The sequence below is a fragment of the Garra rufa genome, chromosome 9 (genome assembly GCF_049309525.1).
Source record: "Garra rufa chromosome 9, GarRuf1.0, whole genome shotgun sequence".
In the NCBI taxonomy this organism is placed as follows: domain Eukaryota; kingdom Metazoa; phylum Chordata; class Actinopteri; order Cypriniformes; family Cyprinidae; genus Garra; species Garra rufa.
The window spans coordinates 48,030,712-48,102,800 of record NC_133369.1 but is presented as its reverse complement, the minus strand read 5'-3'; the positions used below and the strand labels follow the sequence as shown (position 1 = coordinate 48,102,800).

The 72,089-nt window shown below is 43.4% G+C and overlaps 1 long non-coding RNA gene across 1 annotated transcript; it reads right to left on the bottom strand.

The window, feature by feature from the left end:
* Nucleotides 1-51,445: 51,445 nt before the first annotated feature.
* On the bottom strand, nt 51,446-59,477 carry LOC141342219 (uncharacterized). The gene is made up of 3 exons (XR_012356679.1): nt 59,305-59,477; nt 51,638-51,896; nt 51,446-51,520 (listed from the first exon to the last, which is right to left on the bottom strand). It is a non-coding gene; the product is annotated as an uncharacterized lncRNA (long non-coding RNA).
* Between the last annotated feature and the right edge of the window lie 12,612 nt (nt 59,478-72,089).

Sequence of the window (72,089 nt, the reverse complement as noted above, 5' to 3'; positions counted from 1 at the left end):
TACCTTTGAACTTGTTGGACTTGCCATCGTTGTGACACTTGGATGTTGGTGTGTGCGACTGACCGGAGACAGGCTGCAGTTATCCCTACTCAACTGACCGTGCGCTTGTGTGTGAACACCCGCACTACTCTGCCTCTGATTGGCAAACAATGGAAATTTACTCAATCTAAGCCAATCATCGCGTTCTCAGTTAAACCACGTTTACAGACACACCAATCATCATCGCTGGTTATGTGTCCCGCCCCGGCCCTGGCCCCGAACACACACACACACCCCAGAGAAAGAGAGGTCCTGTGGCTGAGAGAGACGCTGCTCGCATGAAAACCGCTTCAGTGTTCTCAGTTATAGTAACGCACATTTTATTGTCAGTAACGGTAACGGCGTTGTAACGGGGAAACAGTAATTCGTTTGATTACTCGTTACTGAAAAAAGTATCGCCGTTAGTAACGGCGTTTATTTATAGCGCCGTTATTCCCATCACTGCTGACAAATAATAATACATCTAAAATGTAAAACCACAATGTACTACACTTTCCTGCAGCGTTTCAGTTTAAAATGTATGTTATTTTCATTCAGCTATGTGGTCATGCTGACTTATTGATCTGCTGTTGGTCACACGTTGTCACATGATGCAGATTCGCAGGTCAGATTCTCCTGCCCAGGATACTTTTTTTTTTTTAATTACCGAAATTTTAGATTCTGACTAATAAAAAAAATAAAGCTTACATAAGCTTGATTTTCATTACCTGATGATCAACAACTTTTTTTTATTTTATTATTTGTTTTTATGATAAGTCTCATGTTTGTTCTATGCAGTCCTATTCTGCCCTCTGTTTTGAAGACAATCATTATATGTTGTCTTGAGCATCAGTAATTTTTTGCAGTTTCTTATCGTCCAGGTTACAATACACACTATTAAGAATCAGTTTTAAAAATCAAGCATGTAATCTGATTAATCTTTTTTTTTTTTTTTTTTTGGAAAATTTGTTTTTTTTTTTGGAAATTCAGTTATTATTTAGTCTTGCGGTCTGTATGTTAACATCCATGAAATAATTTACTTTAAAATAGCTTTTACTGCTAAATTACCTTTGGTCCAAAAAACAATACCGATTAGTTTTCTTGCAAAACACATTAGAGAAAGCATTAAAATATTCTTTAAAAGTAATGTAATACTAATGAATTAATACAATTGAAGTGAATCATTATGAATTTGCCAAAACTTGATTTTGAATTAGGCCAAACACCTATAATTTATAAAGTGAAGTAAAAACTAACCAAACCTTGTAAAATAATGCTGCCCCACCAAGTTTTCGAAATGCCCTCCCAGTCATACAATTCTAGATCCGGGCCATTGGTCTGGCATACTGGCAATTGGTCACCTTCTATTGGTGACTTGTAAAAACTACTAAATCCTAATGGAATATGTCCTAATACACAATACAGGAAACCTTTGGAAATCAAATCGTTTTAATGGTTAAATGTTGATGGTTTGTATTGTTTGTAATGATATTTGTAGTGAAGACCATTAGTATTTCTATAATGGTTTCTATTGTTTTTGTTTTGTTTTGTTTTGTTTTGTTTTGTTTTGTTTTGTTTTGTTTTGTTTTGTTTTGTTTTGTTTTGTTTTGTTTTGAGCAGGCCGTAACTAGTGACTTGGAGGCACTCCCTTCTTTAAGGTAAATTCTTGACTCTATTTAATCATTACTTTTCTTATATTTATGTTATGCTTTAGTACCTAATGAAACTTTTTTCGCTGGTGCCACTTTAGGACATTTTTTTTTCTCATCCAAAGAATCAGCCTTATCATTTTGAAATGCCATTTGTTTTCAGTCTCAGTTACAGTTTGAGCTTGTGATCTTTTTTCTATACTGAACCTTATGATCCATCATCTTTCTGTCCAGAGTTATTAAATATTAGGATGACATAACTGTTAGCAATTACTTTTTAAGTAACGTGCCAGAGTCCATAAAAAAACTCATTGATTCAGTTGAAAAGCAGAAGTTACATGACATCATTAAGTGAATGGGACATTCAAGGTGATGCTAGCAGTTTCTGTGCCTCTTATAGCAGCACTTACTGCCCAAACGACTCTAATCTGTTTCAGATTTTGATATGTGAATCCACAGAATGTATGGAATAAAGACAAATTATTTATAGATTCATCTTTCATCACAGTGCTCTAAAGAGAGACTGTTTATTTGCTAAGGAGATGTGTACGCACTCTCTGATAAAGCTAACATTCATTTTTACTGACCCTAGTTAATATCGCAAGAGTGCAGTGGTTTGGAAAAAGAGGCAGAGCTGTGTTAGATTACTCTATAGTGCAGCAAAACACCGCATTAAAGCCAGTATTTATCTTAACATCCCTGATGAGGCAGTTATTCACTGTGATATGCTTTATACATGCTCATGCATTTAACACAGCAGGAAGCAGATGTGGTATGTGTCACAGGTGTGACTAATTGGCTTAAATACTGATTGCTTGTTTTCGCATAATTGATTAAAAATTGCAGATGGATCCCAATTGGCTGGTTAAGTCAGTTTAAAACAATACTTGTAAGTGCCAAGAGAGAATAAAGAAAAGATGAAGTGAGGTAGAGAGCATAAGCATTAGGTTGTTTGTACTCCAGAAGGCTTACAAGTATGCATGTCAATTTGCATATTATCCATCCTGAATACCGTATGAAATTACAATTAGTGCATCACACTAATTGTGTGCAGATGAAATACATGGAGCAAATCACATCCTGTATTAATTCAATAAGGGATGAAGCATTTCAAATTTCAATATGGGATGATCCTGTATTATGCAGGATGATTGTCAACCCTGTTCTCACAGTTTGTGATTGTAGAAGCATTGATTTGTGTAGTTTATCTCAATATACAAACAAATTATCAGTCTGCTGTCTGTTACAATAAATTTGGTTTAGGAGGCTGGAGATGAACATTTGCACAAAGGAAACTAAATAAAATTATTTTAAGCAAATTTGAGTCTTAACTCTAAACTTTAACCTACAATCCCACTGATAAATAAGAATAGTCTTCCTGGACCAACAAGAATGTTTATTTTGTAATTACAGTCACCATTAAACAGGCAAAACCGTCTGTGTTTCAATTAATTGGCAGTTCAAAATCTATTTACTGTTTGTTTATTTATTATTATTATTATTTTTTTATTATTATTATTTATTTTATTTTTTTTAGTGACTTTTTTTTAACAACTTATTGATGGATCATATATTCATTATATTATAGCAAGGGTTTCACAAGTTTTTAAAAAAAGCAAAGCTGAGACAATGGAAAAACTCAAAACGCAATTTGTCGGAAAGATGGTTTTCAGTACCAGTTCTTTCCTTTCTGGGAGAGGGGAACAATGTACAATGCTCTAGAAGACTTGAAAACTAATAAAATAAACACAAATACACAACCTCTGATTATGGAACATCTGTACAATATAGTTTGTCTACTAGGTCCAATAGATGTAAATAACTCTCTAATGTACATTCTTCACATGACTGGCTACACTTTAACACTTTAAAGTTTGACATATCGTCACCTTAGAATTATAAGGTTCTATCTACATTCTGAGCACTTTCGAGATATTGAGCTTCAAAGTTTTTGCGTTCCATAGACTTTTGTAGATAGAACCATTTTTGTTTTCTAAAAAAAGGTCCAAAATGTACACAGCTTACAAAAGAAACATCAAATAATGTAAATAAGTTGTCACACAATAAGAATATGTGAACTAGATAAAAAAGTTCGTTGAGACAAACTTTAAGTTGGCTTGAGAAAGCTTTGCCTTAAAGTTTAAAGAAGTTTTGAAAGCTTTAAAAAGTAGTAAAAGTTTAAAAAGTTTTAAGTTTAATGGTTTTCAGTCTGAAATAGTTTAAAGTTTTTAGCAGTTTTAAAGATTGAAGATAGATAGATAGATAGATAGATAGATAGATAGATAGATAGATAGATAGATAGATAGATAGATAGATAGATAGATAGATATGGTGTCTGGGGTGGTTGCTAGGGTGTTGCTATTCGGTTGCTAAGGTACCCGGGGTGGTTGCTAAGGTGTTGCTATGCGGTTGCTAAGGTACACGGGGTGGTTGCTAAGGTGTTGCTATGCGGTTGCTAAGGTGTTGCTATGTGGTTGCTAAGGTACCCAGGGTGGTTGCTAAGGTGTTGCTATGCGGTTGCTAAGGTACCCATGGTGGTTGCTAAGGTGTTACTATGTGGTTGCTAAGGTACCTGAGGTGGTTGCTAAGGTGTTGCTATGTGGTTACTAGGTTACCCAGGGTGGTTACTAGCATGTTGCTGGCATGATTAGCTAGTTGCTAGCATGATTTTAGCATGACTAGCAAGTCGCTAGCATGATTTTAACATGATTAGCAAGTCGCTAGCATGATTTTAGCATGACTAGCAAGTCGCTAGCATGATTTTAGCCTGACTAGCAAAGTCGCTAGCATGATTTTAGCATTACTAGCAAGTCACTAGCATGATTTTAGCATTACTAGCAAGTCGCTAACATGATTTTAGCAAGACTAGCAAGTCGCTAGCATGATTTTAACATGATTAGCAAGTCGCTAGCATGATTTTAGCATGACTAGCAAGTCGCTTGCATTATTTTAGCATGACTAGCAAAGTCGCTAGCATGATTTTAGCATGACTAGCAAGTCGCTAGCATGATTTTAGCATGACTAGCAAGTAGCTAGCATGATTTTAGCATTACTAGCAAGTCGCTAGCATGATTTTAGCATTACTAGCAAGTCGCAAGTAGAAAGAGATTAATAGATAGACAGATTAATAGATAGATTTATAGATAGATAGATTTATAGATAGATTAATAGATAGATAGATTTATAGAAAGACAGATTAATAGATAGATAGATTTATAGATAGATAGATTTATAGATAAATTAATAGATAGATAGATTTATAGAAAGACAGATTAATAGATAGATAGATTTATAGATAGATAGATTAATAGATAGATAGATTTATAGATAGACAGATTAATAGATAGTAGATTTATAGAAAAACAGATTAATAGATAGATTTATAGAAAGACAGATTAATAGATAGATAGATTAATAGATAGATAGATTTATAGATAAACAGATTTATAGATAGACAGATTTATAGATAGATAGATTAATAGATAGATAGATTAATAGATGGATAGATTTATAGATAGACAGATTGATAGATAGATTTATAGATAGACAGATTTATAGATAGATAGATTAATAGATAGACAGATTTATAGATAGATAGATAGACAGATTTATAGATAGATAGATAGATAGATAGATAGATAGATAGATAGATAGATAGATAGATAGATAGATAGATAGATAGATAGATAGATAGATAGATAGATAGATAGATGAGTTTAAATGAGTTTGATCGGATTAGAAATAGTAGATAGAAGGGAAGCCTGATTGAGCCTCAAAGGATTCTGGCAGTTTAAATTTGAATTTTGACAGTTGGAGTTTGAACATTCCGTCAATGTAAATCAATGAGATTTTATTCCCAGTTTTAATCGGGATTTTTAGGAAAACCGTAAGTCCGATTAGTTAGAAAAGATATAGCAACTCGAGTTAGACCAGTATGAAGATCTGGGCTGAGTTTGGAGTTTGTAGAGTTAAAGCTCTAGGAGGAGTAGCAGTCAGAAAATTTTTGTCTCAGAAGAAGAATAATAATAATAACTAGAAGCTAAAGTTCGATGACAAACTTTAAATGTTGGCTTGGAGAAGCAAACCGGGCAGGCTTCGGGCAAAAGGGCCAGCCCAGAACACCATATTGGATTAATATGTGTATTTTAGGTTAAAACGGCTTGCCATACTGGAATAAGTGATGCCTGCTTCAAAGCCGCGTTGCGTTGCCGTGCGGTTGAGCCGAAAAGCAGAAATAAGCAAGCATTTAAACTTTTTATTATATGACTGAACTATTATTGTGTTGAATCGCCGGAGTGTTTGTATTAAAATACCTTTAAAAGACGTGCAAATGATGTCTTTGTTAACAGACACATAAATGCAGCCGTGCATCTCATGTTAGTTAAGCCTATGAAAAACGTCATTTGCACCCAATGCAGGTCTTTAAAATATTCTTCTATATTTATTGTGTTGAATCGCTGGAGTGTTTTTATTTAAATGCCTTTAAAAGACGTACAGTCATGTATAATTCTCAGTCGGACATCTCGGAGCTCATGTCTAACACACGGCTGAATGCAGCGCTTTCTGTATGAAAAAAAAAATAGTCACAAACAACTGCATTTAGCTGTTGATATTTTCTAATGGGTGGACTGAATTAAATCGCTGCAATATTGTAATTTTAAAGGCGCTCAAATTTGTGCAAATTTTGTCGTTCGTATCCATGTAAACTCGTTGAAAGCAATCTGTACGCGGTGAAGGAAATGCTTAGGGGTTTCAATAAATTCGCTCAAACAGCTGAATTCAGGTCTTGATGTGTTTCTAATGGGTATTTACTATTAAATGGCTGGAATATTGTAATTTTAAAGGCGTTATTTATATGCATTTTCCACCGAAATCAAAGTGAAAGTAAGTCTCAGCTCGGTAACATCTAGTGAAACCTATTGAACAGCTCATTTGCAGCTAATGTAGTTCTTTAAAATATTCTTGTATATTTATTGTGTTGGATCGCTGGAGTGTTTTTATTTAAATGCTTTTAAAAGACGTGCAGTCATGTATAATTCTCAGTCAGGTTAGCTCGTCTGTATAACACATTTGCTGAAGACAGTGCTTTAACTTTGAAATAAAACAGATCTCAAAAGGCATGATTTGTTGATGTGTTCTAATGGGTATTTACAAACAAATCGCTGAAATATATTTACTTTAAAGGCGTTGTAATTCGTGCAATTTATGTTGTTTGTGAGCACATGTCGAGAGAGAGAAGCCTAGTGCTGACGGCTTGTATAAGCGCTGAAGGGTGCGAGCTTTTCTCTTACAAAAACTACTCACAAACCACTGAATTTAGCTGTTGATATGTTCTAATGGGTATTTAGAGTTAAATCGCTTTAATATTTGAATTTTTAAGGCGGTATTTATTTGTATTTCCACCGATTTCAGAGTGACTGTAAGTAAGAGGTTTGAATCCCGCCTCTTCAGTGGAGAGGTATTGCGCCTTTAGATGGCGCATTTTTTCTCAGCCCATTGAAATCCCATAGAAATTTTTCATGTAAAAAAATTAATATTAAATCAACTGTAAGTCTGATCATTCCAAAAAGATATAGCAACACTTTGGTGACCAGGGCCCAGGGCTCCGCCGAGTTTGGGGCTTGTAGCCTTAAAGCTCTAGGAGGAGTAGCGTATAGAATTTTAGTCTCAGAAGAATTTTAATAATAATAATAATAACTAGAAGCTAAAGTTCGATGACAAACTTTAAATGTTGGCTTGGAGAAGCAAACCGGGCAGCCTTCGGGCAAAAGGTCCAGCCCAGAACACTTAGAGCTCTCTGATTGAATTGTTGCTAGTAAAAATGCTATTACGATAAGTAATGCTTAGTATATTTTAGGTTAAAACAGCTTGCCATAGTGGATTTATGTGTATTTTAGGTTAAAACGGCTTGCCATACTAGAATATGTGATGAGCGCCTGCTTCAAAGCCGCGTCGCGTTGCTGTGCGGTTGAGCCGAAAAGCAGAAATAAGCAAGCATTTAACCTTTGTAATATATTACTATACTATTATTGTGTTAAATCGCTGCAGTTTTTGTATTTAAATACCTTTAAAAGACGTGCAAATGATGTCTTTGATGATGCAGACGAAGAACTGAGCAGTGCAAACAGCTCATTTGCACTCAATGCAGCTCTTTAAAATATTCTTCTATATTTATTGTGTGCAATCGCTGGAATGTTTTTATTTGATTACCTTTAAAAGACGTGCAAATGAATTCTTTGTTGACAGACTGATAATGCAGCCTTACATCTCATGTTCGTTAAAAACCTTTGAAACAGGTCATTTGCATTCAATGCGGCTCTTTAAAATATTCTTCTATATTTATTGTGTGCAATCGCTGGAGTGTTTTTATTTAAATGCCTTTAAAAGACGTGCAAATGATGTATTTGTTGACAGACTGATAATGCAGCCATACATCTCATGTTCGTTAGTAAAACGTTTGAAATAGCTCATTTACACCCAATGTAGCTCTTTAAAATATTCTTCTATATTTATAGTGTACAATCGCTGGAGTGTTTTTATTTAAATGCTTTTAAAAGACGTTCAGTCATGTATAATTCTCAGTCGGGTAAGTTAGCTCCAAGCCGTGAAGCTCGTCTGTGTAACACATTTGCTGAAGACAGTACTTCAACTTTGAAATAAAACAGATCACAAACTGATTTAGCTGTTGATGTGTTGTAATGGGTATTTAGAGTTAAATCGCTGTAATATTTTAATTTTAAAGGCGTTCTAATTCGTGCAAATTAGGTCGTTTGTGAGCAGATATACAGAGAGAGTACGTGCTGAAGCTGTACACGGTGAAGGAATGCTTAGAGTTTTGAATAAATTAGCTCAAATAGCTGAATTCAGGTCTTGATGTGTTCTAATGGGTATTTACAATTAAATCGCTGGAATATTTTAATTTTAAAGGCGTTATTTATTTGCATTTTCCATCGAAGTCAAAGTGGAAGTTGGTCAGAGCTCAGCGATCTCCTGTTGAGTAGAGAGGAATTACTCCTTTAGAGGGCGCTTTTTTTCTCAGCCCATTCAAATCTATGGGACATATTTCCATTCAGTGGAGAGTTCCATTCAGTGGAGAGGTATTGCTCCATTAGAGGGCGAAATTTTAGGAATTTTTAATGTAAAAAAATTAATAATAAATCAACTGTAAATCTGATCAGTCCAAATAGATATAGCAACACTTTCGGGACAAGGGCCCAGGTCTCTGCCAAGTTTGGGGCTTGTAGCCTTAAAGCTCTAGGAGGAGTAGCGTATAGAATTTTAGTCTCAGAAGAATTTTAATAATAATAATAATAATAATAAGTTTAAATAGCATAACAATATGTTGGCTTCTCCAAGCCAACATAATAACTAGAAGCTAAAGTTCGATGACAAACTTTAAATGTTGGCTTGGAGAAGCAAACCGGGCAGCCTTCGGGCAAAAGGGCCAGCCCAGAACACCATAGTGGATTAATGTGTATTTTAGGTTAAAACGGCTTGCCATACTGGAATAAGTGATGAGCGCCTGCTTCAAAGCCGCGTTGCGTTGCCGTGCGGTTGAGCCGAAAAGCAGAAATAAGCAAGCATTTAAACTTTTTATTATATGACTGAACTATTATTGTGTTGAATCGCCGGAGTGTTTGTATTAAAATACCTTTTAAAGACGTGCAAATGATGTCTTTGTTAACAGACACATAAATGCAGCCGTGCATCTCATGATAGTTAAGCCTATGAAAAACGTCATTTGCACCCAATGCAGGTCTTTAAAATATTCTTCTATATTTATTGTGTTGAATCGCTGGAGTGTTTTTATTTAAATGCCTTTAAAAGACGTGCAGTCATGTATAATTCTCAGTCGGACATCTCGGAGCTCATGTCTAACACACTGCTGAATGCAGCGCTTTCTGTATGAAAAAAAAAAAAATAGTCACAAACAACTGCATTTAGCTGTTGATATTTTCTAATGGGTGGACTGAATTAAATCGCCGCAATATTGTAATTTTAAAGGCGGTCAAATTTGTGCAAATTATGTCGTTCGTATCCATGTAAACTCGTTGAAAGCAATCTGTACGCGGTGAAGGAAATGCTTAGGGGTTTCAATAAATTCGCTCAAACAGCTGAATTCAGGTCTTGATGTGTTTCTAATGGGTATTTACAATTAAATGGCTGGAATATTGTATTTTTAAAGGCGTTATTTATATGCATTTTCCACCGAAATCAAAGTGAAAGTAAGTCTCATCTCGGTAACATGTTCGTTAGTGAAACCTATTGAACAGCTCATTTGCAACTAATATAGTTCTTTAAAATATTCTTGTATATTTATTGTGTTGGATCGCTGGAGTGTTTTTATTTAAATGCTTTTAAAAGACGTGCAGTCATGTATAATGCCAGTCAGGTTAGCTCCGATCCGTGAAAGCTCGTCTGTGTAACACATTTGCTGAAGACAGTGCTTTAACTTTGAAATAAAACAGATCACAAAAGGCTGATTTGTTGATGTGTTCTAATGGGTATTTACAAACAAATCGCTGAAATATATTTATTTTAAAGGCGTTCTAATTCGTGCAATTTATGTTGTTTGTGAGCACATACAGAGAGAGTTCGTGCTGACGGCTTGTATACTCGCTGAAGGGTGCAAGCTTTCCTTTTACAAGAACTGCTCTCAAACCACTGAATTTAGCTGTTGATGTGTTCTAATGGGTATTTAGAGTTAAATCGCTGTAATATTTAAATTTTAAAAAGCGGTATTTATTTGTATTTCCACCGATTTCAGAGTGACTGTAAGCAAGAGGTTTGAGTCCCGCCTCTTCAGTGGAGAGGTATTGCGCCTTTAGATGGCGCATTTTTTCTCAGCCCATTGAAATCCCATAGAAATTTTCCATGTAAAAAAATTAATATTAAATCAACTGTAAGTCTGATCATTCCAAAAAGATATAGCAACACTTTCGTGACCAGGGCCCAGGGCTCCGCCGAGTTTGGGGCTTGTAGCCTTAAAGCTCTAGGAGGAGTAGCGTATAGAATTTTAGTCTCAGAAGAAGTTTAATAATAATAATAAGTTTAAATAGCATAACAATATGTTGGCTTCTCCAAGCCAACATAATAAGTTTAAATAGCATAACAATATGTTGGCTTCTCCAAGCCAACATAACTAGATATGTACATTTCCTGAAGAAAATGTGAGTGGTGCTTGCTTTGGCAAAACTCGGCCCTCGGTTGCTAGGGTGTTGATACGCAGTTGCTATGGCACTCAGGATGGTTGCTGGGCCGTTGCTAGGGTACCCGGGTGGTTACTAGGGTGTCACTATGCGGTTGCTAAGGTACCCAGGGTGGTTGCTAGGGTGTTGCTATGTGGTTGCTAGGGTACCGTGGGTGGTTGCTAGGGCCGTTGCTAGGGTACCGTGGGTGGTTGCTAGGGTGTTGCTATGCGGTTGCTAGGGTACCCAGGGTGGTTGCTAGGGTGGCGCTATGCGGTTGCTATGGTACCTGGGGTGGTTGCTAGGGCCGTTGCTAGGGTACCCGGGGTGGTTGCTAGGGCCGTTGCTAGGGTACCCAGGGTGGTTGCTAAGGTGTTGCTATGTGGTTGCTAGGGTATCTGGGGTGGTTGCTAGGGTGTTGCTATGTGGTTGCTAGGGTACCCAGGGTGGTTGCTAGGGTGTTGCTATGCGGTTGCTAGGATACCCGGGGTGGTTGCTAGGGCCGTTGCTAGGGTACCCAGGGTGGTTGCTAAGGTGTTGCTATGTGGTTGCTAGGGTATCTTGGGTGGTTGCTAGGGTTTTGCTATGTGGTTGCTAGGGTACCCAGGGTGGTTGCTAGGGTGTTGCTATGCGGTTGCTAGGGTACCCAGGGTGGTTGCTAGGGTGTTGCTATGCGGTTGCTATGGTGCTCGGGTGGTTACTAGGGCAGTTGCTATGCGGTTGCTAGGGTACTTGGGTGGTTGCTAGGGCCGTTGCTAAGGTAACCGGGCTAGTTGCTATGGCATTGGTATGCAGTTGCTACTTGTCAAATATCATTACTATGGAGTGTTATACAGGTCTTTGCCTGATTAGCCCTTAGCTAATTGCTATTAACATGAAGCTATTGAGTGCTAGTATATGTAGCATGTTGAGAGTTTGCTAGCATGAGTCAAAAGTAGCAACTCCCATGTCTATGCGACATTCTGATACAAAGATATAGGTCTTGCTAATTGGTTGCTAGGGTACTCTGTTTGGTTGCTAGGGAGTGGCCAATGACGACACTGTAAAGTGTAGTTGCCAGTATGAGTGATTTAAACCAACGCCCATGTCTCTGTGACATTCAGGTCCGAAGATATGCCTGTGTGGCTTCGGGTTGCTAGGGTACTCTGTTTGGTTGCTAGGGAGTGGCCAATGACGACACTGTAAATTGTAGTTGCCAGTATGAGTGATATAAACCAACCCCCATGTCTCTGTGACATTCAGGTCTGAAGATATGCCTGTGTGGCTTTGGGTTGCTAGGGTACTCTGTTTGGTTGCTAGGGAGTGGCCAATGACGACACTGTAAAGTGTAGTTGCCAGTATGAGTGATATAAACCAACCCCCATGTCTCTGTGACATTCAGGTGTGAAGATATGCCTGTGTGGCTTTGGGTTGCTAGGGTACTCTGTTTGGTTGCTAGGGAGTGTCAATGTTGATTGGTGATTGGGCGTTTGCTGCCCCGACTCAAAGGAGTCCGCCCCCATGTCTCTATGACACTCTGATCCAGAGATATGCATCTGGGCCCTTATAATGGAAGTCTATGGGATCAGTTGCTAGGGTGCCCTAAATGGTTGCTAGGGCGTGGCTTGACACCTTCATGATGATCCGGAGAGCCTGATTGGCCATCTGAGTAAAATGAGCCCGCCTCCATGTCTCTAGGCCAATGTGATTCTGAGTTATACCCAATACAAAATCCCTATGTAAATTACCATGGGTTTTCATGGGACGTCCCTTACCATAGAAAGTCAATGGGGCAAATTTGGAGAGCTCTTGCACCCCAGGGGTACAACTTTTACCCCATTGCGAGAAGTCTTCTCGCACAGCTTGATAGCCTCTCCAGATGTGGCGAATCACGTGTTTCTACGAAATTCTTGCTTGGCGCCACGTCCCGTCAAAATTCGTCCCAATGCGTTGTCTATGGGATTTTGGGGCCGAATAAAAATTGGCTGTGACATCATCGTACCCCTGATCGCTTATATAAGTCGGGGATCTACATTCCCGTATTGGCCGCACAATTTGACGCCCATTTCGAGGGTCTACGTCAAAAATTGTGGGACGAGGGGCGCGGCAAAATTTGAAAAAAAGAGGGGCATTTGCGCCCCAGGGGTACAACTTACACCCCATTGCGAGATGTGTTCTCGCACAGCTTGACAGCCTCTCCAGTTGTGGTGAATCACGTGTTTCTACGAAATTCTGGGTCTGCGCTACGTCCCGTTAAAGTTGGCCGTAATGCATTGTTGTTGTAAATTTAGGGCCGCTTTTGCCCCCCGTGTGATGTCATCGTACCCCCGATCGCTTATAAAAGTCATAGCACACCGAATCTATATAGGACGCACGATTTGACGCCCGTTTCGAGGGTCTATGACAAAAACTGCGGGACTAGTTACGCGCCGAAAAACGTACGGAAGAAGTAAGAATAATAATAATAATAATAATAACTAGATATGTACATTTCCTGAAGAAAATGTGAGTGGTGCTTGCTGTGGCAAAACTCGGCCCTCGGTTGCTAGGGTGTTGTTATGCGGTTGCTAGGATACCCGGGGTGGTTGCTAGGGCCGTTGCTTGGATACCCAGGTAGGTTGCTAGGCAATTGCTAGGGTACCCAGGGTGGTTGCTAAGGTGTTGCTATGCGGTTGCTAGGGTACCCAGGGTGGTTGCTATGCAGTTGCTAGGGTACCCAGGGTGGTTGCTATGCAGTTGCTAGGGTACCCGGGGTGGTTGCTAGGGCGTTGCTATGCGGTTGCTAGGGTATCCGGGGTGGTTGCTAGGGCCGTTGCTAGGGTACCCGGTGTGGTTGCTAGGGTGTTGCTATGCAGTTGCTAGGGTAACCAGGGTGGTTGCTAGGGTGTTGCTATGTGGTTGCTAGGGTACCCAGGGTGGTTGCTAGGGTGTTGCTATGCGGTTGCTAGGGTATCCGGGGTGGTTGCTAGGGTGTTGCTAGGGTATCCGGGGTGGTTGCTAGGGTGTTGCTATGCGGTTGCTAGGGTACCCGGGGTGGTTGCTAGGGCCGTTGCTAGGGTACCCAGGGTGGTTGCTAGGGTGTTGCTATGTGGTTGCTAGGGTATCCAGGGTGGTTGCTAGGGTGTTGCTATGCGGTTGCTAGGGTACCCAGGGTGGTTGCTAAGGTGTTGCTATGCGGTTGCTATGGTACTCGGGTGGTTGCTAGGGCAGTTGCTATGCGGTTGCTAGGGTACTTGGGTGGTTGCTAGGGCCGTTGCTAAGGTAACCGGGCTAGTTGCTATGGCATTGGTATGCAGTTGCTACTTGTCAAAGATCATTACTATGGAGTGTTATAGAGGTCTTTGCCTGATTAGCCCTTAGCTAATTGCTATTAGCATGAAGCTATTGAGTGCTAGCATGTGTAGCATGTTGAGAGTTTGCTAGCATGAGTCAAAAGTAGCAACTCCCATGTCTATGCGACATTCTGATACAAAAATATAGGTCTTGCTAATTGGTTGCTAGGGTACTCTGTTTGGTTGCTAGGGAGTGGCCAGTGACGACACTGTAAAGTGTAGTTGCCAGTATGAGTGATATAAACCAACCCCCATGTCTCTGTGACATTCAGGTCTGAAGATATGCCTGTGTGGCTTTGGGTTGCTAGGGTACTCTGTTTGGTTGCTAGGGAGTGGCCAATGACGACACTGTAAAGTGTAGTTGCCAGTATGAGTGATATAAACCAACCCCCATGTCTCTGTGACATTCAGGTCTGAAGATATGCCTGTGTGGCTTTGGGTTGCTAGGGTACCCTGTTTGGTTGCTAGGGAGTGTCAATGTTGATTGGTGATTGGGCGTTTGCTGCCCCGACTCAAAGGAGTCCGCCCCCATGTCTCTATGACACTCTGATCCAGAGATATGCATCTGGGCCCTTATAATGGAAGTCTATGGGATCAGTTGCTAGGGTGCCCTAAATGGTTGCTAGGGCGTGGCTTGACACCTTCATGATGATCCGGAGAGTCTGATTGGCCATCTGAGTAAAATGAGCCCGCCTCCATGTCTCTAGGCCAATGTGACGCTGAGTTATGCCCAATGCAAAATCCCTATGTAAATTACCATGGGCTTTCATGGGACGTCCCTTCACCATAGAAAGTCAATGGGGCAAATTTGGAGAGCTCTTGCACCCCAGGGGTACAACTTTTACCCCATTGCGAGGAGTCTTCTCGCACAGCTTGATAGCCTCTCCAGATGTGGCGAATCACGTGTTTCTACGAAATTCTTGCTTGGCGCTACGTCCCGTCAAAATTCGTCCCAATGCGATGTCTATGGGATTTTGGGGCCGAATAAAAATTGGCTGTGACATCATCGTACCCCTGATCGCTTATAAAAGTCGGGGATCTACATTCCCGTATTGGCCGCACAATTTGACGCCCATTTCGAGGGTCTACGTCAAAAATTGCGGGACGAGGGGCGCGCCAAAATTTGAACGAAAGAGGGGCATTTGCGCCCCAGGGGTACAACTAACACCCCATTGCGAGATGTGTTCTCGCACAGCTTGACAGCCTCTCCAGTTGTGGTGAATCACGTGTTTCTACGAAATTCTGGGTCTGCGCTACGTCCCGTTAAAGTTGGCCGTAATGCATTGTCGTTGTAAATTTTGGGGTGGTTTTTTGCCCCGTGTGACATCATCGTACCCCCGATCCCTTATAAAAGTCATAGCACACCGAGTCTATATAGGACACACGATTTGACTTCGTTTCGAGGGTCTACGACAAAAACTGCGGGACTAGTTACGCGCCGAAAAACGTACGGAAGAAGTAAGAAGAAGAAGAAGAAGAAGAAGAAGAATAAGTATGTGAGATAGTAATAGTGATGCTTTGCCTATGGCAAGCACCACTAATAAGTATGTCGAATAGTAATAGTGATGCTTTGCCTATGGCAAGCACCACTAATAATAAGTATGTCGAATAGTAATAGTGATGCTTTGCCTATGGCAAGCACCACTAACTAGATATGTACATTTCCTGAAGAAAATGTGTGTGGTGCTTGCAGTGGCAAAACTCGGCCCTCGGTTGCTAGGGTGTTGATATGCAGTTGCTATGGCACCCATGATGGTTGCTAGGGCCGTTGCTATGGTACCCGGGGTGGTTGCTAGGGTGTTGCTATGCAGTTGCTAGGGTACACGGGGTGGTTGCTAGGGTGCTGCTATGCGGTTGCTAGGGTACCCTGGGTGGTTGCTAAGGTGTTGCTATGCAGTTTCTAAGGTACCCGGGGTGGTTGCTATGGCCGTTGCTAGGGTACCTGGGGTGGTTGCTAGGGTACCCGGGTGGTTGCTAGGGACGTTGCTAGGGTACCCAGAGTGGTTGCTAAGGTGTTGCTATGCGGTTGCTAGGGTACCCGGGGTGGTTGCTAGGGTGTTGCTATGCGGTTGCTAGGGTATCCAGGGTGGTTGCTAAGGTGTTGCTATGTGGTTGCTAGGGTACCTGGGGTGGTTGCTAGGGTGTTGCTATGTGGTTGCTAGGGTACTCGGAGTGGTTGCTAGGGCAGTTGCTAGGGTACCCAGGGTGGTTGCTGGGGTACTTGGGTGGTTACTAGGGCCGTTTCTATGCGGTTGCTAAGGTACCCGGGTGGTTGCTAGGGCCGTTGCTAAGGTACCCGGGCTAGTTGCTAGGGCATTGGTATGCAGTTGCTAGTTGTCAAAGATCATTACTATGGAGTGTTATAGAGGTCTTTGCCTGATTAGCCCTTAGCTAATTGCTATTAGCATGTAGCCATTGAGTGCTAGCATGTGTAGCATGTCGAGAGTTAGCTAGCATGAGTCAAAAGTAGCAACTCCCATGTCCATGCGTCATTCTGATACAAATATATCGGTCTTGCTAATTGGTTGCTAGGGTATTCAGTTTGGTTGCTAGGGAGTGGCCAATAACGACACTGTAAAGTGTAGTTGGCAGTATGAGTGATTTAAACTAACCCCCATGTCTCTGTGACATTCAGGTCTGAAGATATGCCTGTGTGGCTTTGGGTTGCTAGGGTACTCTCTTTGGTTGCTAGGGAGTGGCCAATAACGACACTGTAAAGTGTAGTTGGCAGTATGAGTGATTTAAACCAACCCCCATGTCTCTGTGACATTCAGGTCTGAAGATATGCCTGTGTGGCTTTGGGTTGCTAGGGTACTCTCTTTGGTTGCTAGGGAGTGGCCAATAACGACACTGTAAAGTGTAGTTGCCAGTATGAGTGATATAAACCAACCCCCATGTCTCTGTGACATTCAGGTCTGAAGATATGCCTGTGTGGCTTTGGGTTGCTAGGGAACTCTGTTTGGTTGCTAGGGAGTGTCAATGTTGATTGGTGATTGGGCGTTTGCTGCCCCGACTCAAAGGAGTCCGCCCCCATGTCTCTATGACACTCTGATCCAGAGATATGCATCTGGGCCCTTATAATGGAAGTCTATGGGATCAGTTGCTAGGGTGCCCTAAATGGTTGCTAGGGCGTGGCTTGACACCTTCATGATGATCCGGAGAGTCTGATTGGCCATCTGAGTAAAATGAGCCCGCCTCCATGTCTCTAGGCCAATGTGATGATGAGTTATGCCCAATGCAAAATCCCTATGTAAATTACAATGGGTTTTCATGGGACGTCCCTTGCCATAGAAAGTCAATGGGGCAAATTTGGAGATCTCTTGCACCCCAGGGGTACAAATTTTACCCCATTGCGAGGAGTCTTCTCGCACAGCTTGATAGCCTCTCCAGATGTGGCGAATCAAGTGTTTCTACGAAATTCTTGCTTGGAGCTACGTCCCGTCAAAATTCGTCCCAATGCGTTGTCTATGGGATTTTGGGGCCGAATTTTTACCCCAGGTGACATCATCGTACCCCTGATCGCTTATAAAAGTCGGGGATCTACAATCCCATATTGGCCGCACAATTTGACGCCCATTTCGAGGGTCTACGACAAAAATTGCGGGACGAGGGGCGCGCCAAAAATTTGAACGAAAGAGGGGCATTTGCGCCCCAGGGGTACAACTTACACCCCATTGCGAGGTGTCTTCTCGCACAGCTTACCAGCCTCCCCAAATGTGGCGAATCACGTGTTTCTGTGAAATTGTCGCTCGGTGCTACGTCCCGTCAAAGTTGGCCGTAATGCATTGTCGTTGTAAATTTTGGGGTGGTTCTTTGCCCCGTGTGACATCATCGTACCCCCGATCCCTTATAAAAGTCATAGCACACCGAGTCTATATAGGACGCACGATTTGACGCCCGTTTCGAGGGTCTACGACAAAAACTGCGGGACTAGTTACGCGCCGAAATGTGTACGGAATCTAGTATAATAATAATAACTAGATATGTACATTTCCTGAAGAAAATGTGAGTGGTGCTTGCAGTGGCAAAACTCGGCCCTCGGTTGCTAGGGTAATGTAATTGGTTGCTATGGTGTGGCTATGAAGGTCACTACTTATATGCTGAGTTAAAAGAGCCCACCCAAAAGCCTCTATGACTTTCTGATCCAAAGATATGATCTCACAAATTGTATTGCAATGTTTAGTCTATAGGAGATTTTGCCCAAATTTCTCACCCGCTTTACGATAATCGTACGCCCGATCGCTTCAAAAATTCATAGCACACCTCTCCTCAAAAAGCCGGTCGATTTGAGACGTCATTCATGGGTCTATGACAAAAGGTGTGGGACGAGTGCAAGCCAAAGTTCCTTTGGGCCTGAATGAACATTCTGCCAATGAAAGTCTATGGGATATTTTTGCCCACTTTTTCGTGCGCTGTTTGAACATCGTAGCTCCAATCACTCCGAAAAGTCATAGCACACCTCTCCTCAATAAGCCGCAACATTTGACACCTCATTCATGGGTCTACGGCAAACGGTGCCGGACAAATTACGCACCGAGGTTCCTATGGGCCTGTGTATGTGTGTGAGAAAGTGACAGTTGGGATTCAAATTCACAGACATTCTGCCATTGTAAATCAATGGGATTTTTTGGCCCACTTTTTCCTCTGCTGTGTGAACATCGTAAGTCCGATCGCTTAGAAAAGTCATAGCACACCTCTCCTCCATGAGCCGGTCAATTTGACACCTCATTGGGGGATCTACGACAAACGGTGTGGGAGGAGTAGCGCGCCGAAGTTTTGTCAGGGCGAACAGTAATAGTAATACTGATTGTAAATCAATGGGATTTTTTTGCCCGCTTTTTCGTGCGCTGTGTGAACATCGTAAGTCTGATCGCTTAGAAAATTCATAGCACACCTCTCCTCAATAAGCTGGTCGATTTGAGACCTCATTCATGGGTCTATTACAAATGGTGTGGGACGAGTTACACGTCGTAGTACCTTTAGGCCTCAATGAACATTCTGCCAATGAAAGTCTATGGGATATTTTTGCCCACTTTTTCGTGCGCTGTTTGAACATCGTAGCTCCAATCGCTCCGAAAAGTCATAGCACACCTCTCCTCAATAATCCGCAACATTTGACACCTCATTCATGGGTCTACGGCAAACGGTGCCGGACAAATTACGCACCGAAGTTCCTATGGGCCTGTGTGTGTGTGTGTGTGAGAAAGTGACAGTTGAGATTCAAATTCACAGACATTCTGCCATTGTAAATCAATGGGATTTTTTAGCCCGCTTTTTCTTCCGCTGTTTGAACATCGTAGGTCCGATCGCTTAGAAAAGTCATAGCACACCTCTCCTCAAAGAGCCGGTCGATTTGACACCTCATTCATGGATTTACGATAAACGGTGCGGGGCGAGTTACGCGCCAAAGTTTTGTCAGGGCGAACAGTAATAGTAATACTAGATATGTACATTTCCTGAAGAAAATGTGAGTGGTGCTTGCAGTGGCAAAACTCGGCCCTCGGTTGCTAGGGTGAGGTAAATGGTTGCTAGGGTGTGGAAGTGAAGGTCATAGGTCACTACTTATAGACCGAGGTCAAACCCACAAACCTCTATGACTTTCTGATCCAAAGATATGTTCTCACAAATTGTATGGCAATGTTAGTCTATCTGAGATTTTACCCAAAATTCTCGCTCGCTTTACGATAATCGTACGCCCTATCGCTTCAAAAGTTCATAGCACACCTCTCCTCAATAAGCCGGTCGATTTGAGACCTCATTCATGGGTCTATGACAAACAGTGTGGGACGAGTTACACGTCGAAGTACTTTTGGGCCTGAATGAACATTCTGCCTATGAAAGTCTATGGGATATTTTTGCCCACTTTTTCGTGCGCTGTTTGAACATCGTAGCTCCAATCGCTCCTAAAAGTCAAAGCACACTTCTCCTCAATAAGCCGCAACATTTGACACCTCATTCATGGGTCTACGGCAAATGGTGCCGGACAAATTACGCACCGAAGTTCCAATAGGCCTGTGTGTTTGTGTGTGTTTGTGTGTGTGTGTGTGTGTGTGTGTGTGAGAAAAGTGACAGTTGAGATTCAAATTCACAGACATTCTGCCATTGTAAATCAATGGGATTTTTTAGCCCGCTCTTTACTCCGCTGTGTGAACACCGTAGGTCCGATCGCTTAGAAAAGTCATAGCACACCTCTCCTCAATGAGCCGGTCGATTTGACACCTCATTCATGGATCTACAACAAACGGTGCGGGAGGAGTAGCGCGCCGAAGCTTTGTCAGGGCGAACAGTAATAGTAATACTAGATATGTACATTTCCTGAAGAAAATGTGAGTGGTGCTTGCAGTGGCAAAACTCGGCCCTCGGTTGCTAGGGTGAGGTAAATGGTTGCTAGGGTGTGGAAGTGAAGGTCATAGGTCACTACTTATAGACCGAGGTCAAACCCACAAACCTCTATGACTTTCTGATCCAAAGATATGTTCTCACAAATTGTATGGCAATGTTAGTCTATCTGAGATTTTACCCAAAATTCTCGCTCGCTTTACGATAATCGTACGCCCTATCGCTTCAAAAGTTCATAGCACACCTCTCCTCAATAAGCCGGTCGATTTGAGACCTCATTCATGGGTCTATGACAAACAGTGTGGGACGAGTTACACGTCGAAGTACTTTTGGGCCTGAATGAACATTCTGCCTATGAAAGTCTATGGGATATTTTTGCCCACTTTTTCGTGCGCTGTTTGAACATCGTAGCTCCAATCGCTCCTAAAAGTCAAAGCACACTTCTCCTCAATAAGCCGCAACATTTGACACCTCATTCATGGGTCTACGGCAAATGGTGCCGGACAAATTACGCACCGAAGTTCCAATAGGCCTGTGTGTTTGTGTGTGTGTGTGTGTGTGTGTGTGTGAGAAAAGTGACAGTTGAGATTCAAATTCACAGACATTCTGCCATTGTAAATCAATGGGATTTTTTAGCCCGCTCTTTACTCCGCTGTGTGAACACCGTAGGTCCGATCGCTTAGAAAAGTCATAGCACACCTCTCCTCAATGAGCCGGTCGATTTGACACCTCATTCATGGATCTACAACAAACGGTGCGGGAGGAGTAGCGCGCCGAAGCTTTGTCAGGGCGAACAGTAATAGTAATACTAGATATGTACATTTCCTGAAGAAAATGTGAGTGGTGCTTGCAGTGGCAAAACTCGGCCCTCGGTTGCTAGGGTATTGATATGCAGTTGCTATGGCACCCATGATGGTTGCTAGAGCCGTTGCTATGGCACCTGAGCTGGTTGCTAAGGTGTTGCTATGCGTTTGCTAGGGTACACAGGGTGGTTGCTGTGGCCGTTGCTAAGGCGTTGCTATGCGGTTGCTAGGGTACCCAGGGTGGTTGCTAGGGCCGTTGCTAGGGTACCCAGGGTGGTTGCTAAGGTGTTGCTATGTGGTTGCTAGGGTACCCGGGGTGGTTGCTAGGGTGTTGTTATGCGGTTGCTAGGGCCGTTGCTAGGGTACCCGGGGTGGTTGCTAGGGTGTTGCTATGCGGTTGCTATGGTACCCGGGGTGGTTGCTAGGGCCGTTGCTATGGTACCCGTTGTGGTTGCTAGGGTGTTGCTATGCGGTTTCTAGGGTACCCGGGGTGGTTGCTAGGGCTGTTGCTAGGGTACCCAGGGTGGTTGCTAAGGTGTTGCTATGTGGTTGCTATGGTACTCGGGTGGTTACTAGGGCCGTTGCTATGCGGTTGCTAGGGTACTTGGGTGGTTGCTAGGGCCGTTGCTAAGGTAACCGGGCTAGTTGCTATGGCATTGGTATGCAGTTGCTACTTGTCAAAGATCATTACTATGGAGTGTTATAGAGGTCTTTTCCTGATTAGCCCTTAGCTAATTGCTATTAGCATGAAGCTATTGAGTGCTAGCATGTGTAGCTTGTTGAGAGTTTGCTAGCATGAGTCAAAATTGGCAACTCCCATGTCTATGCGACATTCTGATACAAAAATATAGGTCTTGATAATTGGTTGCTAGGGTACTCTGTTTGGTTGCTAGGGAGTGGCCAATGACGACACTGTAAAGTGTAGTTGCCTGTATGAGTGATATAAACCAACCCCCATGTCTTTGTGACATTCAGGTCAGAAGATATGCCTGTGTGGCTTTAGGTTGCTAGGGTACTCTGTTTGGTTGCTAGGGAGTGGCCAATAACGACAATGTAAAGTGTAGTTGCCAGTATGAGTGATTTAAACCAACCCCCATGTCTCTGTGACATTCAGGTCTGAAGATATGCCTGTGTGGCTTTAGGTTGCTAGGGTACTCTTATTGGTTGCTAGGGAGTGGCCAATAACGACAATGTAAAGTGTAGTTACCAGTATGAGTGATTTAAACCAACCCCCATGTCTCTGTGACATTCAGGTCTGAAGATATGCCTGTGTGGATTCGGGTTGCTAGGGTACTCTGTTTGGTTGCTAGGGAGTGGCCAATAACAACACTGTAAAGTGTAGTTGCCAGCATGAGTGATTTAAACCAACCCCCATGTCTCTGTGACATTCAGGTGCGAAGATATGCCTGTGTGGCTTTGGGTTGCTAGGGTAATCTGTTTGGTTGCTAGGGAGTGGCCAATTACGACACTGTAAAGTGTAGTTGCCAGTATGAGTGATATAAACCAACCCCCATGTCTCTGTGACATTCAGGTCTGAAGATATACCTGTGTGGCTTTGGGTTGCTAGGGTACTCTGTTTGGTTGCTAGGGAGTGGCCAATGACGACACTGTAAAGTGTAGTTGCCAGTATGAGTGATATAAACCAACCCCCATGTCTCTGTGACATTCAGGTCAGAAGATATACCTGTGTGGCTTTAGGTTGCTAGGGTACTCTGTTTGGTTGCTAGGGAGTGTCAATGTTGATTGGTGATTGGGCGTTTGCTGCCCCGACTCAAATGAGTCCGCCCCCATGTCTCTATGATACTCTGATCCAGAGTTATGCATCTGTTCCCTTATAATGGAAGTCTATGGGATCAGTTGCTAGGGTGCCCTAAATGGTTGCTAGGGCGTGGCTTGACACCTTCATGATGATCCGGAGAGTCTGATTGGCCATCTGAGTAAAATGAGCCCGCCTCCATGTCTCTAGGCCAATGTGATGCTGAGTTATGGCCAATGCAAAATCCCTATGTAAATTACCATAGTAGGAAAAACGCATGTGTTTCATGGGCCGCCCCTCACCATAGTAAGTCAATGGGGCCACTTTGGGGCGCTTTTGCGCCCCAGGGGTGCAACTTATACCCCATTGAGTGGTGTGTTCTCGCACAGCTTGATAGCCTCTCCAAATGTGGCGAATCACGTGTTTCTGTGAAATTGTCGCTGGGCGCTACGTCCCGTCAAAATTTGCCACAATGCATTGTCTATGGGACGTTTTTGGGGTGCTTTTTCGCCCCGTGTGATGTCATCGTACCCCCGATCCCTTACAAAAGTCATAGCACACCGAATCTATATAGGACACACGATTTGACGCCCGTTTCGAGGGTCTACGACAAAAACTGCGGGAGGAGTAGCGCGCCGAAATTTCGCAAAGAAGAATAATAAGAAGAAGAAGAAGAAGAAGAAGAAGAATAATAATAAGTATGTCGAATAGTAATAGTGATGCTTTGCCTATGGCAAGCACCACTAACTAGATATGTACATTTCCTGAAGAAAATGTGAGTGGTGCTTGCAGTGGCAAAACTCGGCCCTCGGTTGCTAGGGTGTTGTTATGCAGTTGCTATGGCACCCATGATGGTTGCTAGGGCCGTTGCTATGGTACCCTGGGTGGTTGCTAGGGTGTTGCTATGCGGTTGCTAGGGTACCCAGGGTGGTTGCTAGGGTCGTTGCTAGGGTACCCGTGGTGGTTGCTAAGGTGTTGCTATTCGGTTGCAATGGTACCCGGGGTGGTTGCTAGGGTGTTGCTATGCGGTTTCTAGGGTACCCGGGGTGGTTGCTAGGGCCGTTGCTAGTGTACCCAGGGTGGTTGCTAAGGTGTTGCTATGCGGTTGCTATGGTACTCAGGTGATTACTAGGGCAGTTGCTATGTGGTTGCTAGGGTACTTGGGTAGTTGCTAGGGCCGTTGCTAAGGTAACCGGGCTAGTTGCTATGGCATTGGTATGCAGTTGCTACTTGTCAAAGATCATTACTATGGAGTGTTATAGAGGTCTTTGCCTGATTAGCCCTTAGCTAATTGCTATTAGCATGAAGCTATTGCGTGCTAGCATGTGTAGCATGTTGAGAGTTTGCTAGCATGAGTTAAAAGTAGCAACTCCCATGTCTATGCGACATTCTGATACAAAAATATAGGTCTTGCTAATTGGTTGCTAGGGTACTCTGTTTGGTTGCTAGGGAGTGGCCAATGACGACACTTTAAAGTGTAGTTGCCAGTATGAGTGATATAAACCAACCCCCATGTCTCTGTGACATTCAGGTCAGAAGATATGCCTGTGTGGCTTTAGGTTGCTAGGGTACTCTGTTTGGTTGCTAGGGAGTGGCCAATGATGACACTGGAAAGTGTAGTTGCCAGTATGAGTGATTTAAACCAACCCCCATCTCTCTGTGACATTCAGGTCTGAAGATATGCCTGTGTGGCTTTAGGTTGCTAGGGTACTCTGTTTGGTTGCTAGGGAGTGGCCAATAACGACACTGTAAAGTCTAGTTGCCAGTATGAGTGATTTAAACCAACCCCCATGTCTCTGTGACATTCAGGTGCGAAGATATGCCTGTGTGGCTTTGGGTTGCTAGGGTACTCTGTTTGGTTGCTAGGGAGTGGCCAATGACGACACTGTAAAGTGTAGTTGCCAGTATGAGTGATATAAACCAACCCCCATGTCTCTGTGACATTCAGATCTGAAGATATGCCTGTGTGGCTTTGGGTTGCTAGGGTACTCTGTTTGGTTGCTAGGGAGTGGCCAATGACGACACTGTAAAGTCTAGTTGCCAGAATGAGTGATATAAACCAACCCCCATGTCTCTGTGACATTCAGGTCTGAAGATATGCTTGTGTGGCTTTAGGTTGCTAGGGTACTCTGTTTGGTTGCTAGGGAGTGGCCGATGACGACACTGTAAAGTGTAGTTGCCAGTATGATTGATATAAACCAACCCCCATGTCTCTGTGACATTCAGGTCTGAAAATATGCCTGTGTGGCATTGGGTTGCTAGGGTACTCTGTTTGGTTGCTAGGGAGTGGCCAATAACGACAATGTAAAGTGTAGTTGCCAGTATGAGTGATTTAAACCAACCCCCATGTCTCTGTGACATTCAGGTGTGAAGATATGCGTGTGTGGCTTTGGGTTGCTAGGATACTCTGTTTGGTTGCTAGGGAGTGGTTAATGACGACACTGAAAAGTGTAGTTGCCAGTATGAGTGATATAAACCAACCCCCATGTCTCTGTGACATTCAGATCTAAAGATATGCCTGTGTGGGTTTTGGTTGCTAGGGTGCTTGATAATGGTTGCTAGGGCGTGGATAGGAAGTGTCATTGGTGATTCACCATTGGCCCGAATCAAACGAGCCCACCCCCAAGTCTCTATGACACTGTGGTCCAAAGATATCCATATGGGTCATTATAATAGCAGTATATGGGATCAGTTGCTAGGGTGCTGTAAATGGTTGTTAGGGCGTGGCTTGACTGCTTCACAGTGATCCGGAGAGTCTGATTGGTTGTCTGAGTAAAATGAGCCCGCCCCCATGTCTCTATGACACTGTGATGCAGAGTTATGTTCAATGCAAAATCCCTATGTAAATTACCATAGTAGGAAAAACGCATGTGTTTCATGGGCCGCGCCTCACCATAGTAAGTCAATGGGGCGAATTTGGGGTGCTTTCGCGCCCCAGGGGTACAACTTATACCCCATTGAGTGGTGTGTTCTCGCACAGCTTGATAGCCTCTCCAAATGTGGCGAATGACGTGTTTCTGCGAAATTGTCGCTCGGCTCTACGTCCCGTCAAAGTTTGCCACAATGCATTGTCTATGGGTCGTTTTTGGGGCGCTTTTTCGCCCCGTGTGATGTCATCGTACCCCCGATCGCTTATAAAAGTCATAGCACACCGAGTCTATATAGGACGCACGATTTGACGCCCGTTTCGAGGGTCTGTGACAAAAACTGCGGGACAAGTTACGCGCCGAAATTTGTACGGAATCTAGTATAATAATAACTAGATATGTACATTTCCTGAAGAAAATGTGAGTGGTGCTTGCAGTGGCAAAACTCGGCCCTCGGTTGCTAGGGAGATGTAATTGGTTGCTAGAGTGTGGCTATGAAGATCATAGGTCACTACTTATAGGCCGACTCAAAACCCACAAACCTCCATGACTTTCTAATCCAAAGATATGATATCACAAATTGTATGGCAATTTTAAGTCTATAGGAGATTTTGGCCAAATTTCTCACCCGCTTTACGATAATCGTACGCCCGATCGCTTCAAAAATTCATAGCACACCTCTCCTCAATAAGCCGGTCGATTTGAGACGTCATTCATGGGTCTGTGACAAACGGTGTGGGACGAGTTACATGCCGAAGTTCCTATGGGCCTGCATGAACATTCTGCCAATGAATGTCTATGGGACATTTTTGCCTGCTTTTTCGTGCGCTATTTGAACATCGTAGCTCCAATCACTCTGAAAAGTCATAGCACACCTCTCCTCAATAAGCCGCAACATTTGACACCTCATTCATGGGTCTACGGCCAACGGTGCCGGACAAATTACGCACCAAAGTTTATATGGGCCTGTATGTGTGTGTGAGAAAGTGACAGTTGAGATTCAAATTCACAGACATTCTGCCATTGTAAATCAATGGGATTTTTTGGCCCGCTTTTTCGTGCGCTGTGTGAACATCGTAAGTCCGATCGCTTAGAAAAGTCATAGCACACCTCTCCTCAATGAGCCAGTCGATTTGACACCTCATTCATGGATCTACGACAAACGGTGTGGGAAGAGTAGCGCGCCGAAGTTTTGTCAGGGCGAACAGTAATAGTAATACTAGATATGTACATTTCCTGAAGAAAATGTGAGTGGTGCTTGCAGTGGCAAAACTCGGCCCTCGGTTGCTAGGGTGAGGTAAATGGTTGCTATGGTGTGGCAGTGAAGGTCATAGGTCACTACTTATAGGCCGAGGTCAAACCCACAAACCTCTATGACTTTCTGATCCAAAGATATGTTCTCACAAATTGTATGGCAATGTTAGTCTATTGGAGATTTTGCCCAAATTTCTCGCCCGTTTTACGATAATCGTACGCTCGATCGCTTCAAAAATTCATAGCTCTCCTCTCCTCAATAAGCCGGTCGATTTGAGACATCATTCATGGGTGTACTACAAACGGTGTGGGACGAGTTACACCCCGAAGTTCCTATGGGCCTGCATAAACATTCTGCCAATGAAAGTCTATGGGATATTTTTGCCAACTTTTTCGTGCACTGTTTGAACATCGTAGATCCAATCGCTCCAAAAAGTCATAACACACCTCTCCTCAATAAGCCGCAACATTTGAGACCTCATTCATGGGTCTACGGCAAACGGTTCCGGACAAATTACCCATAGAAGTTCCTATGGGCCTGTGTGTGTGTGAGAAAAAGTGACAGTTGAGATTCAAATTCACAGACATTCTGCCATTGTAAATCAATGGGATTTTTTAGCCCGCTTTTCCCTCCGCTGTGCGAACATCGTAGGTCCGATCGCTTAGAAAAGTCATAGCACACCTCTCCTCAATGAGCCGGTAAATTTGACACCTCATTCATGGATCTACGACAAACGGTGTGGGAGGAGTAGCGCGCCGAAGTTTTGTAAGGGCGAACAGTAATAGTAATACTAGATATGTACATTTCCTGAAGAAAATGTGAGTGGTGCTTGCAGTGGCAAAACTCGGCCCTCGGTTGCTAGGGTGATGTAATTGGTTGCTAGGGTGTGGCTATGAAGATCATAGGTCAGTACTTATAGGCCGAGTCCAAACCCACAAACCTCTATGACTTTCTGATCCAAAGGTACATCACAAATTGTATGGCATTGTTAAGTCTATAGGAGATTTTGCCCAAATTTCTCGCCCTCTTTACTATAATCGTACGCCTGATCGCTTAAAAAATTCATAGCACACCTCTCCTCAATAAGCCGGTCGATTTGAGACGTCATTCATGGGTCTACGACAAACGGTGTGGGACGAGTTACACGACGAAATTCGTATGGGCCTGCATGTACATTCTGCCAATGAAAGTCTATGGGATATTTTTGCCTGCTTTTTCGTGCGCTGTTTGAACATTGTACCTCCAATCGCTCCGAAAAGTCATAGCACACCTCTCCTCAATAAGCCGCAAGATTTGACACCTCATTCATGGGTCTACGGCAAACGGTGCCGGACAAATTACGCACCGAATTTCCTATGGGCCTGTGTGTGTGTGAGAAAAAGTGACAGTTGAGATTCAAATTCACAGACATTCTGCCATTGTAAATCAATGGGATTTTTTAGCCCGCTTTTTCCTCCGCTGTGTGAACATCGTAAGTCTGATCGCTTAGAAAAGTCATAGCACACCTCTCCTTAATGAGCCAGTCAATTTGACACCTCATTGGTGGATCTACGACAAACGGTGTGGGAGGAGTAGCGCGCCGAAGTTTTGTCAGGGCGAACAGTAATAGTAATACTGATTGTAAATCAATGGGATTTTTTTGCCCGCATTTTTGTGCGCTGTGTGAACATCGTAAGTCCGATCGCTTAGAAAAGTCATAGCACACCTCTCCTCAATAAGCCGGTCGATTTGAGACCTCATTCATGGGTCTATGACAAACGGTGTGGGACGAGTTACACGTCGAAGTACCTTTGGGCCTGAATGAACATTCTGCCAATGAAAGTCTATGGGATATTTTTGTCCACTTTTTCGTGCGCTGTTTGAACATCGTAGCTCTAATCGCTCTGAAAAGTCATAGCACACTTCTCCTCAATAAGCCGCAACATTTGACACCTCATTCTTGGGTCTACGGCAAACGGTGCCGGACAAATTACACACCGAAGTTCCTATGGGCCTGTGTGTGTGTGTGTGTGTGAGAAAGTGACAGTTGAGATTCAAATTCACAGACATTCTGCCATTGTAAATCAATGGGATTTTTTTTCTCGCTTTATCGTCCGCTGTGTGAACACCGTAAGTCTGATCGCTTAGAAAAGTCATAGCACACCTCTCCTCAGTGAGCCGGTCGATTTGAGACCTCATTCATGGGTCTACGCCAAACGATGCGGGACGAGTTACGTGCCGAAGTTTTGTCAGGGCGAACAGTAATAGTAATACTAGATATGTACATTTCCTGAAGAAAATGTGAGTGGTGCTTGCGGTGGCAAAACTCGGCCCTCGGTTGCTAGGGTGAGGTAAATGGTTGCTAGGGTGTGGCAGTGAAGGTCATAGGTCACTACTTATAGGCCGAGGTGAAACCCACAAACCTCTATGACTTTCTGATCCAAAGATATGTTCTCACAAATTGTATGGCAATGTTAGTCTATCTGAGATTTTACCCAAATTTCTCGCCCGCTTTACGATAATCGTACGCCCTATCGCTTCAAAAATTCATAGCACACCTCTCCTCAATAAGCCGGTCGATTTGAGACCTCATTCATGGGTCTATGACAAACAGTGTGGGACGAGTTACACGTCGAAGTACTTTTGGGCCTGAATGAACATTCTGCCAATGAAAGTCTATGGGATATTTTTGCCCACTTTTTCGTGCGCTGTTTGAACATCGTAGCTCCAATCGCTCCTAAAAGTTAAAGCACACTTCTCCTCAATAAGCCGCAACATTTGACACCTCATTCATGGGTCTACGGCAAATGGTGCCGGACAAATTACGCACCGAAGTTCCAATAGGCCTGTGTGTGTGTGTGTGTGTGTGTGTGTGTGTGTGTGTGAGAAAAGTGACAGTTGAGATTCAAATTCACAGACATTCTGCCATTGTAAATCAATGGGATTTTTTAGCCCGCTCTTTCCTCCGCTGTGTGAACACCGTAGGTCCGATCGCTTAGAAAAGTCATAGCACACCTCTCCTCAATGAGCCGGTCGATTTGACACCTCATTCATGGATCTACGACAAACGGTGCGGGAGGAGTAGCGCGCCGAAGCTTTGTCATGGCGAACAGTAATAGTAATACTAGATATGTACATTTCCTGAAGAAAATGTGAGTGGTGCTTGCTGTGGCAAAACTCGGCACTCGGTTGCTAGGGTGATGTAATTGGTTGCTAGGGTGTGGCTATGAGGATCATAGGTCACTACTTATAGGCCGAGTCCAAACCCACAAACCTCTATGACTTTCTGATCCAAAGATATGATCTCACAAATTGTATGGCAATGTTAGTCTATTGGAGATTTTGCCCAAATTTCTCACCTGCTTTACGATAATCGTACACCCGATCGCTTCAAAAATTCATAGCACACCTCTCCTCAATAAGCCGGTCGATTTGAGACGTCATTCATGGGTCTATGACAAACGGTGCCGGACGAGTTACACGCCGAAGTTCCTATGGGCCTGGGTGAACATTCTGCCAATGAAAGTCTATGGCATATTTTTGCCCGCTTTTTCGTGCGCTGTTTGAACATCGTAGCTTTTATCGATCCGAAAAGTCATAGCACACCTCTCCTCAATAAGCCGCAACATTTGACACCTCATTCATGGGTCTACGGCAAACGGTGCCGGACAAATTACGCACTGAAGTTCCTATGGGCCTGTGTGTTTTGTGAGAAAGTGACAGTTGAGATTCAAATTCACAGACATTCTGCCATTGTAAATCAATGAGATTTTTTGGCCCGCTTTATCGTCCGCTGTGTGAACATCGTAAGTCCGATCGCTTAGAAAAGTCATAGCACACCTCTCCTCAATGAGCCGGTCGATTTGACACATTATTCATGGGTCTGCGGCAAACGGTACGGGACGAGTTACGCGCCGAAGTTTTGTCAGGGCGAACAGTAATAGTAATACTAGATATGTACATTTCCTGAAGAAAATGTGTGTGGTGCTTGCAGTGGCAAAACTCGGCCCTCGGTTGCTAGGGTGTTGATATGCAGTTGCTATGGCACCCATGATGGTTGCTAGGGCCGTTGATATGGTACCCGGGGTGGTTGCTAGGGTGTTGCTATGCAGTTTCTAAGGTACCCGGGCTGGTTACTATGGCCGTTGCTAGGGTACTCAGGGTGGTTGCTAGGGTACCCGGGGTGGTTGCTAGGGCCGTTGCTAGGGTACCTAGGGTGGTTGCTAAGGTGTTGCTATGCGGTTGCTATGGTACCCGGGGTGGTTGCTAGGGCCGTTGCTAGGGTACCCGGGGTGGTTGCTAGGGTGTTGCTATGCGGTTGCTAGGGTACCCGGGGTGGTTGCTAGGGCCGTTGCTAGGGTACCCAGGGTGGTTGCTAAGGTGTTGCTATGTGGTTGCTAGGGTACCTGGGGTGGTTGCTAGGGTGTTGCTATGTGGTTGCTAGGGTACTCTGAGTGGTTGCTAGGGCAGTTGCTAGGGTACCCAGGGTGGTTGCTGGGGTACTTGGGTGGTTGCTAGGGCCGTTGCTATGCGGTTGCTAGGGTACCCGGGTGGTTGCTAGGGCCGTTGCTAAGGTACCCGGGCTAGTTGCTAGGTCATTGGTAGGCAGTTGCTAGTTGTCAAAGATCATTACAATGGAGTGTTATAGAGGTCTTTGCCTGATTAGCCCTTAGCTAATTGCTATTAGCATGAAGCTATTGAGTGCTAGCATGTGTAGCATGTTGAGAGTTTGCTAGCATGAGTTAAAAGTAGCAACTCCCATGTCTATGCGACATTCTGATACAAAAATATAGGTCTTGCTAATTGGTTGCTAGGGTACTCTGTTTGGTTGCTAGGGAGTGGCCAATGACGACACTGTAAAGTGTAGTTGCCAGTATGAGTGATATAAACCAACCCCCATATCTCTGTGACATTCAGGTCAAAAGATATGCTTGTTTGGCTTTAGGTTGCTAGGGTACTCTGTTTGGTTGCTAGGGAGTGGCCAATGATGACACTGTAAAGTGTAGTTGCCAGTATGAGTGATTTAAACCAACCCCCATGTCTCTGTGACATTCAGGTCTGAAGATATGCCTGTGTGGTTTTGGGTTGCTAGGGTACTCTCTTTGGTTGCTAGGGAGTGGCCAATAACTACACTGTAAAGTGTAGTTGCCAGTATGAGTAATTTAAACCAACCCCCATGTCTCTGTGACATTCAGGTCTGAAGATATGCCTGTGTGGCTTTGGGTTGCTAGGGTACTCTGTTTGGTTGCTAGGGAGTGTCAATTTTGATTGGTGATTGGGCGTTTGCTGCCCCGACTCAAAGGAGTCCGCCCCCATGTCTCTATGATACTCTGATCCAGAGATATGCATCTGTGCCCTTATAATGGAAGTCTATGGGATCAGTTGCTAGGGTGCCTTAAATGGTTGCTAGGGTGTGGCTTGACACCTTCATGATGATCCGTAGAGTCTGATTGGCCATCTGAGTAAAATGAGCCCGCCTCCATGTCTCTAGGCCAATGTGATGCTGAGTTATGCCCAATGCAAAATCCCTATGTAAATTACCATGGGTTTTCATGGGACGTCCCTTACCATAGAAAGTCAATGGGGCAAATTTAGAGAGCTCTTGCACCCCAGGGGTACAACTTTTACCCCATTGCGAGGAGTCTTCTCGCACAGCTTGATAGCCTCTCCAGATGTGGCGAATCACGTGTTTCTACGAAATTCTTGCTTGGAGCTACGTCCCGTCAAAATTCGTCCCAATGCTTTGTCTATGGGATTTTGGGGCCGAATTATTACCCCAGGTGACATCATCGTACCCCTGATCGCTTATAAAAGTCGGGGATTTACATTCCCGTATTGGCCGCACAATTTGACGCCCATTTCGAGGGTCTACGACAAAAATTGCGGGACGAGGGACGCGCCAAAATTTGAACGAAAGAGGGGCATTTGCGCCCCAGGGGTACAACTTACACCCCATTGCGAGATATGTTCTCGCACAGCTTGACAGTCTCTCCAAATGTGGTGAATCACGTGTTTCTACGAAATTCTGGGTCTGCGCTACGTCCCGTCAAAGTTGGCCGTAATGCATTGTCGTTGTAAATTTTGGGGTGGTTTTTTGCCCCGTGTGACATCATCGTACCCCCGATCGCTTATAAAAGTCATAGCACACCGAGTCTATATAGGACGCACGATTTGACGCCCGTTTCGAGGGTCTACGACAAAAACTGCGGGACTAGTTACGCGCCGAAATCTGTACGGAAGAAGTAAGAATTATAATAATAATAATAAGTATGTCGAATAGTAATAGTGATGCTTTGCCTATGGCAAGCACCACTAACTAGATATGTACATTTCCTGAAGAAAATGTGTGTGGTGCTTGCAGTGGCAAAACTCGGCCCTCGGTTGCTAGGGTGTTGATATGCAGTTGCTATGGCACCCATGATGGTTGCTAGGGCCGTTGCTATGGTACCTGAGGTGGTTGCTAGGGTGTTGCTATGCAGTTGCTAGGGTACACGGGGTGGTTGCTAGGGTGCTGCTATGCGGTTGCTAGGGTACCCTGGGTGGTTGCTAAGGTGTTGCTATGCAGTTTCTAAGGTACCCGGGGTGGTTGCTATGGCCGTTGCTAGGGTACCTGGGGTGGTTGCTAGGGTACCCGGGTGGTTGCTAGGGCCGTTGCTAGGGTTCCAAGAGTGGTTGCTAAGGTGTTGCTATGCGGTTGCTAGGGTACCCGTGGTGGTTGCTAGGGTGTTGCTATGCAGTTGCTAGGGTACCTGGGGTGGTTGCTAGGGTGTTGCTATGCGGTTGCTAGGGTACCCGGGGTGGTTGCTAGGGTGTTGCTATGTGGTTGCTAGGGTGCCTGGGGTGGTTGCTAGGGTGTTGCTATGCGGTTGCTATGGTACCCGGGGTGGTTGCTAGGGCCGTTGCTAGGGTACCCGGGGTGGTTGCTAGGGTGTTGCTATGTGGTTGCTAAGGTACCCGGGGTGGTTGCTAGGGCCGATGCTAGGGTACCCAGGGTGGTTGCTAAGGTGTTGCTATGTGGTTGCTAGGGTACCTGGGGTGGTTGCTAGGGTGTTGCTATGCAGTTGCTAGGGTACTCAGGGTGGTTGCTAGGGTAACCAGGGTGGTTGCTAAGGTGTTGCTATGCGGTTGCTAGGGTACCCGGGGTGGTTGCTAGGGACGTTGCTAGGGTACCCGGGGTGGTTGCTAGGGCCGTTGCTAGGGTACCCAGGGTGGTTGCTAAGGTGTTGCTATGTGGTTGCTAGGGTGCCTGGGGTGGTTGCTAGGGTGTTGCTATGTGGTTGCTAGGGTACTCGGAGTGGTTGCTAGGGCAGTTGCTAGGGTACCCAGGGTGGTTGCTGGGGTACTTGGGTGGTTACTAGGGCCGTTTCTATGCGGTTGCTAGGGTACCCGGGCTAGTTGCTAGGGCATTGGTAGGCAGTTGCTAGTTGTCAAAGATCATTACTATGGAGTGTTATAGAGGTCTTTGCCTGATTAGCCCTTAGCTAATTGCTATTAGCATGTAGCCATTGAGTGCTAGCATGTGTAGCATGTCAAGAGTTAGCTAGCATGAGTCAAAAGTAGCAACTCCCATGTCCATGCATCATTCTGATACAAAGATATCAGTCTTGCTAATTGGTTGCTAGGGTACTCAGTTTGGTTACTAGGGAGTGACCAATAACGACACTGTAAAGTGTAGTTGCCAGTATGAGTGATTTAAACCAACCCCCATGTCTCTGTGACATTCAGGTCTGAAGATATGCCTGTGTGGCTTCGGGTTGCTAGGGTACTCAGTTTGGTTACTAGGGAGTGACCAATAACGACACTGTAAAGTGTAGTTGCCAGTATGAGTGATTTAAACCAACCCCCATGTCTCTGTGACATTCAGGTGTGAAGATATGCCTGTGTGGCTTTGGGTTGCTAGGGTACTCTGTTTGGTTGCTAGGGAGTGTCAATGTTGATTGGTGATTGGGCGTTTGCTGCCCCGACTCAAAGGAGTCCGCCCCCATGTCTCTATGACACTCTGATCCAGAGATATGCATCTGGGCCCTTATAATGGGAAGTCTATGGGATCAGTTGCTAGGGTGCCCTAAATGGTTGCTAGGGCGTGGCTTGACACCTTCATGATGATCCGGAGAGTCTGATTGGCCATCTGAGTAAAATGAGCCCGCCTCCATGTCTCTAGGCCAATGTGATGCTGAGATATGCCCAATGCAAAACCCCTATGTAAATTACAATGGGTTTTCACGGGACGTCCCTTACCATAGAAAGTCAATGGGGCAAATTTGGAGAGCTCTTGCACCCCAGGGGTACAACTTTTACCCCATTGCGAGGAGTCTTCTCGCACAGCTTGATAGCCTCTCCAGATGTGGCGAATCACGTGTTTCTACGAAATTCTTGCTTGGCGCTACGTTCCGTCAAAATTCGTCCCCATGCGTTGTCTATGGGATTTTGGGGCCGAATTTTTACCCCAGGTGACATCATCGTACCCCTGTTCGCTTATAAAAGTCGGGGATCTACATTCCTATATTGGCCGCACAATTTGACGCCCATTTCGAGGGTCTACGACAAAAATTGCGGGACGAGGGGCGCGCCAAAATTTGAATGAAAGAGGGGCATTTGCGCCCCAGGGGTACAACCTACACCCCATTGCGAGATATGTTCTCGCACAGCTTGACAGCCTCTCCAGTTGTGGTGAATCACGTGTTTCTATGAAATTCTGGGTCTGCGCTACGTCCCGTTAAAGTTGGCCGTAATGCATTGTCGTTGTAAATTTTGGGGTGGTTTTTTGCCCCGTGTGACATCATCGTACCCCCGATCCCTTATAAAAGTCATAGCACACCGAGTCTATATAGGACGCACGATTTGACGCCCGTTTCGAGGGTCTACGACAAAAACTGCGGGACTAGTTACGCGCCGAAAAACGTACGGAAGAAGTAAGAAGAAGAAGAAGAAGAAGAAGAAGAAGAAGAAGAAGAATAATAAGTATGTCGAATAGTAATAGTGATGCTTTGCCTATGGCAAGCACCACTAATAAGTATGTGAGATAGTAATAGTGATGCTTTGCCTATGGCAAGCACCACTAACTAGATATGTACATTTCCTGAAGAAAATGTGAGTGGTGCTTGCAGTGGCAAAACTCGGCCCTCGGTTGCTAGGGTGATGTAATTGGTTGCTAGGGTGTGGCTATGAAGGTCACTACTTATATGCCAAGTCAAAAGAGCCCACCCACAAGCCTCTATGACTTTTTGATCCAAACATATATCACAAATTGTATGGCAATGTTAGTCTATCTGAGATTTTTCCCAAATTTCTCGCCCGCTTTACGATAATCGTACGCCCGATCGCTTCAAAAATTCATAGCATACCTCTCCACAATAATCCGGTCGATTTGACACCTCATTCATGGGTCTACGCCAAACGGTGCGGGACGAGTTACACGCCGAAGTTCCTATGGGCCTGCATTAACATTCTGCCAATGAAAGTCAATGGGATATTTTTGCCCGCTTTTTCGTGCGCTGTTTGAACATCGTAGCTCCAATCGCTCCGAGAAGTCATAGCACACCTCTCCTCAATAAGCCGCAACATTTGACACCTCATTTATGGGTCTACAGCAAACGGTTCCGGAAAAATTACCCACCGAAGTTCCTATGGGCCTGTGTGTGTGTGTGTGAGAAAGTGACAGTTGAGATTCAAATTGACAGACATTCTGCCATTGTAAATCAATGGGATTTTTTAGCCCGCTTTTTCTTCCGCTGTTTGAACATCTTAGGTCCGATCGCTTAGAAAAGTCATAGCACACCTCTCCTTAATGAGCCGGTCGATTTGACACCTCATTCTTGGATCTACGACAAACGGTGTGGGAGGAGTAGCGCGCCGAAGTTTTGTCAGAGCGAACAGTAATAGTAATACTAGATATGTACATTTCCTGAAGAAAATGTGAGTGGTGCTTGCAGTGGCAAAACTCGGCCCTCGGTTGCTAGGGTGATGTAATTGGTTGCTAGGGTGTGGCTATGAAAGTCACTACTTATAAGCCGAGTCAAAAGAGCCTATGTCTTTCTGATCCAAAGATATGATCTCACAAATTGTATGGCAATGTTAAGTCTATTGGAGATTTTGCCCAAATTTCTCACCCGCTTTACGATAATCGTACGCCAGATCGCTTCAAAAATTCATAGCACACCTCTCCTCAATAAGCCGGTCGATTTGAGACGTCATTCATGGGTCTATGACAAACGGTGTGGGACGAGTTACACGCCGAATTTCCTATGGGCCTGCATGAACATTCTGCCAATGAAAGTCTATGGGATATTTTTGCCCGCTTTTTCATGCGCTGTTTAAACATCGTAACTCCAATCGCCCCGAAAAGTCATAGCACACCTCTCCTCAATAAGCCGCAACATTTGACACCTCATTCATGGGTCTACGGCAAACGGTGCCGGACAAATTACGCACCGAAGTTCCTATGGGCCTGTATGTGTGTGTGAGAAAATGACAGTTGAGATTCAAATTCACAGACATTCTGCCATTGAAAATCAATGGGATATTATTGCCCGCTTTTTCGTGCGCTGTGTGAAGATCGTATGTCCGATCGCTTAGAAAAGTCATAGCACACCTCTCCTCAATGAGCCGGTCGATTTGAGACCTCATTCATGGATCTACGCCAAACGGTGCGGGACGAGTTACGCGCCGAAGTTTTGTCAGGGCGAACAGTAATAGTAATACTAGATATGTACATTTCCTGAAGAAAATGTGAGTGGTGCTTGCAGTGGCAAAACTCGGCCCTCGGTTGCTAGGGTGATGTAATTGGTTTCTAGGGTGTGGCTATGAAGATCATAGGTCACTACTTATAGGCCGAGGTCAAACCCACAAACCTCTATGACTTTCTGATCCAAAGATATGTTCTCACAAATTGTATGGCAATGTTAGTCCATCTGAGATTTTACCCAAATTTCTCGCCCGCTTTACGATAATCGTACGCCCTATCGCTTCAAAAATTCATAGCACGCCTCTCCTCAATAAGCCGGTCGATTTGAGACCTCATTCATGGGTCTATGACAAACAGTGTGGGACGAGTTACACGTCGAAGTGCTTTTGGGCCTGAATGAACATTCTGCCAATGAAAGTCTATGGGATATTTTTGCCGACTTTTTCGTGCGCTGTTTGAACATCGTAGCTCCAATCGCTCCTAAAAGTCAAAGCACACTTCTCCTCAATAAGCCCCAACATTTGACACCTCATTCATGGGTCTACGGCAAATGGTGCCGGACAAATTACGCACCGAAGTTCCTATAGGCCTGTGTGTGTGTGTGTGAGAAAAGTGACAGTTGAGATTCAAATTCACTGACATTCTGCCATTGTAAATCAATGGGATTTTTTAGCCCGCTCTTTCCTCCGCTGTGTGAACACCGTAGGTCCGATCGCTTAGAAAAGTCATAGCACACCTCTCCTCAATGAGCCGGTCAATTTGACACCTCATTAATGGGTCTACGACAAATGGTGCGGGGGAAGTAGCGCGCAAAAGCTTTGTCAGGGCGAACAGTAATAGTAATACTAGATATGTACATTTCCTGAAGAAAATGTGAGTGGTGCTTGCGGTGGCAAAACTCGGCCCTCGGTTGCTAGGGTGATGTAATTGGTTACTAGGATGTGGCTGTGAAGATCATAGGTCACTACTTATAGGCCGAGTCAAAACCCACAAACCTCTATGACTTTCTGATCCAAAGATATGATCTCACAAATTGTATGGCAATATTAGTGTATCTGAGATTTTGCCCAAATTTCTCGCCTGCTTTACGATAATCGTACGCTCGATCGCTTAAAAAATTCATAGCACACCTCTCTTCAATAAGCCGGTCGATTTGAGACGTCATTCATGGGTCTATGACAAACGGTGTGGGACTAGTTACACGCCGAAGTTCATAATGGCCTGCATGAACATTCTGCCAATGAAAGTCTATGGGATATTTTTGCCTGCTTTTTCGTGTGCTTTTTGAACATCGTTCGTCCAATCCCTCCGTAAAGTCATAGCACACCTCTCCTTAACAAGCCGCAACATTTGACACCTCATTCATGGGTCTACGGCAAACGGTGCCGGACAAATTAGGCACCGAAGTTCCTATGGGCCTGTGTGTGTGAGTGAGAAAGTGACAGTTGAGATTCAAATTCACAGACATTCTGCCATTGTAAATCAATGGGATTTTTTAGCCCGCTCTTTCCTACGCTGTGTGAACACCGTAGGTCCGATCGCTTAGAAAAGTCATAGCACACCTCTCCTCAATGAGTCGGTCGATTTGACACCTCATTCATTAATCTACGACAAACGGTGTGGGAGGAGTAGCGCGCCGAAACTTTGTCAGGGCGAACAGTAATAGTAATACCCGGGGTGGTTGCTAGGGTGTTGCTATGTGGTTGCTAGGGTACATGGGGTGGTTGCTATGCGGTTGTTAGGGTACCCTGGGTGGTTGCTAAGGCCGTTGCTAGGTACCCAGAGTGGTTGCTAGGGCCGTTGCTAAGGTCCCAGGGGTGGTTGCTAGGGCCGTTGCTAGGGTACACGGGGTGGTTGCTAGGGTTCCCGGGGTGGTTGCTAGGGCCGTTGCTAGGGTACCCTGGGTGGTTGCTAGGGCCGTTGCTAGGTACCCAGAGTGGTTGCTAGGGCCGTTGCTAGGTTACACGGGGTGGTTGCTAGGGTACCCGGGGTGGTTGCTAGGGCCGTTGCTAGGCTACACGGGGTGGTTGCTAGGGTATCCGGGGTGGTTGCTAGGGTGTTGCTATGCGGTTGCTAGGGTATCCGGGGTGGTTGCTAGGGTGTTGCTATGTGGTTGCTAGGGTGTTGCTATGTGGTTGCTAGGGTATCCGAGGTGGTTGCTAGGGTGTTGCTATGCGGTTGCTAGGGTATCCGGGGTGATTGCTAGGGCCGTTGCTAGGGTACCTGGAGTGGTTTCTAGGGTGTTGCTATGTGGTTGCTAGGGTACCCGGGGTGGTTGCTAGGGCGTTGCTATGCGGTTGCTAGGGTATCCGTGGTGGTTGCTAGGGTGTTGCTATGCGGTTGCTAGGGTACCCGGGGTGGTTGCTAGGGCCGTTGCTAGGGGACCCAGTGTGGTTGCTAAGGCATTGGTAGGCAGTTGCTACTTGTCAAATATCATTACTATGGAGTGTTATAGAGGTCTTTGCATGATTAGCCCTTAGCTAATTGCTATTAACATGTAGCTATTGAGTGCTAGCATGTGTAGCATGTTGAGAGTTTGCTAGCATGAGTCAAAAGCAGCAACTCCCATATCCATGCGTCATTCTGATACAAAGATATCGGTCTTGCTAATTGGTTGCTAGGGTACTCTGTTTGGTTGCTAAGGAGTGGCCAATAACGACACTGTAAAGTGTAGTTGCCAGTATGAGTGATGTAAACCAACCCCCATGTCTCTGTGACATTCAGGTCTGAAGATATGCCTGTGTGGATTCGGGTTGCTAGGGTACTCTGTTTGGTTGCTAGGGAGTGGCCAATGACAACACTGTAAATTGTAGTTGCAAGTATGAGTGATATAAACCAACCCCCATGTCTCTGTGACATTCAGATCTAAAGATATGCCTGTATGGCTTTGGGTTGCTAGGGTACTCTGTTTGGTTGCTAGGGAGTGTCAATGTTGATTGGTGATTGGGCGTTTGCTGCCCCGACTCAAAGGAGTCCGCCCCCATGTCTCTATGATACTCTGAGCCAGAGATATGCATCTGTGCCCTTATAATGGAAGTCTATGGGATCAGTTGCTAGGGTGCCCTAAATGGTTGCTAGGGCGTGGCTTGACACCTTCATGATAATTCGGAGAGTCTGATTGGCCATCTGAGTAAAATGAGCCCGCCTCCATGTCTCTAGGCCAATGTGATGCTGAGATATACCCAATACAAAATCCCTATGTAAATTGCCATGGGTTTTCATGGGACGTCCCTTACCATAGAAAGTCAATGGGGCAAATTTGGAGAGCTCTTGCACCCAAGGGGTACAACTTTTACCCCATTGCGAAGAGTCTTCTCGCACAGCTTGATAGCCTCTGTAGATGTGGCGAATCACGTGTTTCTACGAAATTCTTGCTTGAAGCTACGTCCCGTCAAAATTCGTCCCAATGCGTCGTCTATGGGATTTTGGGGCCGAATTATTACCCCAGGTGACATCATCGTACCCCTGATCGCTTATAAAAGTCGGGGATTTACATTCCCGTATTGGCCGCACAATTTGACGCACATTTCGAGGGTCTACGACAAAAATTGCGGGACGAGGGGCGCGCCAAAATTTGAACGAAAGAGGGGCATTTGCGCCCCAGGGGTACAACTTACACCCCATTGCGAAATGTGTTCTCGCACAGCTTGACAGCCTCTCCAGTTGTGGTGAATCACGTGTTTCTACGAAATTCTTGGTCTGCGCTACGTCCCGTCAAAGTTGGCCGTAATGCATTGTCGTTGTAAATTTTGGGGTGGTTTTTTGCCCCGTGTGACATCATCGTACCCCCGATCCCTTATAAAAGTCATAGCACACCGAGTCTATATAGGACACACGATTTGACTTCGTTTCGAGAGTCTACGACAAAAACTGCGGGACTAGTTACGCGCCGAAAAACGTACGGAAGAAGTAAGAAGAAGAAGAAGAATAATAAGTATGTGAGATAATAATAGTGATGCTTTGCCTATGGCAAGCACCACTAACTAGATATGTACATTTCCTGAAGAAAATGTGAGTGGTGCTTGCTGTGGCAAAATTCAGCCCTCGGTTGCTAGGGTGATGTAATTGGTTGCTAGGGTGTGGCTATGAAGATCGTAGGTCAGTACTTATAGGCCGAGTCCAAACCCACAAGCCTCTATGACTTTCTGATCCAAAGATATATCACAAATTGTATGGCAATGTTAGTCTATCAGAGATTTTGCCCAAATTTCTTGCCCGCTTTACAATAATCGTACGCCCGATCGCTTCAAAAATTCATAGCACACCTCTCCTCAATAAGCCGGTCGTTTTGAGACGTCATTCATATGTCTATAACAAACGGTGTGGGACGAGTTACAGGTCGAAATACCTTTGGGCCTGAATGAACATTCTGCCAATGAAAGTCAATGGGATATTTTTGCCCACTTTTTCGTGCGCTGTTTGAACATCGTAGCTCCAATCGCTCCGAAAAGTCATAGCACACCTCTCCTCAATAAGCCGCAACATTTGACACCTCATTCATGGGTCTACGGCAAACGGTGCCGGACAAATTGTGCACTGAAGTTGCTAGGGTACCCAGGGTGGTTGCTAAGGTGTTGCTATGCGGTTGCTAGGGTACCCGGGGTGGTTGCTAGGGTGTTGCTATGTGGTTGCTAGGGAACCCGGGTGGTTGCTAGGGTGTTGCTATGCGGTTGCTAGGGTATCCGGGGTGGTTGCTAGGGCCGTTGCTAGGGTATCCAGGTTGGTTGCTAAGGTGTTGCTATGTGGTTGCTAGGGTACCTGGGGTGGTTGCTAGGGTGTTGCTATGTGGTTGCTAGGGTACTCGGAGTGGTTGCTAGGGCAGTTGCTAGGGTACCCAGGGTGGTTGCTAAGCTATTGCTATGCGGTTGCTAGGGTACCCAGGGTGGTTGCTAGGGCCGTTGCTGGGGTACCCAGGGTGGTTGCTAGGGTGTTGCTATGCAGTTGCGAGGGTACTCAGGGTGGTTGCTAGGGCCGTTGCTAGCGTACCCAGGGTGTTTGCTAGGGTACCCGGGGTTGTTGCTAGGGCCGTTGCTAGGGTACCCAGGGTGGTTGCTAGGGTGTTGCTATGCGGTTGCTAGGGTACCCAGGGTGGTTGCTAGGGTGTTGCTATGCAGTTGCTAGGGTAACCAGGGTGGTTGCTAGGGTGTTGCTAGGGTAACCAGGGTGGTTGCTAAGGTGTTGCTATGCGGTTGCTATGGTACTTGGGTGGTTACTAGGGCCGTTGCTATGCGGTTGCTAGGGTACTTGGGTGGTTGCTAGGGCCATTGCTAAGGTACCCGGGCTAGTTGCTAGGGCATTGGTAGGCAGTTGCTAGTTGTCAAAGATCATTACTATGGAGTGTTATGAGGTCTTTGCCTGATTAGCCCTTAGCTAATTGCTATTAGCATGTAGCTATTGAGTGCTAGCATGTGTAGCATGTTGAGAATTTGCTAGCATGAGTCAAAAGTAGCAACTCCCATGTCTATGCGACATTCTGATACAAAGATATAGGTCTTGCTAATTGGTTGCTAGGGTACTCAGTTTGGTTGCTAGGGAGTGGCCAATAACGACACTGTAAAGTGTAGTTGCCAGTATGAGTGATATAAACCGACCCCCATGTCTCTGTGACATTCAGGTCTGAAGATATGCCTGTGTGGCTTCAGGTTGCTAGGGTACTCTGTTTGGTTGCTAGGGAGTGGCCAATGACGACACTATAAATTGTAGTTGCCAGTATGAGTGATATAAACCAACCCCCATGTCTCTGTGACATACAGGTCTGAAGATATGCCTGTGTGGCTTTGGGTTGCTAGGGTACTCTGTTTGGTTGCTAGGGAGTGTCAATGTTGATTGGTGATTGGGCGTTTGCTGCCCCAACTCAAAGGAGTCCGCCCCCATGTCTCTATGACACTCTGATCCAGAGATATGCATCTGGGCCCTTATAATGGAAGTCTATGGGATCATTTGCTAGGGTGCCCTAAATGGTTGCTAGGGCGTGGCTTGACACCTTCATGATGATTCGGAGAGTCTGATTGGTTGTCTGAGTAAAATGAGCCCGCCCCCATGTCTCTATGACACTGTGATGCAGAGTTATGTTCAATGCAAAATCCCTATGTAAATTACCATAGAAGGGAAAACGCATGTGTTTCATGGGACGTTCCTCACCATTGAAAGTCAATGGGGCAAATTTGGAGGGCTCTAACACCCCTGGGGTACAACTTATACCCCACTGAGAGGTGTGTTCTCGCACAGCTTGATAGCCTCTCCAAATGTGGCGAATCACGTGTTTCTGTGAAATTCTCGCTCTGCGCTACGTCCCGTCAAAGTTTGCCGCAATGCATTGTCAATACGATTTTTAGGGCCGCTTTTGCCCCCCGTGTGATGTCATCGTACCCCCGATCGCTTATAAAAGTCATAGCACACCGAGTCTATATAGGACGCACGATTTGACGCCCGTTTCGAGGGTCTAGGACAAAAACTGCGGGACTAGTTACGCGCCGAAATTTGTACGGAAGAAAAATAATAAGAAGAACTAGATATGTACATTTCCTGAAGAAAATGTGAGTGGTGCTTGCAGTGGCAAAACTCGGCCCTCGGTTGCTAGGGTATTGATATGCAGTTGCTATGGCACCCATGATGGTTGCTAGAGCCGTTGCTATGGCACCTGAGCTGGTTGCTAAGGTGTTGCTATGCGTTTGCTAGGGTACACAGGGTGGTTGCTGTGGCCGTTGCTAAGGCGTTGCTATGCGGTTGCTAGGGTACCCAGGGTGGTTGCTAGGGCCGTTGCTAGGGTACCCAGGGTGGTTGCTAAGGTGTTGCTATGTGGTTGCTAGGGTACCCGGGGTGGTTGCTAGGGTGTTGTTATGCGGTTGCTAGGGCCGTTGCTAGGGTACCCGGGGTGGTTGCTAGGGTGTTGCTATGCGGTTGCTATGGTACCCGGGGTGGTTGCTAGGGCCGTTGCTATGGTACCCGTTGTGGTTGCTAGGGTGTTGCTATGCGGTTTCTAGGGTACCCGGGGTGGTTGCTAGGGCTGTTGCTAGGGTACCCAGGGTGGTTGCTAAGGTGTTGCTATGCGGTTGCTATGGTACTCGGGTGGTTACTAGGGCCGTTGCTATGCGGTTGCTAGGGTACTTGGGTGGTTGCTAGGGCCGTTGCTAAGGTAACCGGGCTAGTTGCTATGGCATTGGTATGCAGTTGCTACTTGTCAAAGATCATTACTATGGAGTGTTATAGAGGTCTTTTCCTGATTAGCCCTTAGCTAATTGCTATTAGCATGAAGCTATTGAGTGCTAGCATGTGTAGCTTGTTGAGAGTTTGCTAGCATGAGTCAAAATTGGCAACTCCCATGTCTATGCGACATTCTGATACAAAAATATAGGTCTTGATAATTGGTTGCTAGGGTACTCTGTTTGGTTGCTAGGGAGTGGCCAATGACGACACTGTAAAGTGTAGTTGCCTGTATGAGTGATATAAACCAACCCCCATGTCTTTGTGACATTCAGGTCAGAAGATATGCCTGTGTGGCTTTAGGTTGCTAGGGTACTCTGTTTGGTTGCTAGGGAGTGGCCAATAACGACAATGTAAAGTGTAGTTGCCAGTATGAGTGATTTAAACCAACCCCCATGTCTCTGTGACATTCAGGTCTGAAGATATGCCTGTGTGGCTTTAGGTTGCTAGGGTACTCTTATTGGTTGCTAGGGAGTGGCCAATAACGACAATGTAAAGTGTAGTTACCAGTATGAGTGATTTAAACCAACCCCCATGTCTCTGTGACATTCAGGTCTGAAGATATGCCTGTGTGGATTCGGGTTGCTAGGGTACTCTGTTTGGTTGCTAGGGAGTGGCCAATAACAACACTGTAAAGTGTAGTTGCCAGCATGAGTGATTTAAACCAACCCCCATGTCTCTGTGACATTCAGGTGCGAAGATATGCCTGTGTGGCTTTGGGTTGCTAGGGTAATCTGTTTGGTTGCTAGGGAGTGGCCAATTACGACACTGTAAAGTGTAGTTGCCAGTATGAGTGATATAAACCAACCCCCATGTCTCTGTGACATTCAGGTCTGAAGATATACCTGTGTGGCTTTGGGTTGCTAGGGTACTCTGTTTGGTTGCTAGGGAGTGGCCAATGACGACACTGTAAAGTGTAGTTGCCAGTATGAGTGATATAAACCAACCCCCATGTCTCTGTGACATTCAGGTCAGAAGATATACCTGTGTGGCTTTAGGTTGCTAGGGTACTCTGTTTGGTTGCTAGGGAGTGTCAATGTTGATTGGTGATTGGGCGTTTGCTGCCCCGACTCAAATGAGTCCGCCCCCATGTCTCTATGATACTCTGATCCAGAGTTATGCATCTGTTCCCTTATAATGGAAGTCTATGGGATCAGTTGCTAGGGTGCCCTAAATGGTTGCTAGGGCGTGGCTTGACACCTTCATGATGATCCGGAGAGTCTGATTGGCCATCTGAGTAAAATGAGCCCGCCTCCATGTCTCTAGGCCAATGTGATGCTGAGTTATGGCCAATGCAAAATCCCTATGTAAATTACCATAGTAGGAAAAACGCATGTGTTTCATGGGCCGCCCCTCACCATAGTAAGTCAATGGGGCCACTTTGGGGCGCTTTTGCGCCCCAGGGGTGCAACTTATACCCCATTGAGTGGTGTGTTCTCGCACAGCTTGATAGCCTCTCCAAATGTGGCGAATCACGTGTTTCTGTGAAATTGTCGCTGGGCGCTACGTCCCGTCAAAATTTGCCACAATGCATTGTCTATGGGACGTTTTTGGGGTGCTTTTTCGCCCCGTGTGATGTCATCGTACCCCCGATCCCTTACAAAAGTCATAGCACACCGAATCTATATAGGACACACGATTTGACGCCCGTTTCGAGGGTCTACGACAAAAACTGCGGGAGGAGTAGCGCGCCGAAATTTCGCAAAGAAGAATAATAAGAAGAAGAAGAAGAAGAAGAAGAAGAATAATAATAAGTATGTCGAATAGTAATAGTGATGCTTTGCCTATGGCAAGCACCACTAACTAGATATGTACATTTCCTGAAGAAAATGTGAGTGGTGCTTGCGGTGGCAAAACTCGGCCCTCGGTTGCTAGGGTGATGTAATTGGTTGCTAGGGTATGGCTATGAAGATCATAGGTCACTACTTATAGGCCAAGTCAAAACCCACAAACCTGTATTAGTTTTTGATCCAAAGATATGATATTACAAATTGTATGGCAATGTGAGTCTATCTGAGATTTTGCCCAAATTTCTCAGCCAGTTTTCCATAATCGTACGCCTGATCGCTTCAAAAATTCATACCACACCTCTCCTCAATAAGCCGGTCGATTTGAGACGTCATTTATAGGTGTATAACAAACGGTGTGGGACGAGTTACACGCCGAAGTTCCTATGGGCCTGCATGAACATTCTGCCAATGAAAGTCTATGGGATATTTTTGCACGCTTTTTTGTGCGCTTTCTGAACATCGTACCTCCAATCGCACCGAAAAGTCAAAGCACACTTCTCCTCAATAAGCCGCAACATTTGACACCTCATTCATGGGTCTACGGCGAACGGTGCCGGACAAATTACGCACCGAAGTTCCTATGGGCTTATAGGCCGAGTCCAAACCCACAAACCTCTATGACTTTCTGATCCAAAGATATGATCTCACAAATTGTATGGCAATGTTAGTCTATCTGAGATTTTGCCCAAATTTCTCGCCCGCTTTACGATAATCGTACGCCCGATCGCGTCAAAAATTCATAGCACACCTCTCCTCAATAAGCCGGTCGATTTGAGACCTCATTCATGGGTCTATGACAAACGGTGTGGGACGAGTTACACGTTGAAGTACCTTTGGGCCTGAATGAACATTCTGCCAATGAAAGTCTATGGGATATTTTTGCCCAGTTTTCCGTGCGCTGTTTGAACATCGTAGCTCCAATCACTCAGAAAAGTCATAGCACACCTCTCCTCAATAAGCCGCAACATTTGACACCTCATTCATGGGTCTACAGCAAACAGTGCCGGACAAATTACACACCGAAGTTCCTATGGGCCTGTGTGTGTGTGTGTGTGTGTGTGTGTGTGTGTGTGTGTGTGTGTGTGTGTGTGTGTGTGAGAAAGTGACAGTTGAGATTCAAATACACAGACATTCTGCCATTGTAAATCAATGGGATTTTTTTAGCCACAAAATTCATGGCTGAGACTGGTGGTGTGTTCATTGACAACCACATTATAATAAGGAAGAGAGGTGGACTGTTCAGGTGGGATGGGGTTCATCTGTCTGATGAGGCAAAAGACACGTTTTTGAAAAAACATTGCATGTGCTATAAGCAAATAAATTTTAAAGTAATGTATCTACAAAACTTGTTTGTCATTCTTTCTCAGTGAGGTGCATTTGAGGGGTTCCATAATCAAACTTTTTTTTTCTTATGAATACATGATTAACCTGAAAAATATAAGTTGATTTTATTATGTATTATTACATATTCCTGAAACGGCCTGGTTTCTTTACAGCGCGATTCATGACGTTTAAATAAATTACATTTTAATATTTAGACCTAAGCAAATTCAGGGTGACTTTTATTTTGAAATGGCGATGCATATGTTGAAGTATTCTTCTATGTTGGCATGGCATAGATGATTTACGTAATAAATCTTGAGATTATACACACACACACACACACACACACACACACACACACACACACACACACACACACACACACACACACACACACACACACACTTTTTCACAAAGGATTAAGCATTCTAAACTCACAGCATATGCAGAGAAAGAGTTTGTGGACCGAGCTGCTGAGATAGAGACGTGCTCTAAGCTTGTGCAGAATTTGCATTCCCAAACAGCACATGCAATGCAATAAAATAGCAAACAATGTAATGCAAGCACTATGAAAGATTTTACCAGAAAAACATTTATAATGATATCACGAGAACCGCTTTTCACCTCAATGTAATACCGCGAGATCTCGTGCGGTGAAATGCCTCTGTTCTTAACACTCGCTGCATTGTTAATTTTGCGTGAAATTATCGTTTTTATCTAAGCCAAAATGAACAATAATGTCATATATACTGCCTTAAAGAAATTAAAGTATGTTTCAAGTACCTTTTCATGGCTGTTTTCAAGGGTTTTCCAGGACCTAAATTTCAGAAAAGTCAAATTCACGTACTTCAAGTACCTTGTATGAATCCGAAATATTAAATTTTACATTAAGTGCAAATAAGTATAGATTTAAACTCTTATTTAAAATAGCAGGATTTTCTATTTATAAAACTTGAAAAAGACGAGACCACAGAAGCTGACACAGAAGTTAGTAGGAATAGACACTCCGTTTTCTGTTTTTAATTTTGTGTATAATTAATAAAAAGTAAATAAATGCATTAGTTTTAACACAATATTTTAGAGAAAATTATACTCAGTCACAGCTATATCAAGTGGGCTGAGAGGACAGCTAAGGTCACCTGATAACCAAACCTGGGTCTTCTGAATAGTCCAGAGACTTGGGAAGGAAGGCATGAGATAGAGCCAGCTTCTAGATGTCATGCTCTCAACCTTTCAGCACTCCAATGAGGACTTTTGAGCAATTTCAGCACCAATACCACAATACTAAAGGCCGGAAGATGAAAAAAAAAAAAAGCCAGGAACTTCCATCAACAACGCTATTGCCAAAACACATGTAGTGTTTATCAATAATAAAGATATAACAGAGAAGACTAATGTATATCTACAAAATTATGTCAAATATTGCAGATTTGACTCAGCACAAAAGTTTGTGAACAGGCTCCATAATTAAAGTGATTCTATGCAATCATGTAGAAATGTTTATGTATTGAGCACAAAGTGAAAGCAAAGCAGACATTTGTTATCATATGAGACATAGGCAGGTTATTAAAAAAATGTAATGTTGCTGAATTTAGAACTACAAACCTACATAACACTTGTATTATTTCTGCCACAGAAAGACAGACTAAAATAGTACGAGTAGTACTGTACTAGCATGCAGTTCAACATATGAGTGACATAAGCAGTGAATGATCTTCTGAGCTACAACAGCAATCCAGGAAGTGAAAACGCAAATGATTAATGATACCTTTCCAGATCAAGTAAGAGTGTGTTTTTTTTCAGGTTTAGATACTAAAGTTTGCTTATTGGATATTCAGACATATTGTGGTCTTGGATAAGTACACATAGTTAATTTGCAGAATTATAATAAAACAAATAAAGATTTACACTTAATGTGGTCTTCATTTAGAGAAATGTATAAACCTAATTTAAAAGTAAGTTCTTACCATCTCAATGAACCATTCAATAAAGACAAACAGACTTGATTTGCCAATTCACCTAAAATGTTTATTAAAATTATTAAGAAAAGCACCTGTTGTGCCAAATCCTGTCCACCAATCCTGATCCCAGTCACGCATCTAGATCCTAAAGTGTTTTATTGGCTACCAGTAAACATTATTTCAGTGAAGTCATTTAAATATTATACCCTTATTGTTTTACCACTATTAAAATTATAAAAGTGAAAACAGAAATACTACTCTTGCAATGCGACAATTGTACTGTATAATATAAAATATGAATATATGACCATTTTACTTTACAGAATTATAATAAAATAAATTAATATATGTTACTCAATATATAATAAAATATAACTAAGCTTTAAATTGTAAAATACTTATTTTAAACATCACTTAATTATTATTTTGAATTAATTAATTTATGTTTATTATTTTTTATATATATATATATAGACAGTTACATATAAATTAATAAAGATATTTACATATAGTCACATAAATAAATGTAAAAACATGCAGATGTTTAGATAGATACACATTATATTTTTACGTATATTTTATATATACACTTATACAGTGGTTTAAAGAAGTGCAGCTGTTTTAGTTTTGATAATTGCCATAACATGGTTTATTTTTAATTTAAAAAAATTGTGCAGTCCTATCTATTTAATTTAATATTAATTCATTATTTACACGATTTTAATCAACTCAAAAACCCCTGTTTTGGAAACCTTAGTTGGAAAGGACCCGGGAAAGAGACAGGATCTGGCACAACACCCCCAGTGAGCAAGCCAATGGCGACAGTGGCAAGGAAAAAACTCCATAAAGTCAGGAGGTAAAAACCTTGAGAGGAACCCGACTCAACAACGGGGGAAACCCATCCTCTTCTGGCATGGCGCAGACATTGCAAAAACACATTCATTTAACCTAATATATGGAATATTAATATATTTAGAAATTAAACCAATTATGTTGTATGGTCAAATAATTTCTAAACATATTAAGATTAACTGTATTAGATGAAGGATCGCCCGCCATCTAGCCACTGGATCTGACTCGTCTTACAGGCTGGATGTCCTGTGGTAGAGGAAGTATAACAGATGTGATACCATTAGTAAATTTATTTTAATTGTTTTGACTCCACAAGACTTATGAAAAACAAAGTTTGAAAGACAGGTGTGATTTGTCTTGCAAGAGAACCGTTTACACTTTAAAATTCTAAGCTCAATGTATAATAAAATGGACTGAAACACTAGATTTTACTAGAAGTATTTATGAACTTACATCGGTGCTTTAGTATGCTTCTCTGCTTCTTCTGTCTTCAGCATTGGCCTTTGCTCTGGTCTTCAGTGCCTTCAACTACTGGTCCCATCCTGTAAATAATAAATGAATAATGGGATCATTATCATACCCAAATACTAATAAACTAGTAAATAAAAGTAAATTCACAATTTAACTTTACAGAAAGACACTACTAATCTTATGCTTACCACAGATGCCGGTATTCAGATGCTGTCATCATTAGTGTTGTAGCACACTTGATCTTCTCAGGCATTCTGACTTCAACTGCACAACTGCTGAAAAACATCAACATCAAAATGAGATTAGGATTAACATTTTCCTACAAATGTGGTTATGATGTGCAGTAGTACAGTGATTGAATCAAAATGTTTAAACACTTAGCTTTGGATGGTATATTGCAGAGTAGCATCCAGTCTTGTACAGGACTGCTTTTGTCTCTTCCTGCAACTTTACAGAAGGGCACATATTAATGACAGAATAACAGTGAACTGCATATAATACATTTAGTACAGATTGTCGAACAAATTCAAGTTAAAACTTCTAATATAATAGTGTCTTACTACCTCCCCCTTTACCTTGCTATCTTCATGTTAGTGCTGTTACTCACTTACTGCTTCCTGTATCCTGTCTATCGCTGGTGCTGCTGCCAGTGTCCTCCCTGAAGCTGCCAGTCTACTTCTATCCTCGTCCTTCCTGCTGTTGTAGGTACTGCTCTTCTATCCTGGTAGAGCTCAGCGCCACAAAACCTCAAGACGACCATACGTCTCACCACAACTCAACCATACGAGCCAACCCGTTGGCTAAGGCTGTTCTGAGCCCACTGGCACCGTTAATGAATGCACAGTGCCACGGTTCCGTATGGCCTAACACCAAAACTCAACCATACACGCCAACCCGTTGGCTAAGGCTGTTCTGAGCCCACTGGCACCGTTAATGAATGCACAGTGCCACGGTTCCGTATGGCCTAACACCAAAACTCAACCATACACGCCAACCCGTTGGCTAAGGCTGTCGGAAAGCCCAACCCGCACCGTTAATACATGCTTGGTCCCAACGGTTCTGTATGGCATAACACATAAACACAACCATGCAAGCCAACCCGTTGGCATTACACTGCAAAACATTTCCCAACAACAACCAAAACAAAACCACCTATGTCAAACGCAAAACACAGTACACAGGATTGTGGTAACTGTGGTAGCTCTGTATTACACCCGACTGAAGGCAGAGGTCCGGATTCGAAATGAAGATATGATCGAGTAGTGTGTGTTTGTCCGTCGTCGCTGTTGTAATCAGTTGAGTGTACCCTCGAGCTTCAAACAACTCCAGAATAGGTTTTTTCCCAGTGTGCAGGAGGTCCTCATTAAAGTCTCCACAGATGATGACAAGGTCGTCGTGTGCGAGGTCAAGATAATCCAGCATACCCTTCAGGTTAGTCAAAAAATCACCAATGTTGTACTGTGGCGGCCTATACACAGCTACGATGGCTGCCTTTATTGGCGAATCTAATTTGATGACAACGAACTCCAGATCGGTCACACTTTGTATATATTGCCGGGGCTGAGCTGGAATGTGCTCCTTGCAATATATTGCGACTCCACCTCCGTTCTTCTTCCCAATGTCTTGATGTGTGGAGTAGGAGACGTGTCTGTTGCGGGTAAATAGATTATATCCGTCCAATTGGAGATCCGATGAAGTAGACGATCCGGACAGGTGTGTTTCCGTCAGACAGAGAATATCCGCGTGACGCAGCTCATGATGCAATCTGATGTCCTCGATGTGGGGTCCAAGTCCTTCTGTGTTGTGGTGAATGATGGTGAGGGTATGTTCCTGCCTGTTCTCCCTAACGTGCCGCAGAAGTGGCATAATTTCTTCGACTGGTGCTGTCCTCATGGCCTGCAAAGAGGCTGTGATTTCAGGGTTTGCATATATCTTCTTCTCGTCGAAGTCTGTGATGTGTAATCCACGTAGGGAAGTGGTTCTGCTAAGGGCAACGTAGGCCATTCCTGGCTCAAAAATCTTCTTCAAGGACACTACTGCAGACTGCATTGTCATGCCTTGAACTTTGTGGGCTGTGCAGGCGTAAGCTAACTTGATGGGAAACTGACGACGAATCGCTCCTTTCCTCAGAGTCTCTTCGGATCTCTCGATGTAGACCAAGACGTCTTCTTCACCTCCTACTTTTTTGCGGTGTTTCTGGCCGGCGTTTGGATTGTCGAGTTGAAGGCCTAGCATCTCCACTGTGGCGAATCCATCCTTCTGTTTGGTGACGATGTTTGCAATCCTGCCAAAACATCCGTTGACGATTCCGTCTTCTACGTCCAGATTCCTGGTCACCATTACACGAACTCCCACGGCAACTTCTATGGTGTCAAGTAAGTTGTCCTTTTTTCCAGTGGCGGGTTTGCGTAGTCTCTTCATCCCTCCTGTTGTGGGGTCTTTCCTGTAGTCTTCGGCATCAATTGTTATGATGTCAGTGTAAAGGGCCTGCACAGTCTCGGTATTGAACTTGAGGACTTCTTTGTTGGTGGCGAATATGTGCAGAGCTTCACGCGGACAGTCTTCTGAATTTTTCACAGCTTGGAGTAACAAAGCTCTATCGTCTTCCCTGAGAGGTTCGGCCTTCGGCTTTGCTCGCAGTCTGTTCAACAGCTGAGCGAAAGCGAGGTCTTCTTTCTGGCGCATGATCTCTGTCAGGGTGACGATTTGAAAATTGTCCTTCCAGAAGTCCAGCACATCCTCTTCAAACACGCACAGCGGTTTGGCTTTACCTGTCGGGGGCAGCTGATAATAATCCCCTACGGCGAGACAAGAGATCCCTCCAAAAGGCTTCTTGCTGCCTTTGATCTGCTGAAATCTCCAGTTGATGTAAGCAAACATGTCCTTTGAGATCATGGATACCTCGTCGATGATAAGGATCTCCACGTCGCGTAAAGCTGCTCTCACTTCATCAAGGGAGTTACCAAGTCCCTGGTATGGTGGCTTCAGACTCCGTGGCAGCTTTAAAAGGGAATGCAGCGTTTTACCGGAGATGTTGAATGCTGCCGTTCCAGTAAAAGCAGACAACAGCACCGTAGGCACTGAGAGATCCCCTTCTTCCCGGAGTCGAGGGAGTTGTCGCAGAATCTTGGTTGCCTCCGTGTGTACGCACTTGATGACGTGTGACTTCCCACAGCCAGCACCGCCTGACAAAAAGTAAAAAAACTGCTCTGGATTTTGACCCCACACACGCTTCTGACACCACTGGCGGACAGCGTAAAAAATGGCTGCCTGCGTCTCGTTTAGACTCCTGAACATCCTCCTGACAAATTCAGCAGTCATCTGTGGTGCCTCTATCTGTGGTACGACTCCGTCTCCATCTCCACGAAGAATCTGGTAATCCGGGACATCGTCTTGTTCATCTTCTTCTGGATCGACGTCTTCTCGTTCCGCTATGCACTCCAGGCGATCTATGTCAACTTCAGGCGCAAAGGCGGTCCAAGCATTCTCAGCTGGTCCGTCCCGCTGCAGCTGTTCGAATGCTTGATCCACCTCTTTGCTGTGTTTTTCATAGTTCTCCTGGTGTGCTTTGACTATGGCGCAGACAGGCATCAGGAGCCCGGGGTGTGCCGGGAGTTCAACAAACGCACCTTTGTAAAACTCCTGATAAGTTGGATATCGCTGGGGTTTCAGCTGTTCGTTGAAGCGATGTGGCACATAAAGTTTCACCAGTCTTCCGTAATGCTTTTCCGGTTGCTTCTCCTCCGAAAACCGAGCATACCTGATGATCGCAGCCTTACCAACAGTCCTCTTCTGAATGAAGCCCATACCGTTGAGCAGTCGGAGGACATTCTTTCCTTGAGTTTGCCGACCATACACAACACGGTAATTGGAGACGAAATCCGCCAGACACATCATCTCGAACTCCAGTGTTTGAGGCCTTGCTCTGTATTTGTCTATCATACCTGACATCCAGACATCCTCTGAATCAGGATCTTTGTTGTGCAGGGCACTAAGGGGCAAACTCATCTTCAGGGCGTCGTCATCTGTCGGTATAAACACAACGTTTCGTGAACACTTCTTCATTGGTAAGCTGCATGTTCTTGCCACAGACTCCTGAGCGCTCACCTGCCTGTGTTTGGAGTAGGCCTGCATTATGTTCTTCATTTCATCCTCTTCGTTCACGTTGCTTTCGCGAACACCCTTGATGACGCTCTTCAGGAAATCATTCATTTCGTGCTCTGGCTTGGAAATGTAAGACAGCATGTACATGATACAGCTGTAAGAGTCCAGAACAAACTGAATGTCCATGTTGGCGTTCCATGCCCTCAGCAGATCTGGGTTGTATCCATTCACCCAAGCCTCCTTTGGATCACGCTTCAGCAAAATCACACTCGAAGTGGTCAATGCCTCAACGTAACCATTGTAATCCTTCATGGACAGATTACATTTGGCCAGCAGGTCTGACAAGCTGTCAAAGGAGGCCTGGGGATCATTTAACAAATCCCACACCGGCTTGAGTTTCTTCCTTGCGTCGTTTATCGCTTTTCGGAGAGCTTCCTGTCTTGCCTTCTTTCCGTCTGGGCGGTTTGGGTCTTCGTCCTCGTCTTCCTCAGGACGCGGTGGTCGTGGACGGGTGATGGTGGTCTCAGAGACGGGGAGTTTAGGGAACCCATACCTACACAACAGGTTTCCTTTCTTGCAAGATTTGGAGTGCTTCCTGCTGTGAAGTTGAACTTCGGTGACGATTTTATGAAGCTCGGGGTCGGTGGTAGGGTCCGGCAACTGGCAGGAAACGTAACGGTCAATGAAGTCACACACTTCTTTATCAGACTGATTTTCGAACTCTGGCGCCCCCTTCACCCAGGCCAGCAGATGAATATGAGGGCTTCCTCTGGCTTGAAACTCGACTCGATAAAAGTAATCCTCGACTTCACCGATGGGTTGAGCAGGTGACAAAAGCAGATGAGTCATTAACGCATCCACCCGTTTCTCAAACATCCGCATGACGGTGACGGGGTTACTACGAAGGATTTCACATTTCGTCGTCCAGTCAAGCTCCGAAAAGTCAACCTCTTCACCTTGCTGAGCCTTGATTGCCGTTATCACTTCCGGCCATCGCATTTCGGCTGCACTAAAAGTGCAAAAAAAAGTAGGAGTCCCCAACTGCCGGATCATGGCCTGTAGATCTCTCAATGTTTTCTCCCAGTAAGATGGAGTGCCCCTCAAGGGTTGCATGAACCTTGTGGCGTCACGGCTGTGGACCAGCCTTTCGACCTCACGATCGTCCTGAAGAAGCTTGTTGGAGATCCTACGTCCATCTCTCGTAACGGGTTTGCCTTTTCGCAACTGGATAGACATGCTGTTTCTAGCCATGTGCGTTTCAGTGACAAACTGTGCAAAAAAGAGATAACTCTGGTCTTTGGCGAAACGAGAATCCACGCAGAACAGTCTAGCATTGAAGTACATGCTCGGTGACAATGCAACTTGTCGCGCCTCATCAATTGTGTTCTGTCCAGTGCAAAACTGGACAGGGAAAGACATAGCTTCCAACTTGGGAATCCGGAAAAATCCAACTGGCTTTTTCCCTTGAGCAGGCGCAATGCTGAAAATTCCCTCACCGTACGACAGCAAGTCCTGTCCAATGTCAAGCGGCTGCATGCATGTGTCCAGAGTGAGGCCAGGCCTGAGTTCATCCTTTTCCTCAGTGCTGACGTTCTGGTCATCCTGTTCAGAGGCAACAACACCCTGTTTTTCCGCTGTGTCATCCAGCTCATCATCAGGGACAAGTTCAAAAGTGGCAGCTTCAATTATCACAATGTCCCTGTACTCTGAATGCGTAGCTTTCAGTTTCCTTAAAGCGGCTAGCACATTGTGCATATTCACCGTATGGAAGTGTTGGTACCCTTTGAACTTGATGTGCCTTTTCAGCTTTACCTGTAGAAGCTGGGACTCACTACTAGGCCGTGGCAGACAGTTGACCGTTTGCTCCACCTCAGAGGGAACACACACAACAGCACCATGCACTGCTCTTTGCTGTCCTTTGGGCAATGCAACTATTTTTGCAAAGGGAACGATTCTGGCAATGAGCTGTCGCTCAAGCACGTTCAGCTCGAGTAGTTCTGCAGGGATGGTAGGCAATTCGAGTTTGTTTGCCACTGCAATAGAGGGCATAGATCCTCTCTTCAGATGATTGTGACAAGTGTGGCAGATCCATTCCTGTCTTCTCTCTTCTGGAACTGCACAAGAAACTGTGCAGGCACTGTCACAAGCATGGACATATTTTCCGGTTAAGCAACAGGCTGCAACAAGAACATTCTTGACATATAGTGTTCTATTACAGATCTTGACTTGATTCGGAAAAAGAGTCCTGTGACACACTGTGCAGACGTAAGTTGGACCATGCTTAACTTGACACCGAAATGCAGAGATGGCCTTTTGCATTAAGCTGTTGGAAACAGGCTGGGTTGTCGCATCAGAATTGGGTGTATCCTGGCTGGAATGAACGTATGGCTTGTACTTCCTTTTGATCCTCAATGCATTTCGCAACTTATAAAGAATGCGAAATCCTACATCTGTGAGAAACTTCTGTTTCTTATGGAGAGTACAAAGAAGAATGTGGTGAGACCTATACTCTGAATCACTTGCATATCTTCTGGCCATGTAGTGCTTCATTTTCCTTTGGAAAAGATCATCAGTGTGGTACCTTTTGAACACATAATCCTTCATTTTCCTCTGGAAAGGAGCATCAGTGCGGTACCTCCTGACCATGTAGTCCTTCATTTTCCTCTGGAAAGGAGCATCAGTGTGGTACCTCCTGACCATGTAGTCCCTCTTTTTCTTCTGAAAAAGAGCATCAGTGCGGTACTTCCTGATTAAGTACTCTTTCCTTTTTTTCTGGAAGAGTACATCAGTGTTGTACCTCTTGGCCAAGTACTCTATCTTTTTGAATCTGGTAAAAGGATCTTGATCATACTTCTTTTTGGTTCCCTTAATTTTCTTCTTCCGAAACTGCAAACTGGTGGCATATTTCTCTCTTTCATATTCTCTTCTTCTTTGTTCTCGGACAAAATGTGGAGGTGTTTTCTCAAGTCTTGCTTCTTGCTTCTGATTCACAACTTTACGCATTTCTTTTCTTCTTCGTTGCTTGTTTGTTTTTAAAACATTTATGACACTTTGGTTTTGGACATCAATGTCTGCATTTGTTTGTGTTTTCGGCATAGATGAATTTACTTGAGATGGTGACACACATGCTGATGATGAGCATGGTTTCTCGGACAGCTGCTCCTTTTCAAAAGAAACGGGCATGAAATCATAGCAAGTCTCAGCACCACGAGTCTGAAAAAGCTCAAGTAATTTGTGGGCCATGTCAGTCAGGTAAGTAAAAGTAACCATAACTGCAGTTCCATCACCAGTAGGATGTGGCAAACCTTCGGCAGTTCTGGAATGGGAATCAAAAAATCCATATCTTCCAGATGCATCTCTGAACACAGCAATACACTCTGGAGAAACAATAAGCAGTGCATGGCTGACATCTGATGAAAGACACTGAAGTCTTTCATGAAGAGGAATCCACCATCCTTCCATTTCTTGCATTCCTCTGGCTCTCAGATATCCCCTCAGCACTTCTGACTTCTGTACACTGTACGTGTGGTTAGAAGTTGTGATGCTCACAGGTACTTCATCCATGCTTAGAAGATCCTGTCGCAATCTTCCTTCAGCAATAAGTTGCATTTTAATGCCGACATACAAAGCATCACCCTCCTGTAGCACTCGGTCAAGGTCAGACTGTTTGAACCGAGTTCCCTCACTGTGGTACGCAAGAAATGTCAGAGCTACACATGTGCACTGATGATTTCGTGAGAAAACATCATACCTTGCATCGCTCTGGCAATGAGACGCCTGCACGGATATAATTGTAGATGTGTTGTCACCATCTTCGCCGTGCTGTCCAGTAGAAAACTGAGCAACGTCCGTCATGCCCGTCTGTCCTGTCAGGTCTAACTTTGTCCAACGAATTTTTTGAGCCTGGGATCTCCTACCTTTCCGAGGCATCCTTCAAAAGATCAAAAGACAAAATATGAGAAAAACCAAAGACAACATACGATAATCCATGACATATGAACAACACATTAATTATAAAGTAAAAACTTGGTCAAACAGTTAGGAATTCTCCAACTTCACTAGCTTATACAGACACAGAAATTGTCAATGAGACGGTCTCTCTGTAGAGATACTCCAAAAACACCATCACATGCTGCATGTATGTAAACAAACCAGTGCTTATTTTCAAACACAATCCACATTACAGTTAGTTATTTTAGTTAAATTACAGTTTTTTGCAATTTTATAATCATAATACTCAATGTTTTAATTTTCAATTAAATAAAAGCGGATTCAAATAATATGCAGCTGATTTAACATGTCTCTTAAATAAGTGTTTAGCCAATAACTGTCACCTTTGCTTTGTTACAAATTTTTACAGATCTCTGATTAAAAATTACTGTAAAATGGTTTTAGTGCTACAAAAAAAAATAGATGTATTCAATGAGGGTGTTACTAGACACTTAACCAACAAGACACGAGACTGGGTTCATGAGATGTTAAATGTTCAATAAACCTTTTTATAAAAAATATTTTCAAATAATAGTCACTTACTTCACAAAATGCTGAAGTGATACAACCTGCAAAGTATTCTCAAGAAAAAAACAAGTTAGTTAATTGACAATAAAAATAACAATTTACAAAAACAGCTAATAATTTTTTGTTTGATGTTAATTTTGTGAACAGTAAAAGATAAAATAAATTATGAATCTAGTATTAATAGGAACAATCTTTTTCCAAAGTAAATAACAATAGCAGATAAAAACAAATGATTAACCCTAGTATTAAAAGGAATGAACTTTTAAAAGAACAGTAGTAGTTGAACAAAAATGTTAACTAAGTATTAAAATGAATGATTTTTTTTTTTTTTTTTTTTTTTTTTTTTTTTTTTGGGGTGGGTGGGTGGGTGGGTGGGGGGGGGTTGGAGGGACGGTTTGGGAGGGAGAGAGAGTGGGTGGAGGGTTGGAGAGGGTGGGTGAGAAGAACAATACAGAAAGAACTGCTGCTTGGAGACAATCCAAAACCTAAAAAAGAAAGGCATATTAGGCAACTATAATGATTGTCATATTGAAAAAAAAAGACAGCCACGGTCACACTAGACATTTCGTTCCACTGACTTCCATTTATACACATGCTAATGCATCAGACCGGAAACGCAAATGCATGCAAAAATTTTTTGCATTTCACTGCATTCCAAAGTTCAAGCTTGGTGAACTCTGAAATGCGAATTCGCATCACATGACAGCGTGTGACCAGCATAAATTTAAAACTGCAGCGCTGTGGAAAAGTGTAGTAGATTGTATGTTAGATGTACTACTATTTGCCATGTGTTGAATTTAACTTTTTAAAAAGACGCTCCCTAGCATGACTTCATACCATGACCGCAGAATCCGAGGGAATTTCGCATGCGCAAAGTCTAGTGTCACCGCAGCTTTAGGCATTTTGCACACTAACCAGGTGTTCAGCTGCAGAGAAAAATGCAGGTCGTGCTCAGAATAGATGGTCTGCAAAACAATAAACACAGAATTAAAGATAAGTGAAATTTGATCAATATAACCATTCAGTAAAAACAAATACTTGATATGCAAAGGCATCATTAAATGCTTTTCAAGAGTCAGATTTTGCATCCAAAATCCCAAACACACCATGTAATTATAGTTTTTTTTAAACACTGTAATCTTGACTTTGTTTTCTTGTTTTCCTATCTACTGTGTGGTAACATCACAGGATATAGCATGCTAGTCACAGGTTCTGAATTGTTATACAGTGGATCAGTAACTCAATAGTATCATATTAATATTGCCTTGTCACATTTTCATATTTGAGCCATATCAAAAAAACATACCTGAAAACGTGCAGTGGAGAGTTATAGTGCTCGTAATGCTGAAACATGAAAGAAAAGTGAAATGTCAGGCATAATTTGTTAAAATCTGTTGACCCCATACATTACAACTACTGTGAAGTTTCCTATTTAGCTTTAAAAACATCAATCAGTTCTCTGATTACAATACAAGATTTCACATTTTCACTATCATCCTGCATAGTGCATCTTTTAATGTATTACAACCAAATAATGCAACAAACCTCAAGAATTGCTCAGGAGATGAAGCTCAATGGTCAGTCTAAACAAAGAAAGAAAGAAAAAATATTAACAAATTAATGTTTGACAGCACACCAATGGAACAGTTAACAACAACAAAACACAGGTCTATGACTTTCAGTATAGTCTACCTCTTATGACTTAAACCAGAAAAAAAAATTTATACTTAATATAAACATTGAATATGGTGTCTATGTCAAAATTATTAGTATTTGGACACCCCTTCTAATGAACAGGTTTGACTACTTTAGTAATTTCAGTGAGTACAAATCTTAATGTTTAAACATCTAATGATATTCAAGGAAATGTTCTATTTTAATATCAACGGTTTGGACAGGACCCTTTTCTATTCCAACATAACAATGCCTCTGTGTATAAGACAAGGTTCAAAATGAAATGATTCAGCCAGTGTGTGTTTGGTGATGAGTTTTTGGCTTAAGGTTTGCATTTAAAGTCACTCCAGAGGTGTTCAGCTGGGATTAGGACTTTGCTTTCGGCAGACCAGTCAAGTTCTGCCACACTGACTGAATCAACCATTTCGTTTTTTAACCTTGCCTAAAACACAGACCAATTGTCATGTTAGAATAGAAAAGGGTCCTGTCTAAACTGTTGCTATAAAAATAGAAGCACACAATTTCCTAGAATATCATTAGATGTTTAAATATTAAGATTTGTACTTACTTGTACAAAAGTAGTCAAACATGTTCATTAAAATGAGTGTCCCAATACAAATATAGTGTATGTTTATGGTAAGTTTTAAAATATATATTCAAGCACAGATATAATTTATAGGCATATGAAAAATATATGACAACACAGACAACACATTAAATCAGAGATATAATATATTGATGTCATCCACATCTACAAATATTAGAGGAACCCGATGCAATATTTACCAACATTTAAGGCGACTACAAAAAAAGACTTTTATGCTCACCAAAGCTGCATTTATTTGATAAATTCAGGAAAAACAGTAATATTGTGAATTATTAATACAACTTAAATTTACTTTCTATTTTATTATTTTTTAAATTTACTTTATTTTGGGAATGGCAAACTGAATTATCATCGGGCAGTTGTGCAGCTTCATATATTTGTGAAACTGATTTAACTATTAACTTTGGGTTCAGTAACTTTTTTTTAGATGGCTTAATTCAGCAGACATAAATAAAATTGATCACATGTAACAATCATTAACAATGTTGCATAAAATATTGTACTTTAAAACTCTTAAAAACATTTAACTTTGCATTTAAAGAAAACTATTAAAAATGCATCAGTTAATCACAAAACTATACATTGCATCATTACACACATTATTAAGCAGTTTTAACACTGAGAAATGTTTCTTCATAATAATTACTACATTAACTTATATAATTTATTTGTGATTTATAATTAATATAGGTATAAATTATGTTCACATTGTAATGATATTTTACAATATCACTATTTAACTGTATTTATCATCAAATGAATGCAGATATGGTCGCCATTGTATGAATAACAACAAACAAAATACAAATTCTGCTTGCAGTTCCTTTGCATTCAGTGCACATAAGAACATCATAATTATGCTTTAAACTTTTAAAAGACTCTCTACTTCCTAACTCATTCATTATTCAAATAAATAAATTGTTAGCACAAATCGTCCACCATTCAAACTTAAAAGTTCTGCCTTCAAACTGCTGACTTAAAGCCATGAAATATTACCATTACACAGTATATTAATTATACAACTATTATAAATTCTAGTACATAAATAAGTAGCTGACATTGCATCTACTGTCTCTCAACAATATTTTCTGTGGCCAAAAATAAACAGATTTCGCGCTCATTCATGCTCACAGCGCCTGCTGCCCGGACTCGCGACCGAGACGAAACAGATAACGATAAGCCCCGTTAATATCTTCATCACACGGACTCCGTGTGAGAAACTGACCCGATTCGCGAGCACCAGCCTGTCAGACACGGCGGTCAGCGTGTAAGCACCGTTAATAACGACATCACACGGACAGCGTGTAGTTTCAGAGCTCTGTCTATTCTTACCTCGTGGATCAATTAAACACCACTAAGTTATATAGACGTTAATGGAAAAGCAGAAAATACATAACGAGTTAATAACGCTCAACACGCAGCATAATCAGGCCTCGCGGGACTTCTAATGCCTCACAGCCACCTCAAACAAAAGTATTTCTTAAATAGAGGGTTAATATTATGAATCAATTCTGTCATAATAGTACATTCAAGGAGGAAAAATGTATATAACGTTAACAGTCAACTTACACTGTCGAGCTCCAGCGGCTTTTTAACTAATCTATGCTAAAATAAGTTACCTTAAAAACAGCATTCCTACTCAAGCAATATTGCGCTAAGAATCAGCAATGTGCACACAAACTTCAAACAATTGTCTACACTAAGTTATTCGGACAACATATTTTATTAATTAAAATTCGTTTAAAAGCTGCAATTAGAAAAATAGCCACTGTTACTCACCTCAGGAGAATTCTGGAACTTCTGCCGTTCGTCCGCTTTATCAGTGTATTTATCATCCAATCAGCACCGCGAACTTCAGCTTCGCAGCCAATAGTCACGCAGCCTTACTCTTTTATCCATATATGGAAGAGAGAGCCCATGGAGACAGTACTTTTTTTTTAAATCTTTATAAGCCCCTTTTTTTTAAATTATTAAAGTATATCAATTAAAGGGTCCACAAACTAAAAAGTTAAACACAGTTAATTTTTTAAAAATCTATCCTTGTTGTTTAGATCAGCATGAATCATATAATAGCATTCTTTAATAATGAGTACTTTTAAATGAATACTTTAAATTTTTTATAGTCATTAAAATATAAAGACAATATGTAATTAATATAGTGATTAACATTATTTTTAAAATATTTTTAAGTAAAAAGAATCATTGGAACCAGAAATATTAAATTCTTTGAATATAAAATACATAAATATGAAATTTCCACCTAAAATGGAGACAAAACTTTAAAAGAACTTTAAAATGTTTAAATTAACATGGTAGACCATGATATGCACATGTAATGCAATTATACACAGACAAAATATAATATATACTGTACACATTACTAAAAAAAATTCAATATTGTAGATTTTTTGTAGATTTCTTTAACATTTTATATACTAATAACATGCCACAGGTCTAATATATAATTTCCCTTATCTAATAAATGAACCCCTTCATGTCCTCATCATAATCAATAAACAAGATTTATTCAGATATTGGTCCATAACACTGCTGATGAACTTTCTTGCCTTGTTGAACTTCCATTCCACACACACACTGCTCAGTAATGCCGGAGAATATTGCTGTATTGCTGCTAAGGTGTTCTGGTTGGTTACTATGGGTGATTGGTAGCTTGTTGCTATAGTGTTATTAGTTGCTAGGGTGTTCTGTGTGGCTGGTAGGGTGGCTCTTGGTGGATCATAGGTAGTTTTCTGGTGGTTGCGATGGTGTTCTGGTAGTTATTTAGCAGTTGATATGCAGTATGCTAGTGTAATCTAGGTAATTGCTAAGGTGTTCTGGGTTGTTGCTATGTTGTTGCTTGTGAAATCTAGGTGGTTGTTACACATTTACTAGCATGCTGTTGATGCTAAAAGACAAAATAGGAGTGGAGATATGTCTTTTGATTTTGATATACAGTTGCTAGAATTTTCTGGGTGGCTACTATGCTGTTGCTAGGTGGCTGTTAAAGTATCCTATGTGGTTTCTACAGTGTTGCTTATTGGTTGCTAATGTGTCCTAGGTAGGCATTAGATCAAGGGGTCTCAAACTCAATTTAACTGGGGGCTGCTGGAGGCAGAGTCTTGGTGAGGCTGGGCCGCATCAGATTTTCCACAAGAAAAGCTTTGTTTAAAAAAATTCCTATCTGCTCAAATCTCTTTATTTTTATTTTTTTAACACAAAATATAAGATGTATAAGAATAACATGAAAAAATAAATGAATTAAGAATTAATAAGAAAATCAATAAATCAATCAGTACTTAATAATAGCCTAATAAAAATAATGAAAATAATAATAATAATTACAATTCGCTAGTCAGCGACTATATGTGGTTTCTTCAGTCTTCTGTATCTGCTGTATTCCGATTCAAAAGTCGGTATTAACAGTTTTTTAAACTTCAACCTTCTTCTGAAACATGAATGAAACATTGAAGAACATGAACTGTTGTTCTGAACATCTCTTGCCTACTCCTTGCTGCTAGAGACCTGGCAGCGCTTCCTCTTCTAATTATTTATTAATAAACTATTATTTTCTGAGTCAGTGTGGCTAAGATGAAGTTGACGATCCTGACTCGTCATCTGCTCACTGGAGGCGCTTTTTATGCCTAAATGTATCTTTATTAGGCCTATAGCTAATGAAAGAGTTTTGTCTTCGATTTCAATTAATTCGTTTTATAGTAGTAAAGTAATAATTTAAAGTAAATTTATTACTCTTACCTTTATGAACAAAAATGAAGTTTTACTCTTCCTGCAAAGCTTTCAGTCACAAACGATTGGATATGCACCTATAGCACACATTTATCTAGGTTAAACGAATAAACTAATATTGTGATATGCTTTAAGTTTTTTTTTTAAATCTATTGATTTTAATTTAAATCGTGATAACTTGAGATGGCTAAATTGATCTGTTTGCCGTTGGCCGCTTCGTCGTTACTTTAAAAAACGAAAACTTGAATTTCACAAACAAAACTTGTTCCAAATATATTTCTAAATTAACTTTATAAGCTAAAGAAATTATTTAAAAACTATTTAAAACAGCAGCTGTGCAATGGGGAAGAGAAAGAGAACTCGGCCAGTAATTCTGATGAGCTGTCGAGATTGTTAGGAATTTTTGCAACGAATGTTTGTTTAATGGCCTATTTAACACTAATTTAAGTTACTTTCCTATTTAAATGTATTATTTCTTTGATTTATTTTAGCGTTTTGTAGGTTGCTTGTTAACTGACGGAATTGCTAAAATGAACATTCACGTTATTTGTTAATAATGTTTGAGCCTCATTTATTTTGAGTTTCAATCTAAAAACACCGCACCACCAGCGGTAGTTGTAGTAGTTGGTCCTACTTTACAGTTCCTACGTGCACTATATGTTGTATTTTAAATCTATAAATTTAACATTCAACGACAGATGTTTCAGCACAATGAATGATTTTGCGCTGAGTATTAATGGTGTCCCTGTCTGTGTTCCAGTCTGACACGCTCATTCAGTAAAGATTCAAACTTAACACAGACTGCCAGGATGAACTTTTAGGCATAAATGGAAATGCTCTTGTGAATTTGTGACATTTACAGATAAGGATATGACTGTAAACTGAAAGTTTTTATACGAGATGCAAACGGATCTCAAAGCGCCTCACAGGGCAAGCCATTACGCTATTAGCTTCAAATTTAAAAAAAAGGAATTCTCATGTTTTGGGCAGCTTCATCCACTATTTTTAGATGCATTTTGTCTATAGAAATGCGTCATTCTGTGCTTTAATTTGATGTGATCCTTTGAAGTTGTACGAGCACCGACAGACCCAATTAATAAATAATGAGAATCGTTGTTTTCATAGTTGTTGCACCCCTAATATTTATTTATGTATATACGTAACGCATAAGCCTACGTTGTATAATGTCCCGCTGGGCAGCAACTTAAAAAAAACTGATGTGAACTCTAGGGTACCCAGGGTGGTTGATAGGGTGTTGCTATGCAGTTGCTAGGGTAACCAGGGTAGTTGCTAAGGTGTTGCTATGCAGTTGCTAGGGTACTCGGGTGGTTACTAGGGCCGTTGCTATGCAGTTGCTAGGGTACCCAGGGTGGTTGCTAGGGCCATTGCTAGGTACCCGGGGTTGTTGCTAGGGTGTTACAATGTGGTTGCTAGGGTATCCAGGGTGGTTGCTAGGGTGTTGCTATGCGGTTGCTAGGGTACCCTGGGTGGTTGCTAGGGTTTTGTTAGGGTACCCAGGGTGGTTGCTAGGGCCGTTGCTAGGGTACCCAGGGTGGTTGCTAGGGTGTTGATATGCGGTTGCTAGGGTACCCAGGGTGGTTGCTAGGGTGTTGCTATGCAGTTGCTAGGGTAACCAGGGTTGTTGCTAAGGTGTTGCTATGCGGTTGCTAGGGTACTTAGGTGGTTGCTAGGGCCGTTGCTAAGGTTCCCGGGGTGGTTGCTAGGGTGTTGCTATGCGGTTGCTAGGGTACCCAGGGTGGTTGCTAAGGTGTTGCTATGTGGTTGCTAGGGTACCTGGGGTGGTTGCTAGGGTGTTGCTATGTGGTTGCTAGGGTACTCGGATTGGTTGCTAGGGCAGTTTCTAGGGTACCCAGGGTGGTTGCTGGGGTACTTGGGTGGTTACTAGGGCCGTTTCTATGCGGTTGCTAGGGTACCCGGGTGGTTGCTAGGGCCGTTGCTAAGGTACCCGGGGTAGTTGCTAGGGCATTGGTAGGCAGTTGCTAGTTGTCAAAGATCATTACTATGGAGTGTTATAGAGGTCTTTGCCTGATTAGCCCTTAGCTAATTGCTATTAGCATGTAGCCATTGAGTGCTAGCCTGTGTAGCATGTTGAGAGTTAGCTAGCATGAGTCAAAAGTAGCAACTCCCATGTCCATGGTCATTCTGATACAAAGATATCGGTCTTGCTAATTGGTTGCTAGGGTACTCTGTTTGGTTGCTAGGGAGTTGCCAGTAACGACACTGTAAAGTGTAGTTGCCAGTATGAGTGATTTAAACCAACCCCCATGTCTCTGTGACATTCAGGTCTGAAGATATGCCTGTGTGGCTTTGGGTTGCTAGGGTACTCTGTTTGGTTGCTAGGGAGTGGCCAATGACGACACTGTAAAGTGTAGTTGCCAGTATGAGTGATATAAACCAATCCCCATGTCTCTGTGACATTCAGGTCTGAAGATATGCCTGTGTGGCTTTGGGTTGCTAGGGTACTCTGTTTGGTTGCTAGGGAGTGTCAATGTTGATTGGTGATTGGGCGTTTGCTGCCCCGACTCAAAGGAGTCCGCCCCCATGTCTCTATGACACTCTGATCCAGAGATATGCATCTGGGCCCTTATAATGGAAGTCTATGGGAACAGTTGCTAGGGTGCCCTAAATGGTTGCTAGGGCGTGGCTTGACACCTTCATGATGATCTGGAGAGTCTGATTGGCCATCTGAGTAAAATGAGCCCGCCTCCATGTCTCTAGGCCAATGTGATGCTGAGTTATACCCAATGCAAAATCCCTATGTAAATTAACATGGGTTTTCATGGGACGTCCCTTCACCATTATAAGTCAATGGGGGAAATTTGGAGAGCTCTTGCACCCCAGGGGTACAGCTTTTACCCCATTGCGAGGAGTCTTCTCGCACAGCTTGATAGCCTCTCCAGATGTGGCGAATCAGGTGTTTCTACGAAATTCACTCTCGGCGCTACGTCCTGTCAAAGTTGGCCGCAATGCATTGTCTATGGGATTTTGGGGGCGAATAAAAATGGGCTGTGACATCATCGTACCCCCAATGGTTTTAAAAAGTTCTCAGAATTTTTTGGTCAATGGGCCGCACAATTTGACGCCTATTTCGAGGGTCTACGACAAAAACTGCGGGAAGTAATTTTTTTGCATAAAGGGGGCGGTTGCACCCCAGGGGTACAACTTTTACCCCGTTGCGAGGTGTCTTCTCGCACAGCTTACCAGCCTCCCCAAATGTGGCGAATCGCGTTTTTCTACAAAAATCCTGCTCGGTGGGACGTCCCGTCAAAGTTGGCCGTAATGCATTGTCGTTGTAAATTTTGGGCCGGTTTTTTGCCCCGTGTGACATCATCATACCCCCGATCCCTTATAAAAGTCATAGCACACCGAATCTATATAGGCCGCACGATTTGATGCCTGTTTCGAGGGTCTATGACAAAAACTGCGGGACTAGTTACGTGCCGAAAAACGTACGGAAGAAGTAAGAATAATAATAATAAGCACGCACAACAGTAATAGTGATGCTTTGCCTATGGCAAGCACCACTAATAATAGTTATGTGAGATAGTAATAGTGATGCTTTGCCTATGGCAAGCACCACTAATAAGTATGTCGAATAGTAATAGTGATGCTTTGCCTATGGCAAGCACCACTAATAATAATAATAAGTTTAAATAGAATATCAGTAAGTTGGCTCTCTCAAGCCAACTTAATAACTTAGAACCTTATAGATAGAAGGTTAGATAGAACCTTATAATTCTGAGGTGACGATATGTAATAACAATCAGATTTTTTTTTTTTGTCCCCCAATATCAAATCTATTACTTCAGGCTTTAATGGTTAATTTAATATTAGGACGCTTACATTCTAGGAGAAAGAAAACAATAGTGGAAATGAGATTCTGTTTTTAATAAGACTGATGAGAACTTTCTTTGTTCACCTAGTTGGGATGCATGTGTGTCCATGAATGTTTGGATCCCTCAAGGTTGTGTAGTTTGTGCACACAAACATTGAAGAGGTCATGACTTTGAGATGTTGACTCAAGGACATGCGAGCCCGGAGTTGCATGGACATCCAAACTAGAGAATCTGATGAGCGTGTGTGGGAAGAACCAGCTTGCCACATCACGCTCTTGCTGCAAAGGGACATAAAGCCTTAGAGGACGCAACCCCCCTGGTTCAATGGGCCCTAACTCTAAAAGACAAAGCTTGACCACGTGCCGTGTTGTCTAGGGCAATTGCATCCCTCACCCAGAGGGTGCTTTTCTACAGAGACCATGTCAATCAGAATGTGGCAAGCTGAAATGGTGACCACATAGACTCTGAGAGTTCCAGGACTTGTACCTGATGACAGTTTTTCTTGCAGAAACTCCAGCACTGAAACAACTTGGCAGTGAACTGGGTCTGTAAAGCAGAGCGATGAAATGCATAAAGACACAGTCTGCACCATATATGGGGCATTGTGTTCAGATCCAGGGGAGCTAGAGGAGTCAGTAAGGTAGAGGGGACATTGTGCGGTCTCCTTTGAAGCAGAGAGGTTCACTTCTGCTTCGTAAAATCTTTCCCAAATTTGACTGACTACTTTGGGGTGGAGTTTCCATTCCTTGTGTGTCACAGCTTGTCTGGACAGCAAGTCTGCTTCCACGTTCATATGCCCCAGAATGTAAATTGTCCTGAGGGACAGAAACTTGTCCTGTGCCCAAAGCAGAAGCTGCTGCCCTAGCCTGTTCAGGCAAGGATTTATATAAGAGACTACGGCAGTGTTGTCCACCTAAACTAGGACATGGTAGCCTCTTTACTGCTGGAGGAAGTTTTTCGGGGCCTGAAATACAGCCATCATTTTGAGGCAATTGATGTACCAGTCGAGAAGATGACCTTTCAAGACCCCTTGGGCTGGACAGCCATCTAAGACCGCACCCCAGCCTGTGAGGGAAGTGTCTGTTGTTAGCATCTTGCAACAACAACACACACCTATAGTCAGAAACCAGGGTCTAAACTACAGGGTACGAATCCCCTGGCACGGAACCCTTATCTGCCTCTGGGGATTGGCCCTTGGATGAAATCCCTGGCTCTGATCCACAAATGGTCTCATGTGCAGGAGACCCAAAGGTATCTCATCTGCCATGAGACCTAAAATCTTTTAAAAGTAATGTACAGTAAAAAAAAAAAAAGAGGAGAGATCGACATCGGGGTCCTTCCCTCTGCCACTCGACTGTTTGGGGTTCTTATGCTCCTGTAGCCAGTCTAAATTAAGCCTGGTCACCACACAAGTAACCTCCTTGAGTAACTTCTTGAAAGCTTTGTCATCACATGAGGAGCACTCAGAGACAGCACTCTCAGTTTTCTTATCGCCGGAGGCAAAAGAACCCGAAGAAACGCCAGGGCGTACTTCAGCAGAAGGCATGGGGACATTGTGATCTGGCGAGAGAGAGTGGTGCGTCTGCCCTCACCTCTCAGTCAGCTTGACACGCAAGCCCCATTATCTCAATGAGGATGCAAAGGCTGACCCCTACTGATAGAAGGCGAGCCTGGAGCGTAGCACTCAGTTGGACAATGACTCGCAGTGCTCACACTCAACGTCCTCGAGGGAACAAACTGCATGTTCTTCCCCAAGACACTCCAAGCAGTAATCATGTGGGTCATTGTCAGGAATGACTTGTGCACATGATAGCAAGAATCTCTTGATCAACTTGCTAGTGTTGTGGTACCTACCAAAAGTGGTGCAAAGATGGACAACTGGTGAACCGGTGTCAAGGCCATTGGCGCCTCATTGATCGGAGTAAAGTCTAGCCCATCTGGTCCGATTACACAGAAGAGATACTACAGTTGCGATTGCTACACACTTAATGCTGGCCATGATACAAAGGTGTCTGAACACATAGTGCATTACAGATTGATGTGTATGGGGCTGTCCAGTCGCAGATGTGTCAGAGTGCCCATGAATGCCCATGAGATTTTGCCCCTGTCCACTGGCAAAAGCACCTACAATGGGCA